General features: G+C 42.4%; 1 protein-coding gene across 1 annotated transcript; it reads right to left on the bottom strand.

The window, feature by feature from the left end:
• Window positions 1-6,823: 6,823 nt before the first annotated feature.
• Window positions 6,824-55,669, bottom strand: LOC144797944 (extracellular calcium-sensing receptor-like). Its single transcript, XM_078668748.1, has 6 exons — window positions 55,577-55,669; window positions 49,610-49,888; window positions 48,576-48,655; window positions 15,485-15,725; window positions 9,985-10,108; window positions 6,824-7,752 (listed from the first exon to the last, which is right to left on the bottom strand). Exons 1-6 carry the CDS (start codon window positions 55,667-55,669, stop codon window positions 6,824-6,826), a joined length of 1,746 nt encoding a protein of 581 aa, XP_078524874.1.
• Window positions 55,670-67,224: the final 11,555 nt, after the last annotated feature.

Raw genomic sequence — 67,224 nt, 5'->3', positions numbered from 1 at the left:
TTATGTTTTAGAGGGAATATGTCTTGGAAACCCCATTTCACCAAGGCTGACCTCAAACTCAAGAAAGTAATGGGGGGAGTCCTTAAAGAATATAAGGCCTTATATACTACATCTATTTGGCCTGCCTCCAACCATATGAGGCCAGGGTCCTGGGCTCAGCTCTATGTGTGGGTTCTCAAACATCAATACACTCAAGAGCACCGAAAGCAATTTTTTCCGTAACTTTGAATCTCTCCCCCCTAGTACCCATTTGGTACGACTTTTTTGGACATGGGTCTGAGAAGCTTTGTAAGCCTTGACCGTAAATCAAGTCTTCGTCCCTTGCTATACTGGAAGCGACTATGGTCTACCCTAGAACTGGGTCACTATACCCTAGCCCTTCGGAATGTTATGCATGCCGGGCATCTTGCGAAAATCCATTGGATCATGAACATTAATGAGTTGCTCCATTGCATTTGGGATTCTGATCGCAGGATCATATGTTTTCCATCTAAAACCTTCCTGAAGAAGCTTTATTGGTCAGTGACAGAGGCAAATAACCAAAGAACAGCTCATCTCCCCAAATTGGCCATTGAATTCCACAGTTTTAAGTCTCTCAGGTGCTACGACTGATACATGGATCAAATGACTATCTCTTCTGACAGTTTAGAGCAGACATCCTCCATTTTACTAAGAACAGGACTGGATTTGGATTTGAACTGCTTCTGTCATCATCATCAATAATCTTTATTCAGATTAAAATTAATCTATAAAAGAGTATATGAACAATGTATAAAAAACATATATTTATAATGAATCTTAAATCAACCCTAGTTATACTCCAATTTAAAGCATAAAAGCAAATTCCTATTTTATCAGTTGCAAAATTTACATAATCATTACCAAATTCTATCCAAGTAGACAGTCCAGTGTTCAACATGCAGATCAGTCATACCTTCGATCGCATAAAAACCAGTATAAAGTGTCAATACTTGCAACCAAATTTAACAAATCTCCCTCATTAATATTATTCCTCCTCATAAATGACATGTTTGTGGTGAGAAATACTCTTTCTCCTTCTAATGCCATTGAGATATATAAGGATACAGCATGACATACTCGTAAGTTTTCTAATTTACATAAATAATTAAAAGTATATAAATAATTTGACAAGAGGGTGTGTGGCCAAGATGGGGGCCAAGTGAGACATACATCAGAGTCTCTGCAGCGCCACTGACATAAAGCATCGCAATTCCGCCCGGGGCCAGGCGTTTTTCTGCCAAAATCAGCCCATGGGAGGTTCTGTGCAGAATATCAATTTTTAAATATCGACATACATTGATATCGAGTAGGAAATATCCTGATGCACAAATATTGACAGCAACAATATCATGGTAAAGAATATCAACTTGGATGTGAGAAATATTGTTTTTGAAAATATCGAAGAAATGAATATCGTTTTCAAAAATATAGTTTAAAATGTTGATGTTTCATTTAGTGTTATGTATTTCAGTATGTATTTTAAAAGTATGTGAACTATATTTTTGTATAAGTATTGCTTTTGTTTTTTAATATATGTGTTAACATTTTTAGTAGTTTTTAATTTTACTTTTACTATAATTAAATTATGTGTTTTTTAGTTCTGTAGCTGGTTGTGGGTTTGTAGGGGAATAGGGTGGGAAGTAATTTAATTGTAATACAATAATATATTATTTTTATCTATTAGTATTTATTTAATTTACATTTCATAGTGTTAATTGTGTGAATTAATGGATTATTATTTATTAATTGATTGCTAATTATTATTAATTAATTAGATTTCATTTTCTTTTTTGGAACCTTTTTTGTGTTAAAGTTTATTTAAAGTTTAAGTTTAAGTTTATTAATTAATTAATTGGTAATGAGTTGGTGGTATTCTGTCATGGCAATCTTGTAGGTGGTCAGGTCTTCAGTGGTTTTGCTGCTTCTCTATAATTTTTTGAGACGTCTGCATGAGCGTCTGGCTTCTTGGAGGTCAGTTGTGATCCAGGTGGCCTTCAGGGGGCATTGTCTGTCGGTAGTGCAGAGGGGTGCAAGCTTGTCTGCGCGGTTGGTGATCAGCGGTGTAGTTTTTTGGCTTCAGAGTTGGCATCGGTCGAGGTGGGGGGGTCGTGGATGAGGGTGGAATTCAGGTGCTCCTCTGTGACCTTGCACCAGTTCCTTTGTGGAGTGCATGGAGTGGGTTTCTGAGCTGTGACAGTGTTAAAAGAAAAGTGTATGCAGTGGTGGTCCATCCAGAGGGGCTGCATGGTGAGGCTGAAGTGGATGTTGTTCCCTCCTGCGACGATGGGGTCAAGGGTGTTTCCTGCCTTCTGGGTAAGGGTGGTGATGAGCAGTTTCAGCCCTATGTTGGTGAGGTTGTCCAGGAGAGCGGTGGAGTTGGGGTCGCTGAGATTATCAAGGTAGAAGTTCAGGTCTCCGATGAGTATGTAGTCCATGGAAGCGATGGCGTGGGGTGCGATGAGGTCAGCGATGGTAGTGGTGAACCCGGGGGGTTGGAAGGTTAGGGTGCCAAGAAGCGTTGTTCTAGGGGGTCTGGATCTGGGAGTGACGATGCTCGGTAGTGGAGGAGGAGTTGGTCATGCTGGAGGTGTTGAGTCGGAGGCTGTGCGATGGCAAGTCCTCCTCCTAGGCGTTTGGAACGGTCCTACCTCTGGATCTTTGAACAGTCAGGAATGGCGGTGGCGATCTCGGGCGGAGGTGGCATATCTCCAGGTTTTCGTGAAGAAGGCGACATCTGGTGAGAGGGTATCAAGGAGGTCTCGGATCTCTATGGCATGTCTGTGCAGTGAGCCCAAGTAGAGTGGAATACACTTCAGGGCTTCGGTGGTGATGGCGTCTGGGGAGGGTGCGGTGGTCGTGAGGGTGAGGAGGATGGTGTAGGATTGTCGGCAGTGTCAGCAGAAGACCTGGCCGTGGGTGGTGTTTGGCGTAGACAGATGGCAGTTGTAGTTCTTTCCGGTGTTGCGTGCTTAAAGGGCAGCTGAGTCGTAGCGTAGAAGGTAGGAGAATCAGGGTCCCGGCGCTGGGTGCCATCGGGTCGCGGACAGGCGCAGACAGACTTGCCTTTGGTGCGCCTTTTTTAAATAGAGAAGGGGAAATAGAAGCTCTGCTGGGAGGTGGGATCGGGAACAAGCAGGGTGGATGGGCTAGGGGGCAGCAGCGGTAGGAAAGAACCGGGCACGGAGGACACAAACAGGAACAACAGGAAAGCACAAAAACAGGCAAAAAGGCACAAAGAGGAAAAAGGCACAATAACAAACACTAACACTAACAAGGACAGAACAAAATGGGCACAAACACATAGACAGACAGAGGGCCTCAAATTCCTATGAGCAGAGGTGAAGTGGGGACAGCGCAGCGCACAACAGCAGAGCGGCTGGGAGAGAGAGCAGGTATCTGATCACAAGGTCAGAGGTCCTGCTATAGGCTCTGTGCTGGCTCTGTGGGTTTTCAGCAATCACTGCAGGTAACAGAGCATATACCTCTGTATCCCACGTCACATCACCAGGTTAGTGAAGTGGCAACACCTGCATGCTGGAAAATTAAGCAAATGCACTGAACTGCACATGATTCTTTGTTGAATTCAGGTGCACAAGCACGGGACAGTGACATCTCTCTCTTCTGTCCCTCTGCTAAATTTATAGAGTGATATTGTGACGTAGGCTGGGTCCTCTTACAACATGGCCATTGTGTTTGGTGCTGTCCCACCCCTTTGTCACTGCCTTTCCTGTCTAGCTTGCAGTTAACTATACATGCACTTGTCCATCACCCCTTTGACTCCTGCAGAAAGGCAGACATGTCAAGACTGTCTACAAGCTCAATCCTAGGTCCCTCATTTGTTATTCAATGCACCTTCTCTTGCTATTTCCCTTCTTAAACATGATGTATCTGAACTCAAGTGTCACTGAGGATCTCAACTGAAAACTCGTATAGAAAGGCAATACTGTCAGAATGTGAATAGATGTGGGTGCTTCAATATCACTCATGCCTGCCATACCTATTTCTTTCTACACAGAGTAGTGCTCCTTGCAGTAATCTTCCTACTCCATGGTGGTACTGCCCTAGAACCCGAACATGGGCCGTACATGTTCTATGCCTTGGGCATACTTACCCTATCATATGTAAAGCTGAGTCCCTCATGAACAGTTTTTCTTGACTGTAGGCACATAACCGCAGCGTAAAGAGGTGACTTCAAACTCTTGATCAAATTAGCAATGCACTACCTCCTGTGTTAACATTCCCTACTTCTGGCTTGTTGGTTTCTTTGAAGGAAACACTCATTTATCCATTTTCTTTATTTGTGGAAAAGTGAATTTTATATCCCAAAGCAATTTTTGGATCTCACAGGTATGCTCCCAACAGTCTGGCAGTTGCACTTCCTACAAGACATTTTGGCCTACCTGACTGCAGCTGTTGATGCTACTGCAACCTATCAGGACATGTCAAGATGTTTGACTCCACTATCCACTTCAGTCCAGATAACACGTGGGACTCTTCTCTGATGGATTCTTCTCAGAGGCTCTGCCCTGGGCCACTTCCCCTGGAAAGAATTCCCTGAGATTTTTGCACTACAGTGCCCATATCTTCCACTGGCCGCATTGATTAATGGCAGAGACATACTTCGGCACTCTTCACTTCAGGATAGAAGGACCGCATTCAAGGAAGCTGGGTACTTTAAGGAAAAGGTAGCAGGTATGTGGAAGGACACTACTGGGAGGTTTCTCACCAAGTTTTCTTCTCCCTTTTCGCTAATCTATGGGCTTTACAATCTCTTGGCCTTCCGTACCTTTCATTCAGATGGCTGCCCATTCAAATGTTGCAATTGGCTGCACCGGAAGGCATTATTGCTTAGTATTAATCAGCTTCTAGGTTCAGTGTTCAAAGGGAGCCATGTATATCCTTGGTTCCTGGATCATTCCTGGACACCAGGAGAGTGCCTGACATGAGAGGAGTGGCAACTATTCTGTTGCAGCAGAACTGAGTTGTAGAATTTCAAGACGTAACAAAGGTCAAAGATGAGCACTGCAGAAAAACGTAATCGCTGCATGGTCTATGCAGCTTAACCGTCACTATATATCACTAGACTTGAAGTGTTGTATTTGCCTGTGTGTTTTAAATTTGCACAATAAAACCATGTGTACTAAAGCTACATGTATGTTTACTACATGCACCATTATTGCATAAACTCATAATTTTGCTTTGCCAATTCTCAAAGCAAATATCATGTATCCAATAGACAATTCCATAGTGGACTTAGTCAATATTTGATTACGTTCCTAATGGCGGAACTATTCAGACTTGCTCCTCAGTATTCAAGATTTGTAATTGAAGAACAATGGATACTGTTGCCACCTTTTCCATTGGACTTAAACATCCCTTGTTTTTTATCTATTCATATAACTGTACATTGTTGGACTTAACCAAGAGATGACTCGTGGTGCCATATAAATCTCACAATAAATAAATGCATGGTTCGATATCCTGTGTCCTTCGGAAGCTGAATGGTTCCAGAATCTGTATCCAAATCATTACACTGATTTCCCCATTGCCCAAACATCTGGCATGTTCCTTAACTCTAGTGTATGGCTGGGGTCAGTAATCAGAGCCTCAAAATCTGGATAATTCACCCTTCCTTTGCATGCAGCCATGTATAAAGTATATTGTTTATGCAACGATCTATCTGATACAACAGCCTTCTTAATATTGTAGATACTGCAAAGTTTTGTAGAGTTGAATTTCTAATTGCACAAGTTTCTTCAACCTGTTCAACCACATAGGCATCACTCTTTACAGTCACATAGCCAAGGGTCTTTCTATCATATCTGAGCCCTAATAATACTCTTTTTATTTTTTTCATGGCACCCCCACAACTCACCTCTTAGCATATGTCCAAGTAAATTCATGTACAAGCCATGCTATGAACCTGCACACAATCCTTCTACTTCTCCAATTTCACTATTTAGTGGTGACAAAAGTCTTTATCATGGCATGCCTATCTCTTTATAATTTTTAAAACACATTATCCTCCATTTCCATTCCACTCTTTCAAAATTTAAGGGCCCATTCTATGACAACAATCACCTGGAAAATGTGCACAGCCCCATCCCTTGAAACATTCAGTATTACCCTCAAAGCCCTCCTTGCCAGACTCGAGACTCAACAAGGGGGACGTTTTGCTGCACTGGCCAACCAAGCTCTTCCTACTCCTACCCAAGCCCTTCTTCTTAATCTTACCTACCTCCTCTATTGAAAGATGTAACTGTGTATAATATGTAGTATTCTCATTGTGTAATGTATTGTAATGAAATGTATTCTTTTGTAACTACAATTGCTTCTTGCACACCAGTCATTGTTCATTTATATTCTCCTCTGGATTTTTCCATCAAAAACCATTGACATTTCTATGAAAGATGCATTTGTGGCTTCTACAACATTTCTGGAATAATGTATTCATAAACAAAAATAAAAACACGCAGACCCAAAATGAGATAGAGAATCATCGGGGGATGCATGCATTTAGTGTTGGCTGTATTCTATTGAAATACCATCCTGGTCCTCGTTCGAACACATCTGTTAAGTCTGAAGCTGATCCACTCACACCAAGAGGCCATTACAATGGCTATAGTAGGGGGGTTGAAAAACAGGTAGCATAATATTACTGCAATAGTTACCTGCTGTGGTGATGGGAGGATCTCAACTCATACTGTAGGATTTGCAGGATAAAATAACACTTTGGAATAAATAGTCTAGCATGCATCAATGACAGATCTCTTCGCAATCATGAAGCCATTTTTCATTATTTTTAAACATTCTTTATCTTTTTATTTCTAGAAGTTCCTTTCCCTAGTAGGTGTCCTCTAGTGTTCAGATCTGGTCTCAGTAATATAATGTAACATTTTGGGAAAAATATGCAGGAGAGGAGCCCAACACTGGATGATATTATTGCAAAGACCTCCACGGCCACCACATATTTCCCTTGTGTACTGATATAGCCTGGGATAAAAGACAGCCACACACTGAGGAAGACAAGCATACTGAATGTGATCCATTTGGCCTCGTTGAAGCAGTCAGGCAAAGTTCTTGCTAGGAAAGCCACCAAGAAGCTTACACAAGCCAACAGTCCTAGGTATCCCAACATGCACCACAAGGCAGTCTCTGAACATTCATTACACTGGAAGATGATTGTCTCAGTCTTCAGCTTCATGTTCTTTTCTGAAAATGGAGGGCAAAGCAAGAGCCAGATGATGCAGATAAAAATCTGAAGAAGTGTACAACCAGAGACAGTGACCACTGGAACGTGAGGACCGAGCCATCGCCTCATATTACAGCCGGGCTTTGTGGCTTTGAACGCTATGATCACCATAATGGTTTTAGCCAAAACACAAGATATGCACAGGGAAAATATTATGCCAAAGGCAGGCTGGCGGAGTAAGCATGTGATTGTCTGAGGTTCCCCAATGAAGAGAAAAGAACAGAGAAAGCTCAGTAGCAGTGCACCCAAGACAAGATAAGTGAGCTCACGGTTGTTGGCCTTGACAACAGGAGTATTTGCATACTTAATGAAAATGGCCAGAATGGCAAGTGTTTTGAGTGAACACGCTATGGCTACATAGGACAACATCATCCCAAGAAGCTCCTGATACAATAGAAATTCAATATTCTTTGGAATGCATTTGTTTCTCTCCTGATTGGACCACTGGTCTTCTGGACATGCCCAACACATACTTGATCCTGAAAAAAAGTTGAAATAATGTCAACTAGATACAAAAACATGTTCAACAAGACACCTTTTTGCATGTGTGTTTGATGTTGCTAGAAATTCTATTTTGCTGACCTCTGCTTCAGAATGTGTTGTATATCACCCAGGGACTAACGACAGAGAAGAATAATTTCATCAGTCACAAGCTCAGCCTTTGCATGCAAGCACCAAGTTTATGCATCCATCAAATTTGCCTTGTGTTTATGGCAGACAAGAGTACCCTTCTCTCCACTTGCTAATCCCTTCACTGCAGGAGTTTTTGCCTACCCATATGCTGGACACTTTTCCCAATGTTTGCAATTACCATAGGCAAACATGTTTGCTGCACTTGCCAAGACATATGGGATCCATTTCTATTACCTGCATCTTTCTCATCTTACGGGCGAAAAGAGGTGAAGAATCTGAATTCAAATTCAGCAATGAATCAACTGTCTTATGAAATAATTTAGAAAAAGGTGTCCTAGGGAATCCTGCCATTCATGGTCCTTTAATTTCCAAGGAGACTGTTGATGCTATTTCAAGACTTTAGGTGATAACTATATTGTATTTGTTCTGCACAGTTGAAACCGTGCTGTGATCTTTTCTATGACCTTTCTTCATATCTTATTGATGAGTGGTGTAGAAAAGAGACTACTTTGAAATTGTAGAATGGAAACTTCTGAGTCAGGCATTTCATACCTGGGGCAATATTTCTATAATGTAGTGATCCAGTCATACATTTGAGGTCAACATTCATCAAGACTGTAGCCATTCAATATACCCCATTAAGGTGAATAGCTTGATATCATTGATAATGCAAATATTGTATTGACAAGAAAACTTTTACATATCCTGAAAAGAGGACTAATATCAATTGGTCCACAGAGAAGTTCAATACATTTTGGCCTCTGATTATTCCATAGATTATTTCTATATTCTGAGGGAATATTTTAGTGAGAGAAAGTACACCTTGAAAGCAGATTTGTGAAATCACTCATGTTCACATTTGGTACCATTTGGATATTATGGGTCACAATTTAAGTCAAATTTCCACATGACTACCTCAATAACTGCTGTGGTGAAGTAGACAATCTTTTGTGGATTAGCCTCAAAGTATTGTGTCATGTTCAGTTTCTGTGTCACGTTATCATTTAGCTGTTTCATTTATACACTTTCTTTTCTGGAAAAAACTTCGATTTTTTTCTGTATTGCAAACTGACTAGTGAAACATTCAACAAATAGCACATTTTTATACAGAATATACTGGACCATGAAAAAACTAAGAGGCTAAATTAGATTTTGGGGAGAGGGTACTCTGTTACAACTGTGATGGAGTATAATCTTCTCCGAACCAAAGAGCCGCTTGTCTGATTAACAAGCGAGCAGACCTTCAGTATGTCAGCGATTGAGCATCCTACAGCTCTGTCACTGACATACTCCTCTGATGACCTTACTGTATGAGACATGGGAGTTTTGGTCCTTTGGCCACCATCCCGTTTTAGAGTGGTAAGGAACAGTGAAAACTGCAAAACTACCACACAGTGGGAGGCAACTCCCATGTTGTGGGCTCAGTAGTTTTTAATTGTTCAAAAATAAAATTCCACTTTGAGATTTTGTTTTTGAAAAATCACAAACAAGTTAGAAGATTGATCAACTGTACCATTATTTTAATTATACCGTTCATTCAGTCTTTTCACGCATTGACTTGAGCCTCAGTGATGACATTTCCTGTCAATAACCAGAGAGGTCAGCAGGGCAGGCAGACGTCTCTATATCTGAAAGAGAGATACCCAATCAGGGCAACAGAATGTTTTAAATAGAAATTAAATCAGACCCCAAGGGTAAATTTACAGTTTTTGCTGCCCCTTGCCACCAGGTTTTCATTGCAGTAACGGGGAGTGAAAACTGGCCATTCAACCTCCCTCTCTATATTCGACAGGTGGTCTAAAGGCAAAGGCTCCAAAGGCTTGCACTCTATCAGGACAATAGAGGAGCTGTCAACAATGAAGTCAGAGTAAGCTCTGTCTCTAACATAGTTAAAGTCTGCTCACATGCAAATCAGGCGGGTGGACCTAGAGTTTGGCTGTGCGGGTACTCTGTTGTAGTTGCGACGGAGTACCCATTTTGCCAAAATTCGAAATCAGCCCCTATCTTTCCAAAATCACTCTTGGACATTATGCAAAAAAAAAATTCTGAAAATAATTTCCAGTAAGATCTTTCTCTACCTGTTTCATTTGAAATTTCTCCTTCAGAACATTGGATGCAGTCAAAGCAGCAACCTGGCCGTCCATCCTGAGCCGCTTTCCTGTAGCCAGGAGCACAGCTCTCACTGCACACGGATCGGGGGACCTTTGTATGGGAATTAGGAAAGCCATAGCATTTGAAAAAGAATAGGAAAACAAATTGCCATGAATTACATACCATAAAGTATGGAATCACATTGAAAACAATAACAGATGTCATTTTTTTATATTACAAAGAATCATCAAAACATAATGCTTATGAACATTGTCTGATATTGATAATGGGGGAATAAATAGTTATCAATTTACATGCCACAAGCAACCTTTTAATGACTGATAATTGCTTGTTTACCACGATCGAAGTTGTGCATGATGTACTCATTATTGGATGTTTTTTTAATCTTATTTGCTCATTCATATTTAGTACAGTCATATTGTTTGTATTAGAAACAATAGTGATACATTGCTTTATTAATATTAGGCTACAAGGGATACATTTATTTTGGAATATTGACAATTTATTTTAAATTTCAGAATATAAAAATCAAAAGAATGGGCATACTGACCTTGTGTGTATGTAAGCCTGTAGTCATCAGAGTCATGTTTAGGAAGACAGTCTGAAAAGACTGGAAAATTGTCAGGACCTTAGGTCTTGGCCAGAATGAGTTAACAGGATCTGTTTATTCATGTTTAGAAGTCAAATACATTTCATGTTGGTTAGGTTTGCTTGGTACATTGTAAGGGGAAAAGTGGCACAGTTCCCCTATTGCATTATTCTAGTCAAATGAATGATCGTGAACGGGGCTATTTACTCCTGACCCTGTAATAAAGGATATCATGCAGATGAAAGCTGCATCACCCACAACGCACTGTTCTGGAAAACTGGAGGTCCCATGGCAGGCCTCTGGATCTTTCCAATCTTGCAGATCAGTCGCCAAGCAGCATACTCGAAAAGTAATAGCTTTAAAGTTGCAGATAGTAGGGATTTTCACTCTTCAGCCTTCCAGATGCTGTGGCTATGCAGCTGGAAATTGCAGCACAATGAGAATGATGTTGAGAAGTATGGGATTTTTAGAGGCTTACTGGGTCAGAGGGAGAGCCCAAACAGACCCAGGACTTGAGGTGGGAATCTCCTTCCCTTTTGTCGACAGCACTTGTTTACTGAATTGACAGAATAATACTTGGCAATATGAGAGGCTGAGTTTTAGAAGTATTTTAGCATTCCTTTGGGGGGAATGAAAAGGGTTATGAACTTATGAATAAAAAGCTACACCACATACCAAAAATAAGAGGAATCTCTTAGAAAATCTAAAGATACACAATGGAAGATTAACAGAAAGGTATATTAATGTGATCACCACGAGGGGGGAATTAGGAATGACAATCCAATGCAGATGATTGTCTTTAGCAAACAAAGTTACTGATTGCTCCCTGATTCAATATTCCATATGATCCATGAGAACAAAACTATACAAAAATGTTAAAATGTCCATCGTTTTGTGTAGATAAACTGGTAGTTTTGATGGGGCTGGGTTCCATGTTCTAGGCTTACTCTGGAACCCCCGGTCAATGGCTCATCGGTGCCTGCCTAAAATGTGGAGGAGAGACAAAAACATCGGCGAATTCTACAATACCATTCCTGTTGCCAATGTTGTTAAAGGAAGGCAGACTACTGATCTAAATTTTATTACGTTTATTATAACGCCAAGAAAAGTTGGACATACAAATACCTCAAAATGAGTATGTAAATGTACATGGGCACTAATACAAAACCGAATCTATTAAAGATATTTAGATGGTGCAACATGCACAGAATAACCAATTCCTGAATTAAGACACAAATGATTAAAGAAACTACATCAAAAGACTTCTTCATCAATGGATTGTAATTAAAAGTGTTGGAAATGGCTCTTTTTGCAGAATTATCCACAAACCTTTTGCTTCTTCCTCCTATTGTATTTCCTGACCTGTGTTTGTTGGCTCTTGGGGTCTGGGATCTCTGTGTAAATTGTTATTGTGATTGGTTCTCCCTGATTGGCATATTTGTTTTACCAGCAAGTCCCTAGTAAAGTGCACTGGGTGTGCCTGGGCTGGTAAGTCAAATGTTTCTAGTTGGCCTGCAGCCCTGTTCATACCACCCACATGAGTAGCCTCGAAAAGATATCTCAGGCCTGCCACCGCAGTGCCTGCGCACAGTTTGTTAACTGCCATGTCGACTTGGCAAGTGCACCCACTTGCATTAGCGTAATGAAAAGTGAGGGGGCCTCCCTGCACGGTACTTAGAGGGGCCCCCTCCGGGCTCAATCAGCTAGAGGCCCCCCGCACCGCGGGGGCTGCGTGGGCCTGTGTTACGCCCCTGCCCACTTGCACGGCCCTACCCTTCCCTATCCTTACAAGGCCCAATGTACCCCCTGAGCAGGATGCAGTGTATATGAAAGGTAGAACATTTACTAGTGTGTGTACCATGTCCTGATTGTAAAATACTGGCATTTTTGTTTTTCACCATTTAAAGGCTATCTTGCCCCGTAGGACAGAATGGGGATGCTGTGTAACATTTTACAAGCATATCTTCCCATAGGGATAAGAATGAAAAATTGAGTTTATTAACCCTTAATTTAGGATTAAATAACACATCTTTTAGTAAAGATGGTTTTTAAATCATGGTGTTTGAAAATACCATTTTTAGAAAGTGTCTATTTTCTTGTTCAACCATCCTGTGTGCACCTGTCTGTTTGTGGATTGACTGTCTGGCTTTGGAGTGACAGGGGCTGGGGAGGTACAGTGGCTCTAGGAGTCTGGATAAGTTTGCACTAGGCTAAATAGGCCTGATCTCCAAATAGAGTGGTGGTAGGAGCAGCACCTCTACCTGAATAGGGCTGTGCCTGCCTTCCACAATGCTGGCTCTGCACACCTGTGGTGTGTATGGAGCCAAGGCTCATATTGACAAAGGATGTTGTTGTGCACTTGCAGAGTGCCCCCCATAACTGGTTTGAACTGGGCTCAGAGCCCCTTGCAGAAAGAGAACAAGTACATTTTGGGGAATAAGTATTAGACCCAAAACCCCACCCACACTTTGGATCATTCCTGGAATTCAAGAGGAATCTTTGCCAAGGAGAAGATCTGATCAGACTGAGAAGAAGTACTGCCCTTGCTGTGTGTCTGGGGTTGGCCTGTAGTTGCTATTTCTGCCAAGGAAAGGAGAAGAACTTTGCTCTGTGCTGTCTCCCCTGCTTGAAGGAGATCTCCAAGGGCCTGAAATGAGCTGCCCTCCTGTTCAGAAGTCTCAGAGACACAAAGACTTCACCCCCAGCTCCCCTGAACACTGCAGTTGTGAGTTCTGACCTGTCTTGAGGTGCCTGTGCCAGTTTTGGGCCTCTGGAGGTTGTTGCGGCTGTTTCGGAGCTGGAGGAGAGAAGAAACTCAAAGAACTACAGAAATCAACGCATCACTCTTCTTGCAGCTGTTTTTCTGATGCATCTTCATGGTGCAAGAAGAATTTCCAGCCATTGCTGCAATGCTGCGCAAATCGTCTCCACACCTGTCAGTGCTGCAAGAATCAACACATCGAGGGATTGCGGCTGAAGATGACCACCGCAGCGCCGCGCAACGCCACCGATCTCCGACGCATCTTGAAGATCCACGCATCGTACCTGTGTGGCACACTTTCCCAACGCATTACATGCAGGCTGGAACCGGCACGAAGAATCAACGCATTACTCCCCATTCAGACCGGAATCTATGCAACCCTTCCTCTACAAGCAGAGGGACTGTCACTTTGCCTCCTCAGGGTCCCAGGAATGTCGCATTTCTTTGTTTTTCAGCACTATAGCTGTTTGGCTTGGTGAACTTTGACGCAACTACAGGTACTTTGGTGAAAAGTCACGGATCCATAATTTTCTATCGTTCAAGTTCTTGAAACCTTTTGAAAGTCATATTTTTAACTGTGTATGATTGTCAATTTGGTTCTGTGTAGTTTATATAAATATACTTTATTTTTCTAATATGGTGTGGTGTCCTTTTGTGGTGTTGTCACTATATTACTGTAAGTGTTGGTACAAATACTTTACACATTGCCTTTGGGATAAGCCTGTCTGCTCGTGCCAAGCTACCAAGGGGGTGAGCAGGGGTTATCTAAAGTGTGTATCCTCCTTACCCTGACTAGAAGCAAAGGTCCCCATTTGGACAGAGGTACTTACCTCTGCCAACTAGAGACCCCCATTTCTAACAAAAATAAGTAATCTGTGCCTACTCTACTTCTACTGTGACATCCCTTACTTAGCTTTTCTCAGGCAAATTCCCTGAAAGTTGTCAATTGTGACATCTTCCTAAGAAGCACACTCACGATAAATGGGTCAAGTAGTGTAATGCTACAGAGCACGTTCTAAGATGCTCCATTCTCTCCAGGTAAGGCAGCAGATCCGGACTCTTTCCCTAACCCCAATACAAAAGTCGGATATCACTCCCCCAAGTACATCCCAAGAAGGCCTCATCCAGTTAGACACCTCCCTGTAGGTAATTTTCCATGAAGCAATTGAGCTTTCAGACTCTTGCTCAGTGTCCTTGATTGCCAGGCCTTCCAGACACGAATGACATCCTCCTACATTATCAGCTCCACTCGTTAAGAGGCATCAACTCCTCCCCAGGTCCGTCTAACTCCTGAAACAAAGATGTTATTCTAACTAATGAGGACAAATTTTTGAAGCTGCAACAGAAACATGAAAGTAAACATTCCACATGCACATAAGTTTTAACTAACAACCATCAACTTCAAGAGCGAACAGGGAGAAACGAAAGTTAGACCTACCAACTTCGGCTAATGTAAGAACAGTGCACATGTTAAATACAGACATATATATAAACCATCAATACACACACACGATGTGAGCATCAATAGGAAACCTTCATTAGTCTTGAATACATTTTACACACATATGATTTCCTTTAAATTCAAACATTTACTACGTTAATTCTGTTTAGGGCGAGCTAGATGAAGGTAGAATTACAATGTTCCTTTTTTATTAACAGAGTTTTATATAGCCCGAGCTTGACATGAATCAGATATCAGAGCACTTTACATAGCACCAGTTGCGCTACATGAGGACACATTCATTTTTGTTAGGCATGTGTGAGATTAAGTGATTTGCCCAGAATCACAGGATGTTCAACCTCATTGCCGAGACTTGAACCCAGATTCCCAGATTTGAGGTCGACCGCCCTAGCTGTTAGGCCAACTCCTCTCACCTTAGACAAGATCTTAGACAACTCCTGTCCCCTTAGACAAGATCTGTGGGATCACATCATATCAGCGACACATGCATGCTTGATTGTGTGTGTTCCTATTGGATTATATTCTCTTTAGAGCACAATGGCTTCCTTGAACCATGCATGTCTTGTTGAAGACTAGTTAAAGAGGAGGGCCTTATCATATGTGGAAACAGGAGTTACTGTCATGTCAGAATTCAAAACAAGGCCTGTACTGTACCTCTGCTGTTGTCATGCCCCACTGAATGGCACTGTCATTGATGTACATGTCATGCCCCTTGGACACTGCAGGTATTACACTTCCAATCTTTACAAATGTTATGGCACCATCAGAATCTCCCTGCCAGTTGATGATGTCATATCGCTCTGGGGGGTTCCCCTGGTGGTCGAAAAATATCTCCTCCCCTTCTTTATTCTTGAATCGTACGTGCTTGATGTAATGCAGGATCTGACAAGGTGAAAATAAAGAATACGTTTCCCAGCTATAGGCAATTAACGTGGCACTGTGATGCTATCCCAGCGCTGCATGCATGAAACCAAAATAGTTGCACGTGCCATAGAACATAACTATGTTCAAATAAATGAAACACAGGAATCGACATGCAATGACATTTTGACCACAATGACAACACCTAAAGCAACATCACACAGCATCCAGTCCAGACAAATACAAAGCAATTTGATGAAGTTAATCCAACAAGCTATTAGATGAGATGAAAGAGAGACCCAAGAGTTAGAAAAAACAACAAAAAGTTGCAAATTATGTAGCATATGTCTTGCAGCACTGACTGGGTATCAACCCTTGTAGAAGCCTAAAATGTTGCATGAAATTGTTAATAAAGTATACAGAAAGTGATGGATGGAACACTTGATTTATTCTCAGCCGCTGCTAACTAATCAGTGCTGCGTCCTAATCCATTGTACAGTTTGGACCCAGCCGTATGCATATCCATCTTGACCCTGCTCCAATGGGAAGGTACTCAGTTAACTAGAACATAAGCAACCCAGGACAGGTTTCATCCTAGTTAGGGATCATCAGACAGGTATAGCTTAATTCCAGTGACACAGTGTGCACAGCAACCACGTCTGGCAATGCCCGTCCCACTTAGGTAAACACACTAAAGAATACAAAAAAGTGATAGATGGAATGCTTGAAATAATCTCAGCCACTGGTAATTACTCTGGGTTGCATCCCAAATCATTGTTGTTTTGCACACCATGCCACCTCAGTTTGGAAAAAGCCATAAGCAAATAAGTATTTTCCCTTCTCCAATGGGTTGCAGCACAGCCAAGGACTGCCAGGCCAGGTCCTCACTGAACTTGAATGCAAGCAACTTAGAACCAGTTTTTCCGAAATTAGGGCTCATCAGCCAGGCAATGCTGGGTTCCAGTGACACAGTATGCACGAGACCCATTTCTGGGCATAACCATCTGTTGGACCTGGCTCTCTCTGCAGGGTCACCCCCAAATATTTTGTCTTTGTGCTCCTGTTTTCTGAACCCATTTATGTTGACCTCAGGACTTTGTACACTTTACCACTGCTAACCAGTGCTAACGTGCTTATGCATTCTCCTTTAATCATAGTAAAATTGGCTTACACCCATTTCCGATAATTAATTCACTTATGATTCCCTAGCAAAATGGAACTACATTTACCCAGTATGTGTAATTTAAATGCTACTTGTGGGCCTACAACACTTATTTTGCCACTCATTAAGTAGCCTTTCGCTAAAATGTCTCAGGTCTGCCATTGCAGCCTGTGTGTACCGTTGTAAACTGCCATTCTGACCTGGCAAAAAAAAACTTTTGCCCGTGACCATCAAATAATAAACAAGATTTAGAAATTAGGATTGTGTGAGAGCACTACAACCTGGATATTCTATAACAAAACATGGATACTTTGCGTTCATACCAATTTATGCATGCACAGGGATTAGTGGACCACACAAATATAAAGCGCCAAAATACTGTAGAATAAACAGATATTTATTTTGCATAAGTCAAAAAACACTTTTCAATGAACAAAGGTTGCGCACGGAAAGGAGAAGGGGAGGGTAGTGGTAGTGGGAGGTGAAAGTATAAATCAAAGAATGAAGGAGATAAATTCAATATTTTGCACGTACTGGTAATAAAGACCAGTCATTGCACACCTGTCCATCATACATTTACAAGTAATCTGTAAATTTCAATTGTGCACAAAATGCAGTTTCCAGTAATATGACAAAGAAAATATAGGTACAGGTCTTGATTAATAGAAGTGCGTCGACGTTTTGACTCGACTGTGCTGTCAGGGATTCGGACCTTAGCTGTGAGTCTTCTTCAGGACTGAATGTTGCAACCTTGCCTGGAGCCAAGCCTGGCAGCACAGGTGTAATGTTTTCCAAGCAGAACCGTTTGCGGGTCCAAAGTTGCAGAAATGTGTTACCAGGTGAGTGTCTTCACCATATACTTCCTAATCAGAGAATGGTCCCCTTCCTTAGTTCAAGGGCCACTCGGGAGCCGCCAGCCATCTCAGTCGGCAACCCCATTGAGCGCCACACCTGGACTCTGCCTGCATTGGGTCCTGACTCTCCAAGGGGTGCTCACCAATCCTGGGCCCTGTGAAGTGGGGCTAAAGGTGATGTACCATCTTAAATGTGGTGTCCATCAAAACCAACACAGTTTGACACACCTCGACACAGGAACTCTTAGCCCTCACAGCTCCTCATCTGAACAAATATAGTGCAATGCAACTCGATACAGGACCTTGCTTTGCTTTGCAGAACTTGCTGCTCCTCATTGGAACCAACGTAGCACAATGCAACTTGACACAGTACCTCTCATCTCAGCCATTACAGCTCCTCATCAGAACCTGTGCAGTGAGATGCTACTCAATGCAGAAACCCACATTTTATCCCTCTCAACCCTTCACCGGAACCAATGCAGCGCAACTCCGCATGACACGTAACCATACACTGTTAGAATTGTGGGTGTCTAGTTGGCAGTGGTAGGTACCTTTGTCCAATTAGGGACCCTTGCTTCTACTCAGGGTAATGGGCTACACTTCTAAAATAACCCCTTCTCAACCCCTTGGTAGCTTGTCACAAGCAGATAGGCTTATCTCAGAGGCAGCGTGTAAAGCATTTGTGAACACATACAGTAATACAGTGAACACTACAAATGGACACCACAACCAGTTTAGAAAAAAAAGTATTCCTTACGAGACTTAACACAAGACCAAATGACAAAAATCCACAATACTGTAATCAAAAATAGACATTAAATGGTACACAAAAGCTTAGTTCAATGAAGATGGTAAATGCAACACTCTACTCTCAAAGTACCTGGGATGCGTCATGCAATACAAACAAAAGGGTTGCAGGGAAGTTGATGCGCCATTCCTTACACTTAGGGGAGTGAATGCATTGGTGCCTTACTGCTGTGCAGGGGAGTTGAGGCTCACTTCATTACTGTGTGGGGAGTTGATGCGTTGTTTCTTACTGCGGCCTGGTGACGATGCTGAAAGATGGCGCCTCGATGCGACGATTCGGTGCAATGTGACAAAATGGTGTCTTTGATGCGATGCAACAATGTTGGATGTGATGCGTTCACACCTGACGGCTGTGCAGCAATACCGATAACTTCTGAGCAGCCACAGGCCCTGTCACATACTTCTTCGGTGATGCGATGGTGCCTCTGTGGTGGCAACACGCTACTCTGGTGATGCAACACATTTCATCGGTGATGCGACGGTGAACAGCTGTGGTGGCTGTTCGCTTCTTTGGCAATGAGAAGCCAACTGCTGCTGCGGCGACACGCTTCTCCTCTTTGCGTCACTCTTCCAGCTCCCAGTGACATGCAGTCTTATCAGAGGGCCCCAAACAACAGAATGCACCTCTCTGCAGGTAGAATTGCCAGCAAGGGAATTCAGGGAAGCTGGTGGTGAAGCCTTTTATCCCTGAGACTTCGGGCAGGAGGCAAGCACACTTCAAGCCCTCGGAGATTATGGAAAGTTCACAAAAGTCCTTTTCCCCTTTCCTTGGCAATAAAATACCTAATGTAGGCCATCCCCAGAAATAGCAAACAGCACAGGGGCAGTCTCCTCCTTCAGCGTCCTTGGTTCTTCTCCTTGGCAAAGGTCTGTCTTGATTCCCAGAAGTGGTTTAAAGTTCTGGGGTCTGGGCTCCAATATTTATACCAGTAAATCCTTTGTCCTCTGAAGGCAGAGGGTGCCTGTGCCCAGCCAAACCCAGTTCTGTGCAGCTTTCTGGCAGGAGGTGGAGACATCATTTTTGAAAGCAGACCTGGGAAAGGTAGCTGAAAGGAAATCTCCTCCCCCTACTCTCTATTCGGATGTATGATGTTACAACTAAAGTGAGTACAACGCGTGCTGTTACATCGCGGTCGTTACAATGAACGCGATGTTAAGGATGTTTTCCCCTTGGACAATAGTCCTAATTAATCCCTGAACAGACCTCAAGTCTGATGACCTTCTATGTTGTCATACTCATTTGTACATATGCTGAAGTGGTTCTGGCAACGGATCACTGACATAATATCGACCTCACAAAAATCGAGATACAAAAATATCGAGTCAAAAATATCGAGAGACAAAATATCGACTCCCTATCTTCAAACAGGTAAGTACCAAAATATCGACTCCAAAATATCGACTTACAAAAATATAGACAGTCAAAATATAGATTTTTTTAAATGTTTTAAAATTAAGTTAAAACTAATATAGTAATAAATATATTTAATATAAACTTAGAAATAATTATTAAATACATGTAGTATTAATAAATAATTAATATAATTAAAAAAAGTATATCACCAAAAAGAATACATATATATATATATATATATATAAAAACATATTATTAAATAAACATATATAACATTTTTAGCATAGCATAGAAAATGGTTAAAATTTATTGTTACAACTATAGTGAGTTCAACATTAGCAAAAGTGTTGGATAGCGTAGAGGTAAAATTTACTATTCCCACTCCAGTGGGTGCAACAGTAGGGAAAGCGCTGGATAGCATATGGGTTAAAATTACTATTCCAACTCCAGTGGGTGCAACAGTAGGGAAAGCGCTGGATAGCGTAGGGGTTAAAATTACTATTCCCACTCCAGTGGGTGCAACAGTAGGGAAAGCGCTGGATAGCGTAGGGGTTAAAATTACTATTCCCACTCCAGGGATGTATGACGTTACAACGCATACTTTTACGATGCCTACCATTACAACGAAACTTTTACAACGCAAAAACTTTTACAACGCATACATTTACAACGCAAGATTTTACAACGCATATACCTTTACAACGCATACCATTACAATGTAAGTATTGGTAAGTATATAATAATTTTTTTAATATAAATTAATGAAAATTATTATAATATAATTTAATTTTATTTAATTGTATTTAATTAATTTAATTTAAATGTAATTTTACTTTATTTTACTTTGTTTTTACAAAGTACCCCTGTACCCCAAAAACCCAAAACTGACCCTGAACCCTAAAAATACCCCTTTACCCAAAAACTGAAAACTGACCCTGAACCCTAAAAATACCCCTTTACCCAAAAACTGAAAACTGACCCTGAACCCTAAAAATACCCCTTTACCCAAAAACTGAAAACTGACCCTGAACCCTAAAAATACCCCTTTACTCAAAAACTGAAAACTGACCCTGAACCCTAAAAATACCCCTTTACCCAAAAACTGAAAACTGACCCTGAACCCTAAAATTACCCCTTTACTCAAAAACTGAAAACTGACCCTGAACCCTAAAAATACCCCTTTACCCCAAAAACTGAAAACTGACCCTGAACCCTAAAAATACCCCTTTACCCAAAAACTGAAAACTGACCCTGAACCCTAAAAATACCCCTTTACCCAAAAACTGAAAACTGACCCTGAACCCTAAAAATACCCCTTTACCCCAAAAACTGAAAGCTGACCCTGAACCCTAAAAATACCCCTTTACCCAAAAACCCAGAACTGACCCTGAACCCTAAAAATACCCCTTTACCCAAAAACCCAAAACTTAAATTTAATTTCCAAAAGCAATTACTTTTATTTACAAAGTAAATTTTATTTAATGGTCAATTATTAATCAATTAACAAATTTAATTAATTAACATATTTAATTAGTTATTATTAAATTACTCCCCACCCTATCCCCCTATAAACTCACAACCCACTACAGAAATTAATTTACTAATTATTATTTATTTATTCTTTAAATATTTATAATTACCAATTATATTTTAATTATTTACCAAATAATAATTAATTAACAATCATTATTAATTTACATATTTAATTAATTTAATTTAAATTACTTCCCACCCTATTCCCCTATAAACCCACAGCCCGCTACAGAAAATATTTTACGAAAATTTAATTATTGATCAATTAATCAATTATTATGAATTACCAATTATATTTTAAGTAATTAACAATTAATAATTAATTAACAATTACTATTATATTACAGATTTAATTAATTATATTTAAATTACTTCCCACCCTATTCCCCTATAAACCCACAACCCGCTACAGAAAATATTTTACGAAAATGTAATTATTGATCAATTAATCAATTATTATTAATTACCAATTATATTTTAATTAATTAACAAATAATAATTAATTAACAATTACTATTATATTATAGATTTAATTAATTATATTTAAATTACTTCCCACCCTATTCCCCTATAAACCCACAAGCCTCTACAGAAAATATTTTACGAAAATGTAATTATTGATCAATTAATCAATTATTATTAATTACCAATTATATTTTAATTAATTAACAATTAATAATTCATTAACAATTACTATTATATTACAGATTTAATTAATTATATTTAAATTACTTCCCACCCTATTCCCCTATAAACCCACAACCCGCTACAGATTTATATTACACAATTATTACAAATTATAAAACACTTACCTTATTTTCGATATTTTTGTTGTCTATATTCTATCTAGTCGATATTATGTCTAGTCTATATTTTTGATTCGATATTTTGGCTATTAATATCGATAGTAATCGATATTTTTGTAGTCTATATTATGTCTGGTCGATATTTTGTCTAGTCTATATTTTTACCTCAATATTATGTCCAGTCGATATTTTTGAGGTCGATATTATGTCTGTTCACCTCTGGCAACATGTTGCCATGTTACAAGTAAATAAATGATCAAAAGTAACATTTTGTCGATGACATTCACTCTTGCAATGTACATTCAGTAAACAGGTAGTGTGATGATAAGAACATCTGGCACTAGATGTGTTGAAAGCCAAACTGTTCTGATAAGCCTTTACATGAAGTAACCTCACAGATCCACACATTACTCCCAAGCACAGCTCAGATCACAGTCTACAAAAAGGTGGCAAATTAGAGAGGAAACCAAGCAGCATGCTTGCACTCACTGGTGTTGGCCCAACTATTGAAGGAGGCCCAGTGAAAAGCTAGCATGTGCTTCCCTTGCCTGAAAACTAACCTTAGCTCTCTGACTGCTCTCATACCACAATGGAACTAAAAATCAGGCTTTTCTCTGAAAATGGTATTCACGTGGAGATTTTGTAATTTGGAAGCCCTTTCAATATGGTTATGAGATTCTCATCTAACTAAATCATTGTGGTCTGGTGGAAGTGTGTTTGGTTAGTGAAGTTCAGTCAGTCCAATGTTTCAGTAAAGGTGCATAACCCTCGTTAGAAATGTGCCTGGGGTGTGGTATATATTGGGTAAAATATTACCACTTCATTTTGGGTGTTGGCCATTGAAGTGGGAAATTACTTTGGACATTGGTGATAGTTTTTCCTCAAGGTGAGGTCTCTTCCTCAGATAAATTCTCCTAGGTTTTCTCTTGTAAACATATTTGGGGGAAACCCCAAGGGTAGAGGTTGTTATGCAAAACCCATAATGCTGATCCAGAAAGCAACACATGTTTCCTCAGTGCTCTGGAACAAAAAGAAATTCTTAACGTTCAGACTAGAGGATGTGCTGAGTCTCATTTGAAAATCTAGGAGGTAAGATGTACCCTGCTAACTAATGTTGCAAGGGTTTGGGGTAACCAGTTAAACTAGCATCAAAACAAATAACCCGTAGACAAAACAAAATAGGCATACCAATCCAAGTGGTTAAACAATCCCACTTCTCTTTCTTAAAAAAATCAAAAAATCAGAAGAGAGCATCTACAAAAACCAATTCATTTGTATTTCACAAATCAAAATATTTTAAATGTCTAAATGCCATATTGACCCTAGGGACAACTAAAATTAGCAAAATTAACCTCAGAAAATATCCCTTCTAAAAAGCACTAATACAATACAAATAACACAATTTATATTAAAGAGAAGGAACAAGCTCGGGCGCAATATGATCTGGTACAGCAGTGAAACCACCCTCATTATGCTTAGATTTATCAGCCCACTCTGCTTTTTCTTAGTATGAAATAATGTCCTGCAGAGCTGCAGTCTGTCGACATTTTGGTTCCACTCATATTACTTCAGAGGAAAGTCATCAAGACCAGGTGAAGGTTATGTATTTTAGAGTATAAGGGTGTTGATTGAATAAACAGCAATTTCTTCAGACCATCCTAGGTTAATTTGAGAGGGTTCCACTTCAATTGAAACACCCATTTGCGTAAATAGCACCATGGATTTGGACTAAATGATTGGGAATCCTTTTGTTCTAACAAAGTTGCATTGATTAAGAAACTCTATAGGAACATTTTTCTGGTGTGCTTTGGGGCTTGTGATAGTAGATTGCAATTAGACTACTTTTGTAGGTCTAAAAGTGGAATACTCAAGGTGGGTGAGTATTTGGCAGCAGGTGTGCCCCCAATACGAAATTGAATGAAATTGAAGTATTGCGACATTTACTGTTAATGTACTTATGTTGATGTGCATTTCAAGTTAGCATATCCGCCGATTTCTCGGATACAGATTTCTCACATTGACAGCCATGTCAAAGGAATGAAAAGGCATCGGGCGGCAGTTCTGTTTCTCGTAACCTTAGAGTCAATTTGTGAACTAATAATACAGCACGCAAACAGTATTAAAGTGAAAACACAACACAAGGATAATCCCACACCAATTTAGAAAAAGAAAGTAAATTTTAATAAATTAAATGACACCAAAATGACAAATATCTAATCTGTAGAAATGGAGATATGATATTTTAAAGATTTGGAAAACAGAGTGCATAAAAGTAGAAAGCCTGACCTGTGGTTACCTTCATGCGCTGGACCGGGAAAAAACACAAGTTCAGGCGGACTGCGGTGGAGCACGAGTCAGAAAGAGGGACCAGGTTAGTCCAACTCAAAACCGTACCATATGTTGCCTCCTGTGTTTTTGCTATGTTTTTGCTGGTCTAGATGCTTTGGGCACTTTGCCACTGCTATTCAGTGCAAAGTACAAGTGCTCCCTATTCTAAATTATTGTAATGGATAAGTGATTCCATGATTGGCTTATTTCATGTACTTGTTAGACTCTAGTACAGTGCACCATGTGAGCCCAGGGCCTGTAAATTAAATGCTGCTGATGGTGCAGCGCTGGTTGTGCCACCCACGGAAGCAGCTTGTAAAATGTGGCTCAGGCCTGCCATTGCAGAGCCTGTGTGCAGCCTGGGGCTGCCATGTCGACTATGCAAGTGCACCCACTTGCCAGTCCATAAACGTTCCCTTTTCTACATGTTAGTCACCCCTAGGGAAGGCCCAAGGTACCCCCATGGACAGGGTGCATTGTATGTAGAAGGTAGGACATGCCCTGATGTTAGTGGGCACTTTGATTATAACATGTTATAATCCTAACCGACTCAGGAAACTAGGTAGAAATTCGAGTTTAGTATGCCTGAACTCAGAATGTTAAAATACATCTTTTAGTGAAGGTGGTTTTTACATTCTGTGTTTGAAAATACCACTTTTAGAAAGTAGGTATTTTCATGGCTAAAACATCCAGTATGCCTCTGCTAGTTTTTTTGTATTCCATTTCTGGTTTGTGAGTGACAGGGAGCTGGAGAGGGCTTTGGCTTCAGCAGTCTGACGGGTCAGGGCTGGGCTGAATAGGACCTGCATTGAATAGAGAGTAGGGGGCGGAGATATCCTTTCACTGACCTGAGCCATCAAGAATAGAGGGGAAACATCCTTAACATCGCAGTCAGTACACCACGATGCGGTTACATCGCAGTCGTTACAACAAAGGCGATGTAACCACACTATGCCAATACAACGCAAGTCTTTACATTGCCTAGCGCTAGATGGCGTACTAACATTACAAATAGTGTAGTTTGCCATCTCAACACCTTCCCTACTGTTAAGTGGACTGGAGTTGGAATAGTAAATTACACTTTTCTAATGTTAGCACGCCATCTAGCGCAAGTCGATGTAAAGACTTGCGTTGTAAGGGCATAGCGTGGTGACATTGCAGTCGTTCTAACGACCGCGATGTACCGGCACACGTTGTACTCACTTTCGTTGTAACATCATACATCTTGTTCAAGGTAGACAAACTGGGAGCTTGGAATGAGCTGATAGGACATGATATATTATGAGGTGAGGAGACCTACTGGACATAAAAGAGGGGGAGGGGGCCCTATACAGGGACCCAATATTGCTTATGGATTGTAGGCTTCCTTGAAAAGGTTTTGTCAGCTTTGCTTTTCTAAAGTTGGGCAAGAGTTGGTCCAAAGAATTCACAGAGTAGTATCCTGAACTCTCATGATCCCCTTTAAAGTCCTTTTTCACACACTTTCAGTTTTTGTTTGCATTCTTTATTGGCATGGCTAATCTGCCCAGCTTTGAAGGTCATTTGAAAGGGAGTACAGCCTTTTCATGGTCTCCTGCAGTCTTGAAATTGGTTTTGGACCATCTTCAGATACCTTGGAGGTTCTCAACTAATACATTCTCCTTCATGTCCCTAAATACTTTTTGAAAAACTTTTATAATGTTCTTTTTCATTAAAGATGTCTTCATAACAATTTCATAATACATAAAGAGATGAATGGAATGCATGAATGAATCTCAGTCACTGGTAATTACTCAAACAACATCCCAGTTAAGCATGGCCGGAAAATCCGTTCCGCTCGCGGATTTTGCGGATTTTCGGTAAATTCACGATCCGCGAACTCCCGCGAATTTGCCAAAAAGCCGCAAATCCGCGAGCGGCGGATCCGGGGGGCAAAAGTTCAAGCCTTCAAGCTTGAAGTTGTTGTAACTATTTTAGGATGTCGCCGGCAAACCGCCAGCGCCATCCTAAAATAGTTACTAAGTTAGCTTCAACAGGAAGCACAAATAGATAAAATAAAGCTGGTGCTCGAGCACCTGCTTTATTTTATCTATTAGTGCTTCCTGTTGAAGCTAACTTAGTAACTATTTCAGGATGGTGCTGGCAGCTTGCCGGCGCCATCCTAAAATAGTTACAGGATGATGGACAGCTCACTCAAGGGATATGAAGGGCAGGGTTCATTCTGGCACGATGGTCCTGTCACAAAAATTAAACCTCAACAGGAAGCACTTACAGATATCAATAAAGCATGTGCCCTAGTTGAAGCTCAAATTCAGTGACGCATTCATCAGCCCAAAAACAATCGTGAGCATTGTCGAGGCTAGGCAGGTGTGCTTTCTTCCCAAATCTACCGTTGAAAATCAGCTGTGATGCTGGATAGAGGCCTTTGCATCCTTGACTTTCACGAGCGCAATCCCCTGGCTGTTCCTGTGACCAGGAGCTTCTTTCTCTTCATCTGCTGCTCTCATCGGTCTCTGACCTTTTTACACACCAGAGGCATGTGTGCTTGCATGTAAGGCCCGTCTGTTTGGCCCCGCCCACACACTTGCGGTGTGAACCGTCTTCCCGCCATTTACCCACTATGATGGACAGTTGAAGCTCAAATTCAGTGATGCATAAATCAGCCCAAAAACAATCGTGAGCATTGTCGAGGCTGGGCAGGTGTGCTTTCTTCCCAAATCTACCGTCGAAAATCAGCTGTGATGCTGGATAGAGGCCTTTGCATCCTTGACTTTCACGAGTGCAATCCCCTGGCTGTTCCTGTGACCAGGAGCTTCTTTCTCTTCATCTGCTGCTCTGATCGGTCTCTGACCTTTTATACACACCAGAGGCATGTGTGCTCGCATGTAAGGCCCGTCTGTTTGGCCCCGCCCACACACTTGCGGTGTGAACCGTCTTCCCACCATTTACCCACTATGATGGACAGTTGAAGCTCAAATTCAGTGATGCATAAATCAGCCCAAAAACAATCGTGAGCATTGTCGAGGCTGGGCAGGTGTGCTTTCTTCCCAAATCTACCGTCGAAAATCAGCTGTGATGCTGGATAGATGCCTTTGCATCCTTGACTTTCACGAGCGCAATCCGCAAAAAAAAAAATCCTTAGATCCGCGGATTTTGCGGATCAACAATACGCAAATCCGCAAAATCCGCGGATCGTGGATCCGTGAAATCCGCCCATGCCTAATCCCAGTACATTATTATGTACACCATGCTACCCAGTTTGGACCCACCTATATGCAAATCATTCATGTGCCTGCTCCAATGAGAACAGTCCAGACGGAACTGGCAGGTCAGGTCCTGCCTAAACTGAAACACCAGCAACCCACGATCGGTTTTGCCCTAGTTAGTGCTCATCAGCCAGGTTTAGCTTGTCTAAGGGGCATTTGTTTATCTGTGATCACTATAGTGTGCTATATATTTGGATGAATGATATAATGGACCTATCTGTTTTGTTCCACTAGGTCATTATATGATGTTCATGGTCACAGCAAACATGAAGAGAATTAGGATATGTTTACCCCTTGAGGCATGTACTAATCCCTGCTGTGGCTCCCATATTGTCTGCTTAGTACCATAGAGCCCTATGTATTACATTTATTGTACAGTCTGGTCCTCGAACTATTTAAAGAACCTGTTTAGTATTCCAATCATATTTGATCAAGATCACAGATCTCAGTCATATGGAATAGCGGGCATGTTATTCAATCCAATTTGATTCCATGTCCAAAAGGACGTTTACAAACGTTTTGATGTAAAACAAATTATATAGACTGGCTTTTGTGTGCTGAATCAGCAACTCTATATTGTTAATACCTCAAAAAACTACTGGACTAAACGTATTGCTCTAAAAATAATTAATAAAAACAAACTTGGGGATTTCAGCCACAACTGTGATACATTGAATCCCTCTGAAAACTCCCTAAAAAATGTGTATCAGAACAGGAAAAGTAATTGAAAAAATAGTGCATGTTTTCCTCAAATGTTGTTATATCGAAAGTCAGCAATTGCTATGTGCAAGGCATGTAAACCATATGTACAATGGTGCTATTTCTCCTCTGTGAAGAGATTCCACATTTGTACTCTTGTAGTGCATGCCGATGTATCACCTCACAGAGAAACAGATTTGCATCATTCAAAACTTTTGCATGACTTCATCAATTTTAAGCAAAGTTTGGAGAAATTAAGTACAGAAGAAGAAATATGGAATAAGCTTTCCTACTGAAGATTTGGTGCACATTTATCAAATAAATTCAATGTTATTTGGAGGGATCGAGTTCCAGAAATTCGGATTTTTAGAGTTAACATCGAAGGAGGTGGTAATTTATTAGCGCATTGCCAGGAATAGCTATCATGCCGGTCCCTGTCAATGCTTTTGCAGTTTGGTGCAGGGTCTCAATGAGCATGATCGGGCCATCCTCCAAACTGTTTTCTGTTTATTTCCAAAAGAAAATCCTGAAGCAGAATTTTCTTTCCATATCCGACCCCATACTACATCATGGATGATTTGAACTTTTGGCTTTGACCAGTTGCCAGCGGTTGGCACTTTGTACTTTTGGCTCTTAAACTTAATTTATTCTTTAAAAAATCATATCTCTGGTTTTCCTTATTTGATTTTTGTTGTTTTGGTCTTATGTTCTCCATTAAAATATTCTCTACTGTTATAAATTGGAGATGGATTTTTATTGTTTTGTGTTTTAGCAGTTTTTTTACAGATACATACTTTGCACATTTCTCCTAAATTAAACCTGTCTGCTCTGTGCTACAGCTACCATAGTTTGAGCTCAGGCTTAAATTATTGCGACCATACTGGACCTTATACAAAATTAGATAATGATTACTTGGTGGAGACTCACACCATCCCCAACTAATGGTACACATTCTCACACCTTTATTCCAGACAATGGTCACTCCAAGTATACACATCCCTTTGAGGCCCCGGAAGAAAAGCAGAAAAACAAAAAGGCAATCACCATTAGGTTTCTCTTGGCAGCAGAGTCCAGAACAAAATAATTTTTAAAAAAACACCACAGCCTTACCCAATGGCCTGGGTGCAATAATCAGATTCTTAGCCAACATTGTCCAGGTACCAGGGTGGGTCTATGGGAAGCTTCCTCCTTCTCCCAAATGTTAAGAAGGACTCTATTGTCATTTTACATGGATTTTCATCCCAGTTTAGCCTATGCACCAGGGATGTTTCTGATTATTCCACCTTAAACCATCCCCAAGAGGCAGAAAGAGTTGAGATCAACGCCTATTTTAGTCCCCGCACTCGCCTTCCCAATGGCCCAAGTCTACTCTGTCTCCCCTTCTTGTTTCAATATGCATTTGCGGATTGGACACTGAGATAGCTGTCAACTGGTCTGGCTGTCCTTCTACCACCAAAGCATGTATGAGAATGAAGACCAGAAGAGCTTTAAGTGCACCAGTGCCCTGTTGATGAGAATCAGATTAAAACATCCAAGAAGGATGATGGGAATGGAGACTTCAATTAGGAGCTAAATGCACAAAGGGGGTAGGGATAGATGGTGATTATGTTTACTTTGAATGCAGTAGTGGGGGACGCTTCTCGGCCCTGCACTGCGCTGCTCATCTGTCCAAGCCCGTACCTGTTGGGGGTTTTCCAGCGGGACACTCACCTTTTGCCTGTAGCCCCCGGTGCCTGCATTTTCCAGCTGGCCTCCCCCTGCCGCCGCAGCTCCTCTAGACCAGAGCGCGGCCGCAGTCAGGGAGGGGACCACAAGTTCCGGGAGTCTTTGAGTCCGGAAGCCGCCTACCAGGGTTCAGCGCCAGGAGGCGCATAAATTAACGGACATCCTCGGTGGAGCGGGGGGACGCTTCTCGGACCTGCACTGCGCTGCTCATCTGTCCAAGCCCGTAGCTGTTGGGGGTTTTCCAGCGGGACACTCTCCTTTTGCCTGTAGCCCCCCGTGCCTGCATTTTCCAGATGGTCTCCCCCTGCCGCGGCAGCTCCTCTAGACCAGAGCGCGGCCGCACTCAGGGAGGGGACCACAAGTTCTGGGAATCTTTGCGGCCGGAAGCCGCCTACCAGGGTTCAGCGCCAGGAGGCGCATAAATTAACGGACATCCTCCGCGTCGCACCCTCTGTGGCCCTCTGAGGCCGCAGGAGGCCGGGCAGGGCCACCTCACTTGATTTTCAATGGAGGTAAAGAAAAGTAAATTACCACAGTGACTGCCTATACGTACTCTTTGGCTCTCCCTAAGGGACTACACTTTGGTCATTAGGTTACGCGCTTGACCAGCATAGGTGTTCTTTGTTGTTATATCTCCTCTGCTATATACACAAAAGCAAGCCACACTATGACTTGTAAAGGGGTCCCTAAAAATATCATTTCTCAGGGGGGTTCGCTGAAGGGGACATTGGACCACTACTTAATCAGGGCAATATCGCCAATTGATCGTGAAATAGAGAGAGCAGAACGACATCTCTCTATAGAAACTACATTCAGTATACAATCTCCTCTGGCCCCAGCTGACCAAACTCAAAACTCTACTTTACTGGGGGAATTAAATAAGATCTGTAACACCATGTATACCCCTGTAGAACGGGGAAACGAGCAAATCAGAGCCTCTGCATACGTAATGGGAAATACAAGTCCCCAGCCGAGCATACTATCACAATTAAATAAAAATCTTCTGGACACCCCCCTTTTACTATCGGTCAAAGTCAATACTCAATCGACAGCGAATCTTCAGGCCCCTTCTGCTAAAAGAAAGCGCAAAGGTGCTAAACATAGAGGTAGACTAGCAAAACAACAAAAATTGCATTCAAGTCCCCCTTCGGTCAATATCACCACCCCTAAAACATCTAAAGTATGTTCAATACTGGATTCTCCTGTATCCACTCCACCATTTAACCTACTGGCCCAGATTGAACTTCTTGTTAAATCTTTAATATCCCCGCTGGCAGAAAAAATTAAGATAATAGGGGAAAAGGTCACGAGTATAGTGGAAACTACCAAGGCAAATGCGCTACTTATAAAAAGTATGTACATATGAAAAAAGGGTCAGTGTCTATTTCTTTCAAAAACAACAAATGTCCAATATATACATTACGTATGTCAGATATTGACCAGTCCAGTATTCAATGCACATTTTATTTAGCACAGAAGTGAACGGAAACTTAGCATCAATCAATAAGTTCCGTGAATTATTAATTCCATTAAACTTGCGGCGAAAAACATAAATGAATTCTTTTAAACAAGATCATATATAACTTTTATCAATCAAAGTTATGACATGGTATTTACATAAATATCGGCGCACTCTCAGTGAAAAAAGAGAAAGGTAGTTAAGTGGGATAGGTGTGATGGGATAAGTGGGGAGACTGGGTAACGGTGTTGTGACCATAACACAATCACAATAGAACTCAATAGGACCTTTACAGTCTAATTTAGATCAACATGTCCATATATCCCTTTTCACATAGGATAGGTTTTACTCCATTTGATTTTCTCCTATGTTTAGAGAAGTAATGTACAATGGTCTACGTGTCGACCCCGCATGGTGCAAGGGTTAGTTGAAACCTCATTCTGGGGTCTTCGTCAGGACATTGATAAGATGAGAGCGCCTACAAGTAATAAAATTAAAATGAATGTATCGGTACCTTATAACAAGTCAACAATATCCAAGGACTGGCAAATAGTCAAATACATAATTTACATTTGGCCATCCAGTGACCATATTGGTAGGACCTTCGTAGGTTCCTATTGTGAGAGATTCAACCTGCAATTAATTAAGAGGACTGCAATTACAAAAAGGTACAGAGATGTCCTATCTGATGATTAATAGGTGGGGGGACACTTACTGGGGTAAGACAATCATCCAGTCAAATTGTGTGATTAAGTGCACAGGCGAGCTAGAGTTTCCGGTCTTTTGCAGTCGCTTCATTGGCTGCCTATCCGCAAGCGGATAGTTTTTAATGCCTTGACCCTGGCCCATAAGGCTCTTCATGCCTCTGGAGCCAAATATCTCCAGAAGAGTCTTGCCTTTTACCATCCGGCCAGATCTCTGAGGTCTGAATCACTGTTCCTTGCTGTGGTCCCACGAGTAAAAAGGGCCCTTATTGGAGGTCGCTCTTTCAGGCTTTTGGCGCCTCAGCTTTGGAACACTCTGCCCCTAGCATTACGCAGTACCTCCAATCTGCTGAATTTTAGGAAGGGCCTTAAAACTTGGCTGTTCGCCCTTTAGGTTCTTCCTTCTTCCCCCTGGGCCTGTTTTATTTTACTGTGTTGTGTTCTCATTGTTTTGTTTTCTTAATAAAAGCGCCGGGACACTCCAATGGAGTAGCCGTGCGCTATAAAAGTTTACATTAACATAACATAACATAACATAACATTAAGTCCTGTTCGTTTCCAAATGTTTGGTTGCAGCTAAAGGGGTGTGCAGACCGTCACAGTGCCCCGGTGGTTCTGTGAAAATGGGAAAACGATAATTACACTTGTTGGTAATCAGCGTCTACATCTAAATTACATATCAGGGTTCAATCAGTAACTACGCATGGCCCGCAGAATTATCTATCGCGCGATCAGGACCTTCAATCCAACGCTGCTCTGTGGGCTAGGTATTACCCGCACGTTGCATTGCGGTTCGTGCGATGCCTTCGTACAAATGACTTGTTATTAACTGTTTTAATGGTCCCGACACGGATGTTTGTCAAGAAGGATCACTTGTAATACCGTGGATAGCCTGTGCATAGATGATATCACATTTAGGGAAACGTATCATAAAGACGTGGAAGCGGCACTTATTCCAAACAATGTGGATCACAAGTGAATTTATGGTAACGCGCCATATGCATACTTAAACAGTTTAAGTAACGGCCAGAGTGAAAGGCGCCACACACTTATGACTCCTTACCTATTCTTCACCTATCTTTGCTCCAAAGCACGTGAGCCGGTCGGCTCCGTGTCTCCGTATGAGCCGCCTCGAGGTGCAGCCGCTCTATGCTGCCCGGGGGCTCGACCCAGCTTAACAAATAGGAAGGCCCGCTCTCAGTCGAGTTTGAGGGACCGGAAAAAAGTTACTCTACTCCTTGCCTGGATCGCTTGTTCGTGACCCAGTGGCAGGGGGTCATCTACAATTATGACTCATCGGGGTCCCGGAGTCACAGTTATAAGTATGATAAATCCGTATGCTAAGGTCGCTTGGCCCAATATAAAGTCTATGGCCTGTTGCAGCTTGCTGGTTGTAATGACTGTGCAATTGTCGTGGCACACGCGTCATGCTGCCTTATTTCATACGAATTGTAGGAACCCTGCCTATGCGAGTACCATACAGTTTAATATGCAATTTTTACCTGTGAAAAAAACACATATACATTCTATTTGTGTATCATAGACGGGTTGGCTGGATACACACATTTCGTATAGAGATATTAACTAATTTTACCATAAGACATAGATTTGCATTATTAAGTACTGACAATAGAAGGCATGTTTTTCAGAAGATATATTGCAACCATCTACATATTAAATAGAGACAAGAGTCTCCAATATTTGACATAAATGGTCCCTATCTTACATACACATATTGGTACATATAGCTAAACTAAACAGGGAAATGTATTGCCATCTGTACTCTGCAAGATTTATAATACACAGTGTAATGGCACTCTCTATAGTATTCCAACTATATTTCATTCAGTGTCAATGGAACCCATCTGGGCAAATGTGGAGTCCAATTCATTCAGTCCATTTTGAACTGAGTCTAAGGACTGCATCCACTTACATTCCCTTATGTTCATGATAGAATTCATGTCTCCCCCCGTGGGCCCAGGGTAATTTTCTCAATGACTACCCACTTCATGGACTAAGGTGTATGATTGTTTGCTAGGAAGTGTTGTACAAAGGGTGCCCCTGCCGTATGACACCTAATCCTACTGCAGTGTTGCAAAATGCGATTCTTAATTTTTTGCTTGGTTTGGCCAATGTAGATTAATCCACATGGACAGAAAATGGCATAGATTACCCCATTGCTGTTGCAGTTTGTGAATGATTTTAGGGTAATCGTTAGATTGTTGTGGGTTAGTGTTTTGGTTTCTAAACACAGTGTACACGCTTTGCAATTGCTGCATTTTTAGTGTCCCAGTGTTGCTGGTAAATTCCACATTGTTTGGTTAGTGGGGACAGGAGGGCTCTCCAGCATAGATCACACTACATAGTCTCTGATACTTTTAGCTTTTTTGAAAGCGTGCATCGGTGGTTTTGGTGTTTTGATTACATCTGCCACGATGTTCCAATATTTGTTGACTATCTTCCGTATATCATTGCTCTTCGTGCAGTGAGTTGTGACACAGATCATCCTGTCTTCTGATGATTTCTGCTCTTTTGGTGAGAGCCGAGTTTCTCTATCGCTAAACCATGCCATCTTGCGTGCCCTCTTCACCAACCTCTTGGGGTAGCCTCTTTCCAGTAAATGTGAGATGAGATCATCTGATTCCATAAAATAGTCCTCCTTCCAGGTACAGTTCCTCCGGATACGGAGGAACTGACCGAAGGGTAAATTATCACGTAGGGCCCTGGTATGATGACTCGAGTATCTCAGAAGCGTGTTCCGCTCGACGGTTTTCTGTACAGTGTAGTGTACAGGACTACCTCATGTTCTTTAATGCTGATATCCAGGAAGTCTAAGGATTCATTGCTACAATTGGTGGTAAATTTGATGTCCTGCGACTGGGTGTTGAGCCATTCAGTGAATGACGTGAGTTCTTGTTGGTCCCCTGTCCAAATGATAAGAATATCTTAAATGTAGCGGCGGTATTCCGTGATCTTGTTGAGGTAGGGATTGTGGGGAGAAAGTATGCAGTGTTGTTCGTAATCACTCATGTATAAAATTGCCAAGTCTGGAGCGAAGGCAGCCCCCATAGCCACACCCTTGCTCTGGATGTAGAAGTTGTTCTGGAGATATACTCCCAACTGAGAGATGGGGTGAGCTACCGGCCGGTAGCAACCAACCCAACAAGAGAGATTAAACTCGAGATTCTTGCCATCACGGAGAAATGGAAGGAGGCTGGTTTCCTCACAGATAAAGAATGTCTATATTTGAATGTGAGCTAACCAAGGATACCAACCATCTACGTCCTACCCAAGGTGCATAGGAACCCGACGAAACCACCCGGATGCCCTTTTATATCGGGCTGTGGCTCCCTTCTCGAACCACTCTGCAAATACGTCGATGTATTCTTGAAACCTTTGGCAGAAATGACACCTACCTATCTACGAGACACCATGCAGGTGATCAATCTAGTAGATCAAAGCAAAAACAACTATTAGTCACGATGGACATAGTCTTGTTGTATACGAGCATTCCCCAAGGACCAGCATTAACAACGATAAGACGAGTCCTTGCAACAAGACCACAACCGGCAGCGGTTCCAACAGAATTTATAATTGATCTATTGGAGATCGCAATGACAAAAAACTATTTATATTCCAGAACAACTTCTTCATCCAGAGCAAGGGTGTGGCTATGGGGGCTGCCTTTGCTCCAGACTTGGCAATTTTATACATGAGTGATTACGAACAACACTGCATTCTCTCTCCCCACAATCCCTACCTCAACAAGATCACGGAATACCGCCGCTACATTTATGATATTCTGATCATTTGGACAGGGGACCAACAAGAACTCACGTCATTCACTGAATGGCTCAACACCCAGTCGCAGGACATCAAATTTACCACCAATTGTAGCAATGAATCCATAGACTTCCTGGACATCAGCATTAAAGAACATGAGGGAGTCCTGTACACTACACTGTACAGAAAACCGGCTGAGCGGAACACGCTTCTGAGATACTCGAGTCATCATACCAGGGCCCTACGTGATAATTTACCCTTCGGTCAGTTCCTCCGTATCCGGAGGAACTGTACCTGGAAGGAGGACTATTTTATGGAATCAGATGATCTCATCTCACGTTTACTGGAAAGAGGCTACCCCAAGAGGTTGGTGAAGAGGGCACGCAAGAGGGCCTGGTTTAGCGATAGAGAAACTCTGCTCTCACCAAAAGAGCGGAAATCATCAGAAGACAGGATGATCTGTGTCACAACTCACTGCACGAAGAGCAATGATATACGGAAGATAGTCAACAAACATTGGAACATCGTGGCAGATGTAATCGAAACACCGAAACCACCGATGCACGCTTTCAAAAAAGCTAAAAGTATCATTGACTATGTAGTGCGATCTATGCTGGAGAGCCCTCCTGTCCCCACTATCCAAACAATGTGGAATTTACCAGCAACACTGGGACACTACAAATGCAGCAATTGCAAAGCGTGTACACTGTGTTTAGAAACCAAAACACTAACCCACAACAATCAAACGATTACCCTAAAATCATTCTCAAACTGCAACAGCAATGGGGTCATCTATGCCATTTTCTGTCCATGTGGATTAATCTACATTGGCCAAACCAAGCAAAAAATTAAGAATCGCATTTTGCAACACTGCAGTAGGATTAGGTGTCATACGACAGGGGCACCCTTGGTAGAACACTTCCTAGCAAACAATCATACACCTGAGTCCATGAAGTGGGTAGTCATTGAGAAAATTACCCTGGGCCCACGGGGGGAGACATGAATTTTATCATGAACATAAGGGAATGTAAGTGGATGCAGTCCTTAGACTCAGTTCAAAATGGACTGAATGAATTGGACGCCATATTTGCCCAGATGGCTTCCATTGACCCTGAATGAAATATAGTTGGAATACTATAGGGAGAGCCATTACACCGTGTATTATAAATCTTGCAGAGTACAGATGGCACTACATTTCCCTGTTTAGTTTAGCTATATGTACCAATATGTGTATGTAAGATAGGGACCATTTATGTCAAATATTGGAGACTCTTGTCTCTATTTAATATGTAGATGGTTGCCATATATCTTCTGAAAAACATGCCTTCTATTGTCAGTACTTAATAATGCAAATCTATGTCTTATGGTAAAATTAGTTAATATCTCTATACGAAATGTGTGTATCCAGCCAGCCCGTCTATGATACACAAATTGAATGTATATGTGTTTTTTTCACAGGTAAAAATTGCATATTAAACTGTATGGTACTCGCATAGGCAGGGTTCCTACAATTCGTATGAAATAAGGCAGCATGACGCGTGTGCCACGACAATTGCACAGTCATTACAACCAGCAAGCTGCAACAGGCCATAGACTTTATATTGGGCCAAGCGACCTTAGCATACGGATTTATCATACTTATAACTGTGACTCCGGGACCCCGATGAGTCATAATTGTAAATGACCACCTGCCACTGGGTCACGAACAAGCGATCCAGGCAAGGAGTAGAGTAACTTTTTTCTGGTCCCTCAAACTCGACTGAGATCGGGCCTTCCTATTGGTTAAGCTGGGTCGAGCCCCTGGGCAGCATAGAGCGGCTGCACCTCGAGGCGGCTCATATGAAGGCACGGAGCCGACCGGCTCACATACTTTGGAGCGTAGATAGGTGAAGAATAGGTAAGGAGTCATAAGTGTGTGGCGCCTTTCACTCTGGCCGTTACTTAAACTGTTTAAGTATGCATATGGCGCGTTACTATTAATTCACTTGTGATCCACAGTGTTTGGAATAAGTGCCGCTTCCACGTCTTTATGATACGTGTCCCTAAACGTGATATCATCTATGCACAGGCTATCCACTGTATTACAAGTGGCCCTTCTTGACACACATCCGTGTCGGGACCATTAAAACAGTTAATAACAAGTCATTTGTACGAAGGCATCGCACGAACCGCAATGCAACGTGCGGTTAATACCGAGCCCACAGAGCGGCGTTGGATTGAAGGTCCTGATCGCGCGATAGATAATTCTGCGGGCGATGCTCAATTTCTGAGTGTTAATTTACTGATTGAACCCTGATATGTAATTTAGATGTAGACGCTGATTACCAACCAGTGAAATTATCGTTTTCCCACCACTGGGGGCACTGTGACGGTCTGCACACCCCTTTAGCTGCAACCAAACATTTGGAAACGAACCGGACTTAATCACACAATTTGACTGGATGATTGTCTTACCACAGTAAGTGTCCCTCCCACCTATTAATCATCAGATAGGACATCTCTGTAACTTTTTGTAATTGCAGTCCTCTTATTTAATTGCAGATAGAATCGCTCACAATAGGAACCTATGAAGGTCCTACCAATATGGTCACTGGATGGCCAAATGTAAGGTATGTATTTGACTATTTGCCAGTCCTTGGATATTGTTGACTCGTTATAAGGTACAGATACATTCATTTTAATTTTATTGCTGGTAGGCGCTCTCGTCTTATCAATGTCCTGATGAAGACCCCAGAATGAGGTTTCAACTAACCCTTACACCATGCGGGGTCGAAACGTAGACCATTGTACATTACTTCTCTAAACATAGGAGAAAATCAAATGGAGTAAATCCTATCCTATGTGAAAAGAGATATATGGAACTGTTGATCTAAATTAGACTGTAAAGGTCCTATTGAGTTCTATTGTGATTGTGTTATGGTCACAACACCTTTACCCAGTCCCCACACTTATCCCATCACACCTATCCCACTTAACTACCTTTCTCTTTTTTCACTGAGAGTGCGCCGATATTTATGTAAATACCATGTCATAACTTTGATTGATAAAAGGTATATATGATCTTGTTTAAACGAATTCATTTATGTTTTACGCCGCAAGTTTAATGGAATTAATAATTCACGGAACTTATTGATTGATGCTAAGTTTCCGTTCACTTCTGTGCTAAATAAAATGTGCATTGAATACTGGACTGGTCAATATCTGACATACGTAATGTATATATTGGACATTTGTTGTTTTTGAAAGAAATAGACACTGACCCTTTTTTCATATGTACCTAATTATTGACCCAGGTCAGATAGTTTTAGGGTATACCCCGTTAAAACTTATCACTTATAAAAAGTATGGCAAGATATAAGAAAATACAGACCATAGACGTTATTGACGTGCCCAATATTACTGCACAAAGTAATGCTGCCCAAATTCGCTCAGTTGCCTCAAAAACTTCATTATCACCTAATACCCCGAAAGTAACATTAAAACTCACTATAGTACAGAGATCTGCTCTTAGAGTAGGGCTGACCAAAGATGTCGTGATAACCGAGGGGATAGTTTCTAATCATGGTAACATGCAAAGAAAGATCAACCACATAGACCTACCACCGGAGGCCGCACCATTTGTTTGCATCCTCTCAGGTGTGCCTGAGCTCAAAAATGGTAAAATTGAAGGACAACAGGAATTGAAAAACAAGGTATCTTTCTGGTTAACCAAAACAGACCCCTTCCACCTAACATCGATGGTAAAATCTTAAATGTTAGAAGGGTGGGGTGGTTAGGATCCCTTCCGAAGGATATAGCCGGAGATCTGGTAATAGTAAACTTTAGGAATAACCATGTCGTCCCATATCTGCAAAGTTGGCACCCACAAATAGGAGACGGCCCTATAGTAACCTGGGAACTGCATGACTTCCATCCAAGAACCCCATACCTGCCACCTGTAAGATCGATTGTAGAAAACAACTACTTGGCGGGGAGTGGAGGCCTGATACCTAGCAGCTATAATATACCCACTTACAACCGATCTGACTTATTCTGTGGCCTAGATCTGGTGCATTGACTTGTTATCATATCGTGAAAACCGATCTCTGAATGGTTTATTGATAAGGACAACTCGTTTCATATAGGAAATTATATGTAAAACTTTTATGTAAATGAAATTTTATGTTGAATGCTTTTATGGTTACCATCTTTTTAACCGAAAAAGGTATTTCGAATTGACTAATGTAATTAACCAGCCACTTTAAGCCTGGGGATGGTTCTACTAATTAAGCATTTTTTGCACTTTGCTCTTTGCACTTTCTAAACCCCATGTATTTGGATCTTGTCACCGCAAATCGTCCATGACGATCAATCAATTATACATGTAATGCTGCTACGAGTTTATTTTTACATTAGATAACTGAATTGGACCCATTTTTTAGTTCTGAAAAGCTGCTAGGATTAGATTGTTTACATTAAGAGAACTGAGAGGTACTTTTATTTTTCTTGAGTAATGTATGATGTCTTAACGAAATTATTTTTATTGGTGTTGCTTTTTTTATTTTTATTAATCATATCTAATGTATTTTAACCATGTACTGTGCTTTTATGGTTGCTTTGTGTCAACCGAATAAAGCTTATTGATTTGACATATGGTCCCACAACATATACAAGTATACTACAAGAATGCAGTAGTGGCCAATCTGCAGTGATGTTCAATGGGAAAGAAAGGCAGTTGTCAAAGATGTAACTGTATTTGTAAGTGATATAAAGAGAAGGCTGATTACCCCTCATATACAGTTGGTGCACATACACTGTAAGTGCATGGTGTGTGAGAGAAATGTGTGAGTCAGTGTCGCAGAGTGAAGAGGATCAATCCAAGTCTCTGTGATGTCTTTTAAGTAAAAAGGGTGTTGTGTGAGTTGAAATGTTCAGTGACAGTGGATGCTTTGATAAACATTGGGTATTGGCATTCCAAAGACAGAGTGTTGTCTAAAAGACTGGTAGTGTCCTTGTATACTAGCTCACTGAGTTGTTGAGTAATTAGTATGAATTAAAAATGTGTGCACAAAGTCCCTGATTACAAGCTGGGCAGAGTTTGGTGTGAAGATCCCCAGCAGCTGGAATTACTGACACTGGCCTGTATTGCTGAACATTACATAACATGGGTATTTGTAAAGCACACGTTCACCAAGAGGTCCCTTGGCGCTGAATAACAGATGTTCATTGTTACCCAACAGTACTCATTTTATCAACCTCAGTTGGATGAAAGGCTGAGTGAACCCACCAGGATTTTAACCTGTGACCATGAGGTCAATCACAGTCCCCTGCAATGGATACATTAGTCCATTGAGCCACCAGACCCAGGTATGTATGTAAGACTTCACAAAAGTTAGTAGCAAAGGGCAGCAGAGGGGTAAAGGTGGAGGGAGGGGTTAGGGAGCGTAGGGGAGGGAAAGGGAGAATTAGTTTTGGTAGGAGAGTCCTTCAGGTCTCACCTTCTCCAAAGAACTCTTGACATGGACTGGGTGATTAGACGTTACTGCTATTGCAGGGAAAGGCTCATTCTGCTTTATCAGCTGGAATTTCCAGCAAGTAAATTTAGACCCAGTGTTTCCACCTTCAAGAAAAGTGGTCGTTAGAATACAAGGAAATTCATTATGAGGCAGAGCAGCACCTCATGCAAAGATACCACTCCACCTAATTCATAATCCTGCCCATGGAATGTAAATGCAAATGGATGACAAATAGTCAGGAAGTCTGGTTGGCTTTGCAAGCTTAAGGGTGCTGCTGCTCAAAGACCCCCAGCCTCATGGGTCTGAGGCCTCATGTGTCTGAGGCCTCATGTGTCTGAGACACTGTTTGCGAATCCCATATGGGTTGCAAATGACCTGCCTCAGTAATATGCATGAGGAAGTTCGCAATTTGCGACCCATTAGAAATGGCCAGCACTCACAAGGATGGTCAGTCAGTCATAAGCTTTTATTCGATATGCAAGATATCTTATAAGCACATATACAAAACGTCATTACAAAATACAAAAAGACATAGCTTTAAGAAGTCAGTATAAGAACTCATTTAAAAAGGATAAAAGGACATAAAGTGCCCATAAATAACTTAGCTAAAAAAAGAATTAAATCGCTACTGACAATCTCTTACATCGAATAAGCCAAAACTGCAATTCCGCACACAATGGGGGGGGAAGTGTCTGTAATTAAAATGCGCAAGGCGACTAGGTGGCTACGAATACCCAAGATTTGGAAGAGGGGTTTCAACCAATACCTCCGGGGCCTGGCATAATCCGGACATTCAAATAGAACATGCACAATAGACTCAACCCTGTTCGGGCAACAAGCACAATTTGGGGAGGCACGGGCCACTGATGTCCAATTTGATACCACAGCTCCTAGCGGGAGGGATCCAACTCTAAATTTAAAATACAGGGCTCGGTCAAATGGGAGTGTGATCAGGTCCAAATAGGGTTCAAAGGCCACAATGTCTTTAGTTTGTAAAAATGAGACCGTGGACTTGCAGTGCTTCGAGTTTGTGATTAAGCGCTCCGCCGTCCATTTCCAAAAGAGCGCTTTAACAACTTCTTTAGGAGGGGCTGTGCGTGAAGTCCAACAATCCCCAAGACCAATCTTCTCCAGGAGCTTCTTGGTTTCACTCAGCCATCTGATCTTGGCCCAACCCCCCAAACTCATTATTTCCCCCAAACCATCGGCGTAAGATTTTAAGTCCTCACCCCTCCAAATTCGCGTCCACAGTAGGAGAGGGCGAAGCTGAGCCTGATCTTGGATGCTCTTACAGCCCGTGTCCAACAGCACTGGAACAGATGGCGTGCTCAGTGGAATGGAAATAATAGATTTTAGAAGTTTGGTCTCCGCTATCGCTAGGGCATCCAATCGGCAGTGGCCCCACAGCTCAGCCCCATACAAGGCTGATGTCACTACTTTAGCCTTGTAGATGTCAATTACTGGGGAAAGCGATCTCCTAGGTGAGGCCAAAAACTCCCTCACAAGTGCTCCTCCTACTCTTCTGTGATTTAGGACCATTTTCTCAATGTGATTTGCCCAGGACATCCTATCCGTAATCCGAATACCGAGGTAATCGAATTCGGCTACTTTCTCTAAGGCCACCGAATTGAGTGTAGGTGGACGGCCAAGTTTCCTGGGAGGATTTAGGACTAGGTATTTTGTTTTGTCCACGTTTATAATTAACCCTTTAGCAGCGCAAAACTCCTGGAAACGCGTTAGCAATTTCTGCAGGCCTTGGGGGGTCTTGGAGATCAGAAGCGTGTCGTCCGCAAAAAGCAATGTGGGGATACGGACTCCTCCGAGACAGGGGGCGTCGGCTGGTTCTTTTTGCAGATGTTTTACCACCCCATTCACATAAAGTGAAAATAGGGTGGGCGCCAAGACGCATCCCTGTCTAACACCCCTTGACACTGGGATCCTCTCAGTGAGTTCTCCGTCTTTGCCCCAGCGGACCTGCGCAAAGGTATGGTCATGGAGGCTAATGAGAAGGGACAAGATGTAAGGAGGTATTCCCAACTCATTGAGTACCCTCCAGAGCTCTTCCCGGGGGACTAGGTCAAAGGCAGTCTTCAAGTCTATAAAGGCCAAATAAAGACTGCCTTTGCCCAGATCCACGACCTTCCACCCCAGGAGTGCCAACCTAAACACCTGCTCAATAGTCCCCATACCAGCCCGAAAACCTGCCTGAAAGTCCGATAGGATTTTGTTTTCCTCCACCCAATGTAAGATCCTTCCAAGGACAGCTTTACCAGCTATCTTTTGGGTGGAGTCTATCAGGCTTATGGGGCGGTAGTTTCCCGGGGTTTCCCTACACCCTTTTTTGTAAATCGGGACCACCACCGCCCCTTTCCAGGATTCAGGCACTGCCCCTCCCATCATGATGTCATTTAAGAGGGCGGCAATGATCCTACCCCATTTTACTGGGTAAGCCTTCATAAGATCCCCTGGGAGACCATCTGGACCCGGTGCTTTGCGGGGGGCCACCCATCCTATGACCCCCTCAATCTCTAAGGGAGTGAAGAAATCATATGCATGGGGGTCAACCGCTAATCTAAATTCCCTCCCAACATTTAGTTCCCCATCTGGGGGGAGGTAAAGGGACCCGAAGTGGTTTACCCAATGTTGCGGGGGGATATTGCAGGGTCTCACAGATGCATCTGGTTTATTCCGTGTGCCTATGAGATTCCAAAAGGCCCTAGAATCCCTACCCTTACTAGCCTGAAGTAGGTCCTCCCAAAATTTGTCTTCCCACTCCTGCCTAGCAATCTTAAGGGATTTATTATAGGCCTTCCTTGTTTCCTGTATCTCACTTCGGGATTTGCGTTTAACTGCCTCAACTAGTTTGGCCTTATGAAAACTACATGTTTTAGTATACCAACCCTCAGCAGGTTTTCTAAATGTTTTTTTGCCCAAGTTGATAGGATGGGATGAAAACACACTAGATAAGGCTTCAACCAGGGAGGGAAAAAGTCCACTCGCTCTACCCACCCCCTCTAAAGAGGTTCTAAGATCTGTTACCGCTTGATTTAAGAGGGTTAAGATTTCCCCTACCTTTCCCTCAGAGAGAATCAATTTTGCCCATTTTATTCGTCTACCACAATGGGAGACTTCGGACACATCCGGGAGTACGGCGACCGAGTAAATGTTATCCTTCATTAGGGGGCGCCACCACTGATCCATACTCAGGGAGAGTGAGTTGTGATCACTCTCCGTCGTATGTGCCACCTGCATGTCCTTTACAAAAGACCATAGACACACATCTATTAGGATGTAATCCAACCTAGAGGTGTGTCCTGGCCTATTATACGTGTGAGCACCCCCCCTATCTGAGGTTGTCCTCCCATTTGCTGCCCTTAGATTAAATTCCAGGCTCAGGGAGTATATCTGGAGCGCCACTTCAGTCCACCTTCTGATCGGTGGGATGTCCAAAACCGGAATCCCCAACCTAACATCATCCTCATCCTGTTCGGTGGCAACGTCCGAGCCCAAGGGCTCGAACGTACAGTTCATGTCACCCGCCACCATTATACGCGTCTTATGAGGGGTGTTTTTTAACAAGGACTCGAGGAGAGATATTACAGAAGACTTCCTCCCACCCTTGGTTCCCCGGGCATAAATGTTATAAATATTTAAAACAGTTCTTCCCCTTGGATCTATTAGGGTAATGTTTTGAATGTCCGGGCAACCTGTGGGGAACTCCACTACTCTACAATCTAAAGAGGCTGCAACCCATATGAGAAGGCCGCCCGAGGGTCGCCCTCACAAGGATGGTGCCCTGCAGGGTTCAGCAGACCACCATGTCTGTGACTACTTTTTAAAAAAGTTGCATTTTTTTAAATGCAGCCTGTTGTCCTTAGCAATAAAAAAGGGATACATTTAAAAAAGAAAAATGTAACATTTCTGTGTCATTTTGTAAGAGTAGGCAGTGGTACGTGGGACCAAAGCCTGCTGTTAAAAATATTTTTTCTGCCCAACACAAAGGGGAAGGGGTCCCCCTTCTTTTTTGAGAGTGGCTTATCACCTACTTGAAGTAGGTGGTAACTGCGATTGTTTTGCGATTGCATTTGGGGTCACAAAACAATCTTACATACCAGTGCGACTCTCTATTAGGAAGGGACGCCCTTGGCATGCCCTTTCCTAATAGCGACATAAATGACTTCCAACCTGCACCTGGACTCTGCAACCTGTGAATATGCCCTGCCAAGTGGTGCCACCCCAGTCCTGGACCCTTTGACGTCGGCCTAAGGTGTTTGCTCTTGTGGAACGAACACATTCTCTCCAGTGGGAACAGAACAGGCGCATTGCCTTTGAAACCGACACATTCGCTTTGGAAACATTGCATCTCAGAACCAACGCCTTCACTGCTGCGTGGACAAAATTAACGCATCACCTCTACTGCATGAAGAAAACCAGCGCATTTCCTTCATAACCGCTACATCTCAGAGCTTGTTTACACTTTTCTTTTTAAAAATGCACATCTCAAGTTCCACTTATTGCAATTTTGTCATTTGGATCTCATTTTATTTTTTAAATTAAGTTATATTTTCCTAACCTGGTGTAGTGTATTTTTGTGTGGTTTTTTCACAGTTTTACTGTTTGAAGTGTTGAAGCTGTGGCTCCTCCACTAAGGAGGCAAAGCATTGCCCAACTTTTCTGTGAGAAGTTCAAAAAGAAAAAATAGAATTGTTATAATGAAATGGTATTATCATTTTATTTTTCCATACTGGCTTAGGTGCAGGGCGGGCTGGGCTGGCCAGAACAGGGTGAGAATTGGTGGGCATTCTCTAAGTGTGCATAACGGTTTGGCCTGCCATCTTGGACCACCCAAACAGTCATGTGCACTTAGCATGTTCTCCACCAGGCTGTATTGCACAGCCTGGGTAGAGAACATGCACAGGCCCCCAGGCCCTGTCTGAGTGGTGCACCGCAGCACTCAGACCAATCACAACACTGCTGTCATACTGCCAACAGCAGCGTTGTGATTGGCTAGGGGAGCCTTTGTCTTTCCTGTTTCCAGGAGTCAACTGAAGAGGAACGAGAGGCAGTGGCCATCCTGCAGGTTTTACGTTTTGTTTGGGGGTTTTTCATTCCATCCTGACCCCCACCTCCACCCCGACACCCCCGTTAAGCAGCAGCTGCAGCCACTGAAATGTTGCACAAATACTTTACAAACTGCCTCTAAGTTGAACCTGACTGCTCTGTTGCAAGCTACCAGAGGGTGAGCAAAGGTTAATTTAGGGTTTGCCTGACACTTACCCAGCCTAGTGTTGTGTTTGCTGTTTGACTAATGTTCACACCCCAGTCAACCAACAACCCAATTTCTAATAATACATTATTACTCCATTATTCTGAGTTAAGGAGAACACAATGGGGAATAAAGTATTATTGAAGATTTGACACTTGAATGCCCCACGTTTTGCCCCTCTTAGATATCCTTTTACCACACAACTTACACAGAGGATGCAAATGGTGAAATGTTCCTGGAGAAAATAACTCAATCGTGCATTCATTGTATCACACTTGCTATCCCCATCAAGGTGCAAATGCAAGTTTTTGCACAAACTGAGATTACCACACAACTCGTAACAGGCATTGAGTTGGTATGCCCCACAATATATTATTTAGCTGCTCTGATTGGAGCAGGTTCCTGGCAGTTATTGGAGTATTATGCTGTGCTACGTTAAGTAAAATGCTTCAAAATGTATGACACCTATGGGATAACCTTGATATTTCAGACACAGCATGGCTCTACTACAGACCTCTACTCACAAAGAGGCTACAAATATCTGTGAAACAACAACATTAACCCTACTGTTAAGTTTGTAGTAAACCCAACCTTAATGGCGTAAGTTACGCTGTCGCAATTATGAAATTGCACGCAATTTTGTCTCTGGTAAAGCCTGGGGATTTATAGCTTGTAGCTAATGACAGTATAGTTTTGAAAACAATTTTGCTAGTGAGATAACAGTCCATCATGCTACTTCAAGATAATTATAGCAAATACTGTGCTGCTGCTACCTATGTGCTGCAATCCATTTCCCTGGCTGCAATTGGTAGGATATATCAACGAACGAGTGGAACCAACTCTAGCCTTCGTCATCAATGTATCACTGGTTATGGCATAAGGCCACTAATAATGCATTGGGTCTCCTCACCTCCCATGGTCTAACATTCCTGATGTCAGTGCAGGTGTCATTGATGAAAGGGCCATGCCCGGGTGCACATGACTGCATGGCTTTCAGGGCATGTGCTACTGCATAAACTGCATTATAAACAGCATAGCTGATTCGAAGGTCAAGTATGTGAAAATAGGGGTCACTGGATACCTTCAAGTCCTCATGACCAGTGCACAAGCTTTGAGGGTCCTGGTCTTGGCGTGTGCTATTGATTTCATAACTGGGCCACTGGCACTCAAAGGTGTACTCCCAAAAACGTTTAAGAAATGGATCATTTGGAAAAACAGAAGGTTGAAGTCTGAGAAGAAACTCTCTGAATCCTTGCATTTCACCTTGTTGGAAGGCAAACCCAACAGTACCTCTCAAGATTGTTGAAATGTCTACAGAGGAAACAATGGAAGAAGTTGACCAACCCTCTGAGGCCACCCACACTTTCCTGCTTGCATTTAGTGTGTATAACTTCTCAATCACTGGCCATAAATATGGATCAGATGAAAATACCAGGATGACCTTTGCAGTAGACTTCATGACTTTGTCAGCAATACGACCTATTTTGGTGTCCTGAGCAATGAGAGGGATGGTTTCATGGAATGCAATGCAGATCGCAGACATGGATAGTTCTTCTTTCAAAACCTGAGCACCAAGCTGGCCATAGTCATTCTCAGTAGACAGGAGGCCCACCCAAGTCCACCCAAAGTAAACCGCAAGCCTTGCAAGTCCTCGAGCCTGGAATTCATCACTAGGAACTGTTCTGAAGAAGGAGGGGAACTGGAGCCTGTCACTGAGGAGGGTGCTGGATGCAAAGTAACTGATCTGTAAATAAGAAAACATATTGTGATGATTCTACATGAGGGGCAGTAAGCAGAGTGATGTTTTGTATCAAACAACTGTAGCGCAAGGAGATGGCAAGTGAGTTGGATACAAAAAAGGTCTATTTTTCCAGCACTTTCAAATACTACACTAAAGCTGAATCAAGTTATTTTAATGCATTTATAGAAACATGTTGGACTGTCTGACATCACCAATAAGAATAAATAGCTACCTCATTACTTTTCATTGATCAGTTAATCAAAGAAAAATAACTAGATTAAAAATAATCCTTAAGGGTGAAAAATGATATTGACAAATATAATTCCTGTTGAAATTATGTAAACTATTTCTACATATTCTTAGAAATTGAGGATGACTTAGTAGATATCATAGAATAATTTATATAGTTCATGTAGAATAGCTTGTCATCAGGATAGCAGTTCTTTGTCACTAATGGTTTATGCACAGGCTGATGTCCCCTGGTTGTAATATTAAACTTGAGGCTCCTTTTATGTTGATATCTGTCCCTTGTGTTGGGATTGGAATTACTCAGGAAATCCTTCAGGTATGTTCACAGATGTGGGACTTTTGCATATTTATTCAAAAATAATGTCTCAAGTGGGGTTTCGAATCGAGTACATTATGAACCTACATGATATTTCAGTTCCATATCCTCACAGAACAGGCTAACTGCAAATTGTTAGATTTCGTCTGGAATATGTTCTTCACATTAGATGAGGAAAGGGTGCAAAAATACTATCTGTTGCAGTCAAGATAATTTTTCTTTCCAACATTGAATCCTGAAAGCAAAGGATTCTTGCTACAAATTTGTGGTCTTTTAAATGTTTGACTAACATGACAAAGGCAAATGTGCAGAAATATGCTAGTCATTAATTTGTAGTAAGCATAGAAATGAAAGCAATCCTTCAATGGTCTAATCATTCAATTAATATATACCTGGGGATACCTGTAGAGTCCAAGCCACCTAGCAATAGCTATGGACTCTGTTGAGCCAGAATCTGCAATGACAGCTGCGAGCGGGGACTTGTTCTCGCAGCCATAATTTGGGAATCCCGCACTTCCTCCAGCCAAGAGCCACATGATTGCCTTAAGGGACCGTGCCATGGACAGGCACGAGTCATAGATCCGGAAACCCAAGGTGATGTTTGGAAGGAAACCTTGGTCCTGATTAATTTCAGCCACTGCAAAATCTATGCCTTGGGCCCAAGGGTAAGACTGTAAGTGAAAGCTGCAAGCAAAGGCCACATGTTAGCAAGTCTAGATCTAGTAGTGAGGATAAGCATTAAACAAACTGTTACTTTCTTATCCAAGAGAATATGTTAGTATGCAGTTGATGATAGTATGATCCCATATTAACTACTACAATTTGCATGTCTTATCCTGCAAGATGTGGCTCCACAGGTCTACACCAGTGTGGGCATACATTGAGGTGTCATAGATGCTGTGACTAGTCCCCGGACGTTTTACCTGGTGGGTTATCAAATTAGGCTTTCTTTTTCATGAAGATAGACTTAAGTGTCATGTTTTGCCTATATAGTAGCCTTAAGGGGAAGAAAACCCCTGTCGCAGGGCACCAAAGTTGGCCCCCGATTACTGGTGACCGGGATGGGGAAGAAGCATTGACCTTACACAGTGAATACCAACACAATTGGATAAGGTGTATACAGGATGTGGTACACACCTTATATTCCCCAGGAACGTGTAAAATGCTTGAGTTGTCTGGAGATGTCCACAGCAAATTCCTCTTGTCCCAGTATTTACCAACCATTAACCCTGGGAGCGGCTGCTGCAGGTAAGAGCGGCCGGGTAGGGGGGATTTCGAGAGACGACCATGAGGGAACATTTTATTTATTTAATTTCCCCTTGTGTTCATCTCTTGAAATCCCCCCCACCCGTCCACATCGCCCCACCGTTCTTATCGGCAGCGGCCGCAGCTGCATCAGACCCCTCCCCTCGGTAAATTCACTGACGTTTAGATGGAAGAAATTAGGAGGTGCTAGGAGGTGCAGTGACAGGAGTTATGTCACATATCAGAATGCAAGGGCCCACATGTAATCAGGGCTTTATTGTTTTCAAGAGGATAACATTTCAAGATCACTGACTCTCTTCCTTCTTCAAACCATTGCAATCAATGTTTGACAGATGCTAGCTTTATTTCAATGCACCTGACATTTGCCAATACAATTAATAGCCCAAACCAATGAGTCCCTGTCAATCGATAAAGTTCAGGCTAATGAACAGGTAATTAAAACAACTTAATCTCTAAATCATCAGATACAAGCATGTCAAGTATGCAGTTTATTATGTTACACTCTTTAAAATGTATGGAACAGAAAAACACATTATTGAAAGTGGAAAACAGAAAAAGAGGAGTGTTATTTGAATGCTATAAATAATTAACAAACATTGCAATATAGTGTTTACATTAAAATATTTTATTAGGGACCACCAAGAGATCACATACTTTAATCTGTACACTGTGCAATGCATAAGTAAGATTATAAAGTGCATAAATACCTTCCACTCTTAAGGGATAGAGACCTAAAATGCTGCACTGGTTGTGAACTCATTCCATTGGATGAAGCATCCGATGGCTTCTTGCTTTATGAGTAATAAGTGACAAAACAGCAATAAAAGTTATAAAATAAAGAACGAAAAAGCTTTCATTTTTCACCCTGAGGGAATCAGTTCAAATTTTGTGGTAAGAAAAAAGCCTAAAATTCCTGCATTACACATTCAGCGTGGGAATATCACCAAACCTCTAGGACGGTTGTAAACCACACAGTCCCAAGGAAACTAAAGCCACTGGCTCAACATAAAGGCAAGCCATTGGTGTGTGTGGTGTGGGCGGTTCACCTAGAACATTGATCAGCAACAGACGAGCCAGTAAGGTGTAAGTGCTTATAATCTATCCATTCACTATAGGACTATTTGGCATGTCACATAAACTGATCTGTGCAGTAGCAGAAGGGCTTCCATTTTGATTGTTCTAAGCTGCTAAATATTACTCCATGTGCTTCAGTGTAGGATCAATTTTTCTGCCAGCTCCTGACACACTGTTCTTAGTGATGCTTATCAAACAATCTGGGGTTATTCACATAAGCTAGTCGCAAATTGAAATCCAACTAGATGTATCCTTGCATATGTGTCAATTTACATATTCAGAAATCATAGCACTTCAGAACTACACCGTCCTTACTTCTGGGAAACATTAATGAATTTCTATATGTCATTATGCAGAGGTATTTCTATATGTGCATTTGAATGAAATGTACAATTCCCCCCCCCACCAGTTTCGAGGTATTTTATTCCTCTTTCCACTCTATACTGGGATTTAGGCTGATATGACTGAAATCGCCCACTGGACGAAGACCAACTGTCTAAAACCGAACACCAAAATTGTGATCTTCAAGAACAGCACATCACTGTGGGGCTACACCTGGTGGCCACCAGAGTTAGGACTGACACATCCATCCCCACCACCCACTTCAAATGCCTCCGGTTCACATGACCGACCAAGTCAATGCAGTCGCCACTTCATACTTTCCTACCCTGAAGATACTGAAGAAGCTTTTCAAAGGGCTCCCAACCAACACCTGGAAAACCATCACACGTTCAAAGGTCACAAGGGAATTGGACATTGAGAACACCTTCAATGCTGGAGTAAACAAAAAACCCACCAGAAGGCTGCAAACCATTCTGAACTCGGCAACCAGAATCACTCTCATGTTCCCACCAGGCACTCACATCACACCACACAATAAGGATCTCCACTCAGAAACAAGCACAAATCAAACTCCGCACCCACACTTTGAAGGCACTACACAACACTTGCCAAGCATACAGCAAAAATCGCATCTGCTTTCACAAACATTTCAGACACCTTCAATCTTCTGTACTCCTACTTGCACAAATCCCACGCATATGGGAAAACAGATCTGACATTCGAGCCTCTTCCTACATCACTCCTGCCGCTAAATATAAGAGCCCCCTCTTGATTTATGCAAAAAGCTGAAGACCCTGCTGTCCGAGTAGTCCCACCACGCCCTACATGTCCACAGACTCATGCCTGCTTAGCGGCAGGACCCCTCCCTGTTCATAGTGCGCTCTACAAATCTGCATACCATTCTGCTTGTTCTGATTAAATCTTCTATCCTCTTCATGGTGGGGATAGGTGGAAGATATTTGTTAGCACACAGGATCTCATGAGTATGTGGATGTTACCAAGCCTACAAGGAAATCACTGTCCTGGGACGAGTTTTGGACTACTGGATTTTCTGATGTCTAATAGTAGTAGGCCCAGGCAAAATGCAAATGATGTCAGTGTATGTCGCTTAATATCGGGCGTTTTGCATTATAATTGTGATATGAAATTCCCATAAATACACCATAGCGTGTAATTATGCTGCATTCCTAGCAAAATTATAGGGCTGATACATTGAGAATGACCAGGCTGTTGCTTGAGGCACTTGTGTCTTTGATGCCCTTTTTTAAGTGGGAAATGTGCGCTTGCATCCTTTTGCTATAAAATACATAAATGCCTGATTTGCATTTTGCATTATTATGTGCAATTTTGCGTAACTTTCTAGATTATATTCTACTACATTGGAGAATATTTGGTTGATGTTATCTTCAACAGAAAATCATGTAAAGCTGGCTTGATAAAAAGGCAATCCGAATTAGGATTAACACATCTGTTGTAGGTAGAGAGGGCTATCATCTCATTCAGAGCTGCCAGCACATCTGTGCAAGGTAGATAAAGGGGAAACAAGGTTTTACCACGTGGTTCCTTTACCTTGCATTTTTACCCCATACATGCCTTTATAAGCACTTGCCTTTACCATGCATTTACTGTAAGGCCTCGCCCCACTAATATTTTTTTTTAAATATATATAGAGTTATGTATAAACACTGTGTGGTAATGACAAGCATAAATGTATTCACATTTAAAAAAAAATGCTGGGTAAAACATGTGCTGTAAAGGCATGCAAAGTATTTCCCTACTTTGTTCCGTCATAAAATCTCATTTAGAACTGCTAGCACATCTGTACAAGGTAGATAAGGAGACCTCATTCAGAACTGCTGGCAAATCTGTTCAGAGTAGGAAAGGAGACCTCATTCAGAACTTCTAGCACATCTGTACAAGGTAGGAAAGGAGACCTCATTCAGAACTGATGGCACATCTGTACAAGGTAGATAAGGAGACCTCATTCAGAACTGCTAGCACATCTGTACAAGGTAGGAAAGGAGACCTCATTCAGAACTGATGGCACATCTGTACAAGGTAGATAAGGAGACCTCATTCAGAACTGCTAGCACATCTGTACAAGGTAGGAAAGGAGACCTTATTCAGAACTGCTAGCACATCTGTACAAAGTAGGAAAGGAGACCTCATTCAGAACTGCTAGCACATCTGTACAAGGTAGGAAAGGAGACCTCATTCAGAACTGATGGCACATCTGTACATGATAGACAAGGAGACCTCATTCAGAACTGCTGTCACATCTGTACAAAGTAGGAAAGCAGACCTCATTCAGAACTGCTAGCACATCTGTACAAGGTAGGAAAGGAGACCTCATTCAGAACTGATGGCACATCTGTACATGATAGACAAGGAGACCTCATTCAGAACTGCTGTCACATCTGTACAAAGTAGGAAAGCAGACCTCATTCAGAACTGCTAGCACATCTGTACAAGGTAGGAAAGGAGACCTTATTCAGAACTGCTAGCACATCTGTACAAAGTAGGAAAGGAGACCTCATTCAGAACTGCTAGCACATCTGTACAAGGTAGGAAAGGAGACCTCATTCAGAACTGATGGCACATCTGTACATGATAGACAAGGAGACCTCATTCAGAACTGCTGTCACATCTGTACAAAGTAGGAAAGCAGACCTCATTCAGAACTGCTAGCACATCTGTACAAGGTAGGAAAGGAGACCTCATTCAGAACTGATGGCACATCTGTACATGATAGACAAGGAGACCTCATTCAGAACTGCTGTCACATCTGTACAAAGTAGGAAAGCAGACCTCATTCAGAACTGCTAGCACATCTGTACAAGGTAGGAAAGGAGACCTTATTCAGAACTGCTAGCACATCTGTACAAAGTAGGAAAGGAGACCTCATTCAGAACTGCTAGCACATCTGTACAAGGTAGGAAAGGAGACCTCATTCAGAACTGATGGCACATCTGTACATGATAGACAAGGAGACCTCATTCAGAACTGCTGTCACATCTGTACAAAGTAGGAAAGCAGACCTCATTCAGAACTGCTAGCACATCTGTACAAGGTAGGAAAGGAGACCTCATTCAGAACTGATGGCACATCTGTACATGATAGACAAGGAGACCTCATTCAGAACTGCTGTCACATCTGTACAAAGTAGGAAAGCAGACCTCATTCAGAACTGCTAGCACATCTGTACAAGGTAGGAAAGGAGACCTCATTCAGAACTGCTGTCACATCTGTACAAAGTAGGAAAGGAGACCTCATTCAGAACTGCTGGCACATCTGTACAAGGTAGATAAGGAGACCTCATTCAGAACTGCTAGCACATCTGTACAATTTTGATATAGCACCCTCATTCTGGTCAAGTTAATGTGGGAGAATATATACAGAACAGCAAGACCAGCTGCACAAGACAATGTAGGGAGACATCATTCCGACTCTGCATAAGGTAGAGAGTACTGATTCCGACCTGCTGGCACATCTGCATAAGATAGAGAGACCTTATTCCGACCTGCTGGCACATCTGCATAAGGTAGAGAGTACTGATTCCGACCTGCTGGCACATCTGCATAAGATAGAGAGACCTTATTCCGACCTGCTGGCACATCTGCATAAGGTAGAGAGTACTGATTCCGACCTGCTGGCACATGTGCATAAGGTAGGGAGACCTTATTCCGACCTGCTGGCACATCTGCATAAGGCATGAAGACCTCATTCCGACCTGCTGGCACATCTGCACAAGACAGGTAGAGAGACCGCATTCCTACCTGCTGGCACATCTGCACAAGGTAAGTAGGGAGACCTCATTCAGAACAGCAAGCATCATCGCAGGGATGGGTTATGGGTCGGACTGAATCAATAGCCTCTTCTCTGATAGTTAATACCCACTGAAAGTCATTGTGGTGGGGTAATCAGTTCTGTTGTGAGAAGTTAGGGCTCATTTGCTTAGTGACACTAAATGCTGTCTCACTGTGCATGTCTGCTATACACCAACTTTCTTCACTAGCTCACTTGGTTAGTGTAGACGTCACTAGCACGATTTTGAAAGAAAGTAATAAATACGTGCACACATTGCAGGATGTTCCTTTTCACTTTTCATTCAGAAAAGGTATTCGCTTCTGCACATTATAGGAGTACATTTGTAGCCCTTTTAGTGGGTAGGAATAGCACAGAGATAAGTTTGTCAGTAACTTTTAGTGTGTGGATTTGTGGGTTTTCAAAAATTACAGGCCATTCCTTCCCTCTAACGTCCATTCCAACCACCTCCCATCCTAACTCCACTGGTAGATTTTTGTCACACAGAAATGAGTTTATGCATTCAAGAGCATAAAACGAACCCTTTCTAAATTCAGAAACATTAAGTTCTTCGTTCTTGTAAGTGTGCCTTGCATACTTTAGAAGCATTCGGTCTTAGATGTTGCTTTGCCCTTCTGCTTCTACAGAATTTGAACAGATTAATGTGTCTTTTTATCCACGATTTACTCATGAAATGATTGCGAAATGAATGCTTCCGGGATTGTGGTTTCAGTTTTAGCTTTCTCCTTTCAGCAATGCAGGTATTTATCAACCAGGTTTCGACCCACAAGGCATGTCTGATCTTGGTCATGTTCAGGCATCTCTCTCCACATCAGCATCCTGGTACACTGCATAGGTTATGGCTACATCTGTGCTTTGCAGGCATTGGTACCTCAGGTTCTTCTTAATACTCCTTTCAGTGACTCCAGAGTCGCTATCCACCCCATCACGTCCACCGCAGGACAACCTGAGCACACGCCCTGCCCTCCCACAACATGCAGCGTTTCAATGGGGGGCACCTTACTCCTGCCTCTCTATATTCATGCTTGAAAGAATATGTATACTTAACCTTAGCATCATATGCACCTGTGACGTGATCGCAGTATGTCTGGAATGCATGCACGTCACTCAGTACACATGAACTAGACCTCATCCATGCATCCTTCAAACACACATGAAATGCCTGCCTTGAAGAGGCTCCAGACAACAGAAACATACTACCACTATGGTGGCTGCTTGCCAGTGCAATGCCAGAGACACTGACAATAATAAAGCGAGGCATGCTCTTACTCTTGGCAGAGGAGGGGCTCTGGGGGATCAGTGAAGGGGGTGTCAGGACTCTTCCAGTTCCAGTGCACTGGGACGATCCCCCCGATGAGGATGTCTCCATCCAGCTGGTGGCCAGGCTCCAGCTGGCCCTGCAATCTGCATCCGGGGCTGCTGGCCCAGCAGCAACGAAAGGACAGGACCAGCAGCACCAGCAGCATCAGCCCACAGCAGCTCATGCCCATCACAGAGCACAATCACAGCTGGCAGGCAGCCTTAGCGTCCAGCAGAGAGACCCAGCATGTCCTGAATGGTCAACATTGGCCAGCAAGGAGGTAGAGCGAAGTTCCCATAAGCCAACTACAGACACAGAAGGTGAGACACCTTAATGGAGGTGTCGGAATCTGTCTCACTTCCAGGCTGCTCGCTGCCTACATATACTCTCTGAATTCATTCAATGTGTCCCCTGGCGATGCTAATTATTTCCCAGCAGTAACCACCCAAGTGCTGAAGTGAAATGTTTTCCTCTGGGACTTTCCAGAGCTGTCGCTCTGATGTTTTGAGTCAATGATCACTACGTGCAGGCCATGTGACACTCTGATGTAGTGCTACGGTCACTCTAGATATTAAAGATAATGTAGTTTCATTTGATGCTTTAACTGTGCTTGAAATTGTACTTTTGTGGCAGTAAAGGGTGCCTCTGAATTAACAGAGGTTGAAAAAATAACTCTAACAAAACACAAACAAGCAGACCGTATTAGTTACTGGTTGTGGGCTGTTGTGTTATGCTATGAAGTTTTATATCGTGAAATGATATTTTTAATGATCCCTTGGTGCTGGATGTATGCCGTTACAACGCATACTTTTACAACGCCTACCTTTACATCGCAAGTTTTACAACGCATACCATTACAACGCATAATGCTTTTGGGCGCTGGATAGTGAATAGTTTAATTTACTATTCCAACTCCAGTCCCCGTGGACACTAGGGAAGGTTTTTGGATAGTATATTAACCTATTCCCTATCCTAGACCGCCCCCAAGCGCTATGCGTTGTAATAGTTTGCGTTGTAAAAGTTGCGTCGTGATGGTAGTGAGTTGTAAAAGTTTCGTTGTAAAGGATGTTTCCCGGTGGGGCTATTTAAGTGATGGTTCTGCCCATGTGGGAAATGGCAGCGGTGGGGGTTTCATTCTCAGGACCCTCAGTGTCAACTTATTTGTGTGCACCCCTATATGGGTTGTGCTGCCTGGTTTTTAAAGGGTTTGCCCTTGTGTTTCTTGCTGCAGTCGCTTTAGATCTTTATTGTGATTGTGCCCTTTGACCTCTAGTTCAGTTTATTCTCAGCCCCATTCTGCTAATGTCTGGATGCATAACGTTCTCTATCGGAACCTGCTCATGCGAACAATACCCGCCAGTGCGCCCTGACTGAGGCTGCTTGGTAGCCACACTCCTTCCATTGCTCGCCACTAAAGTTCTCCACTTTCGGGAGAGCATCTGCAGGTGGCCAAGGATGTGACAAGCCTGCCGTTCTGTGAGTCCCACGCATGGCCCTGAGCAGCAGCAAGACGGCTTATGCTTTGTGACACAGGACCCACTTTACCCTATTTTAAACTAAATTCTGCCACATTAGCAAAGTGTCGAAAACACAGCAGTCGCAGGTTTCCAGGCTTAGACATGGTGAGCTGTTTGTGAATTTCATTTCCTCGTGCGAAAATATACACGTATATCTTCATCACATGTGAAATCAGCAGCTGCTTTTAAATGCAGTCATTGCCTATTTATATATTCTCAAGGAGGAAACCACTTTTCCTATGGGAAAACGCTTTATCCTAAAGCTTTACATCATAGTGAAGAATGTAATACTCACCCTAACAAGAGACAATCTCCAAACCTTTGGGTGGTGGGAGACATCAGAAACATCTTTGTGAACACTCACAAATGTGTACGTTTCTGGTGGTCCTAAACGACTTGAGCACTGTCCCCCTCTCAAGCACGAGATTTACTCCTACAGATTCCTCCATGGGAGTAAATCCTATGATGAATGCAAAACTAGCGTTTCTGGTTTTCAATTAGTAAACAAATCCTACTTCTGCGTGTAAGCCAAACGTCCACCCAAATACTTTTGTGAATTAGGCCTAGAGTAAAGGATGTCTACTTTACAAACAATTATTTGGCACCCTGGTTAATTGAAGCAATTAAAGACTACAACCCCAAAATACACTGATTTTTTTGAACGATTGTCCTACCCAGCTGCCGCTGGAGGCGCTGATTGGAGGGTGACCAGATCTGATACTGGAGACGCCTATCAATAACTTCTCAGTCCATTGCCTGAAGTTGGCTGACAAGGCTGCCAGTAAGCGTCCAACAGGATTTAGCGCACAGCACTCTGGGAGTTTGAGGCTAGAAAATCTGACCAAGGCCTACATGATTCTGCTCTCTGTTCATCCCTGATAAGCAAGGTGACTCCCCGCTAGACAGCCTGTATATTTTAACACAGACGCTACATGTTGGACATTGACTTGGCTTGGAAGCTGCAGAGTGTTACACACTCCTGTTTTCAATGATGAAACTTGCTTCCTAAATGCTATTCCTGAAGGCTGGGATCACTGCTGAGTATATTATTCCATGACTTTTGCAGTGCCCTTTTATCATGTTTGGATTTAGCAGCAGTCTATGATGTTTTGAGTAGTCCAGACAACTTTTATGGAAGACTATAATATTGCCTACTGTATCATCCCAGTTCTTCCTATAGCTGGCAATGAAGCATAATAACCCTTTGCTCTCAGGGGAGGCTCTATCTAGAGAGTATCCCCACTCTGACCAAGACTGGCCAGTCCACCAGTCCCCATGTCTTCATTGAGCTTGATGAGACAGCTGAGAAAAGTCTTTAGGAACTTTAATACAAGTGTAACCAACTTACTGACTGGGGCCAGGATGTCAGATTCCTCAGACACAAAGTGACAGAATTGGAAAATTGATCCAGGAGAGGAAATATCCATAACTATGGTATTCCAGAACAGGCTGAAGGAGAAGCTAGGATTGACTGACACAATTCCACTGCTCCTCAATCTACATTTCAAGAAACCCCTTGAGTTTCAAAGGGCCTATCGGCTACGGTCCAGGGACGTGAAGACTCAGGGATGGCCCCCGCTGTAATTGTGTGCCTCATGCTCCAACAACAAACTAGAGCTATTCTTCAGGCTGCCAAGAAAAGGAATGGCCGGCTTTTGCTTGAGGGCAGAACCATTTTTTTCTCAGCAGTTTACTTATTGAAAACAAATGTTAATTAAACACATTCTGACACTGTTTCCTCAATTATGTCTATGGTACATTAAATATGACTGCTTCAATCCAGGATGTTTGAGTCTCAGGATGATTGGAGGTCTAGAGAAATTGTGGAGCCAGAAGACCTTGAGGAGTACTTGAACCTCACAGAGGACTCTGCCTTGAATACCACTTATTCATATTGATCATCTGCTTCTGGAGACTCATGAATAATCCTGTTATGTGTGTATTTTGTATTTGTATAGTGTGAACCTAAAGAAAAAGCAACTGCAATGTACAGGGTCGAATAAAAAAAAAGCCAACAAGTGATGAGTGGTAGCTGGTTTGAAAAGTGTTTATGCATTTTGATGTAGTGTTCTTTCAGGAGCACCGTCTTCAACTCTTTCTTAAATGTGAGCAGTGTCTGGGCCAGCCCTGATCGATAAGGGGATTTTGTTCCAGTTCCTGACTGCACAGATGGATAGGCCTGCTGCCTTGTTTTCTCTTTTTCACACTACTTTGTATGCATTCTGATTCTTTCCTGGCTTGCAGGTGTGCAGAGAACACCAGAAGAGGAGAGCTTGCTTCAAATATAAGCAGGATGCTGTTTGTGATGGCTTTGTAAAGGATGCAGCTGGCATTGCTGATGGTGCAGACTGCTGAGGGGGGCCAATGGAGTTTCATCAGGAGGAGAGTGATGTGGATCTATGGCCCCAAATTCTTGTGCTGTCCGACCATCTTGAGTTTTTTGCATCTGAGTACAAATGTCATTAACATTCATTGTAAAAAAACATGCTGTTCACAGGATATACCTGCTGTAAAGATTTCTCAAGCAAATGAAAATACTGTTTTCTTAATTATTCCATACAACAGGAGCACTAACACATGGACTGAGTCTGTAGATTTGTCTTTTGTTGATAGTTTGTTGAAATTATATAGTAAGGATTGTGTTACTATAATCGGCGGTAACATTAATGCATCTCATTTGAACCGTCTTACTAGCAAGGCATCTAGAAAAAGAGGAGGACGTGACCACAAATTAAATGTCACCAAAGCTGTACTTCAACTTGTTGACATTACTTTATCTTATGGTCTGCAATGGCCATTCTCCTTCAGATGTCCATGCAGCCCTGACTTTTAAAATCGGTACATACTGGAGAAACATTGATTACATACTCCTCGATTATGGGCTATGGGATTAGCTGGTTCCAAGATATGAAAGCAACCATGATCTAGTTTTCTATATGTCTGGTCCACTGATAAATGGTCCATAGCCCGGAAATAACGCAAGAGCCAAGGTTCTAATAATAGAAAAAAAATGGGGCAATGTTATGAAAGGTCAAGTGGCATTACAATCAATCTATGAACCCACAATTAGTGCATTGGATTGTTTTAGAAATAATTTGAATTGCCACTTAAGTCTATTGGCAATACATTACATATTGCTTAATGATCTGAGGGGGTTCTTTGTGTAGGACAGCATAGTGAGGGTAAAACCTCAAGAAATACCAGAATGGTGTCATTCTGATTGCTGGACTGAAAATAAAGACAACCTCCCCTTTGGACAGTTCCTTAGAATCCGTAGAAACTGTACCACCAAGGCGGATTACAAACGGGAAGCCGTTGTCCTCCAGCAAAAACTACGAGACAGGGGCTACCCCACCAGACTGATTAAAAACTCTAACAAAAGGGCGGCCAATAATCCAAGGGAAGCCTTGTTGGAGACTAGAGTGAAAGAGCCAGAAGACGTAATCACATGTGTAACCACATTCACCAAGAACTCATCCTTCATAAAGAAAACAATCAATAGACATTGGGATATTATTAACTCGGGGGATCTAGACATCCCACGCCCAAGATTTGCGTTTAAACGCACCCCGAATTTGAAGGATGCACTGGTCCACACTAGACCCAAGAGAATGAACAAAAGAAATCAAAGTACACTGTGGGATCTCCCACCAGTTCAGGGTCACTTCCCTTGCGGGGGGTGTGCAGTATGCCCACAGACCAGCACTACTAAAGAGATCCAATTGACCGACTCATTTATCTGGCGGTTACACAGACACACCGATTGCAATAGCTCTAAGTGCATCTACCTCCTCACATGCCCCTGTAATCAACACTATATAGGGATGACAATGAGACAAGTAAAAGTGCGCATCCAAGAACATAAAAGCAATATAAGATGCCTTAAGACACACACTAAATTATACCAACTTTACAATCAAGAGGGCCATACAGCCGATAGCATCCGCTGGTTGGTTCTTGAATGTCACCCTGGCATTACCAGTCAGGGCCTGTTCAGGATTGAACAGAGGTGGGTGCATCATTTGAAACTAGATATAGTGGGTCTTAACGATGCTGTACACTGGGCTTCCCTTCGATACTAGACCACTTGAGCAAACATTGCTATTTTGCCTTGAACCCTCCGCCCTGTTTCTTCATTAATAATCCCCCGTAAATAATGCAGTATGAATATCTGACACTGCTTTATGGTCCGCTTCCCTAGCCTTTACACTTATCACCGCTAAAGGCACATCTGGTCACCACACGTTGTGCTTACAAAGATTAATTCTCACTGCATTTACAACTTACCCTTTAGCACCGTGAATCTTTCACATTAGCCCGCGTGGCTGTTCCAGCGATATACTCTCTTCCCTATGGCTATAAAATTATAGCAATATTGCTTGCTGGTGGGATGCTTGCAGGGATGCTTGCAGGCGAACATACATGGCTACGCTCGTTCCTCGTGTCCACGTACTTACAGCCTTTGCTGTCGGAATGGGACACAAGCTTCCTGACGTTATCCAATGCGTTTCTCTGCCAGTTGTTACCAGCACAGTAGTGTCTGCCCCACCCTCTCTAATCCACTTGAGCGTCCAGTTTTTGCCTCAGCTGGTGGTTTATGGTGCTACCAGTGGACACCAGCAGTGTTTTGGGCTATACTATCCCGGGTGACAGTGGTCTTTACCAAGAATTGTTACCGATCCATTTGTGGATATACCAATTGTCCTTTCCCCTTCCCCTTTCTTGCTTCAGGTCCCTGACTCTTCAGTGCAGGTCCCACGGAGCAGACTGCGAGGCATCTTAGGGAAACACCTAGGGTAAGCGCCCTTGTCCTTCTTCATGCAAGCAGGCTATTCATAAGCCTTTTTAATTTTTAATATGTCCTTGAGTGTGTGGTTTTAATTACATGTAGAAGTATGCACCAAGATATATAGGAGTGTTATACTGTTCATACTCCTTTTATATTCCCTTCTCTTCTTAGGCTGCATCACACCTGACAGGACCAGTTGGCCTGTCTCACTACAGACCTTGAAACTAAAGGTTGTATAACTTAAGGTTTTTTCATTCACTGTGTAGTACTTATATTAAGGTCCTGAGGAATTGCTATATTAGCAAGAAACATGTCGACCGAAAAACGGGGGTTGTAGATATCCTCGCCGCATACACTTGTGGCGTCTATCTCCCCTCCCACCAATTTTAATCAAGGGAGTTAGCCACATAAATAAAGTGTCTTTGTGGACTAACCCACCTTTTTTAACTATTCACCACTTATCCACGACTACACATTCACCCACCCTCTCACAGGCATGCACCATATGGCTGGAACAAAAGATCTCCGCTAAAGAGCCCCTTCGCGGGTGCCCGTCAGACATTGCAGCGCCAGTCTGACGAGGAGCAGGACCCATATGATGAAGCATGACACCTAGCTTGCTGGGTGTGTGAGGGTTCTAGTTCCCAAGAGGGAATCCCCCCCTCCCCCTTCCCTCTTGGTTATCTCCCTTCTACACTACACACTCGCCCCTTCTCCACCTTGTCCTTCCAGGGAACTTTGTGTATCTTCTTTGTTGCTACTGAAAATAAAGATCTCATAAGTGCATTCAAGATGGGTGAGAGGGACAATTGGGAGAACCTAATATAAGCAGCTAAATGCAATATGAGGTTATTTTAAAACACAGCCATGCACACAGGAAAAAACAGGCACGTGAGACCTCAATTACATATTTCAGCAAGTGAAAGTGTTTTGCTGATTCTGAAAAATAAACTCTTGCAACTATTGCTGAACTATTTTTTGGCCAACAAAATCTACTTTGAATCGTACAATTACTTCCTATTTGAATTAGCAACTGTCAATGCACAGAATCCAGGCAAGGGACCAGGGGCCTTATTATTCAAGTGCACCGGGGGCGTAACAGGCGTTTGTGCCTGCTTTGCACACCCCCGGGGCACTTTGGTATTAAAGAGGGGATCACAGACGCTTGTGCTGCCCCTTCTGTAACACCGATAGCACTGGAGCACATAAAGTGCCAGAGATATCTTCAGAGGGCACTCCCTCATTTGCATGGGGGTGTGCCCCATGAAATGAGGGAATACCTTTGACTCTGCGTCCGTGCCATATTACTGACTTGGGCTTAGAGAAAAGGAGGATTCAGGAGGTGGCCTGGCACACTGTCAGTACACCCCCTCACTGGAGCCCTCTGGAGGGAGGAACGCGTGTCCAATGGACCCCCAGACATCCCCTTGGAGGCTGGTGCAGTCCCTGACTGCACCCACCTGCAAGGGGATCTCTAATCCCCCTTCAAAGAGCAGGTGGGTTGCCGCCTGCACTGTGAAAACAAGGAACGGCTTCAAAGCAGCTGCTCCATTTTTCACAAGAATGCGCTGCCAATAGGGCAGCACGAGGTCGCAGCTTCTCTGGGGGCAGTGCATTCACCCTCATGCTGTGCATTTTCCTTGACGGCGCCTGGAACACCTTTTAAAATGAGTGCCCGGCGCAATCAAGGAAAATGCGCCGTATATCTAATACAACCCCAGGTTTAGACAAGATGCCAGTAGATCCCTTCCACTTTGGACTTGATGTATAGGTACAGTATATAATCACTTTATCCAATGCCCTGATAGCAGCTGCCCAAATGCTAACCACATACAAGGTAGCAGAAATCATTCCGATATTTAAGAAGGGATCTTGTAACACACTTAGTAAATACCAGCCAACTAGTCAGGGCAGGACAAATTGCAAAGAGTATACTTCTGCTCTGCAATAATTCAGTTTGCTAGATGTGCAGCAACGTACCCTTTGTCATCAGCTCTAGTCTCAAGATCCACAAGGCAAAACCACTTATTACTGCTCTATGTGGCTCAAAGCTATTGTGCTACTGTGGAGTGAAAGATCTTGGGAGGGCTGGTAATGAATATATAAGAATGGCGATGAGGCTGTCCCAGAGTACACCACTTTATTTGTCTCAATAATAATACATTAGTTTGCTAAGTTGAGGCTGACCTTGTACTGGATTCAAATGTGGAACACAGAAGAGTTAGAACACCATAGAGAAGTGCTACACGATGTCATCTGTTGGCTGCAGATAGTAAAAAGTCCTCTGATTGATATCAACATCTCATTATCAGATCTTCAGTTAGGCGGCTACTGGTATAACACTCTGTCTATTCCCTCAAAAGCACACCACATGGTGAAGAACAGATTATGGGCTTGTGCCCTTGAGAAACAGAAATTTACAACGGACAAATTGACACATCGCATACTTATCACAAAAGTGATTCAAATTTCGAAGATATTATGAATCACACCAATCCTACTTTAATACAAAATCCAAGGGAGGCAGAGCCCTCTCGGTCCTGCTCCTGCAACTCTGGAATAAACTACCCGATGACCTTCGTAAGGAATGCACTCTCCTCCCTTTCAGGAAACACCTCAAAACGCACCTGTTTCAGGGGGTATACAACGTTTACAACGCAACTTTTCAACGCACTACTTTTACAAAGAAACTTTTACAACGCAACATCCATTACAACGCATACATTTACAACGCAGTCATTACAACGCATGACACTACAACGCACACCACTACAACGCATACCATTACAACGCAGTCATTACAACGCATACCATTACAACGCAAAACTTACCATCCAACACTTACCCTACTGTTGCACCCCCTGGAGTTAGAATAGTAATTTTAACCCCTACACTATCCAAAACTTTCCCTACTGTTGCACCCCTAGAGTTAGAATAGTAATGTTAACCCCTACACTATCCAACACTTACCTTATATGCAATGTAAAGTAATGCGTTGTAATGGTATGTGTTGTAAATGTAGTATGCGTTGTAGTGGAATGCGTTGTAAAGGTATTTTTTAAGAATTCGTTGTAATGGTATGCGTTGTAATGGTGTGCGTTGTAATGGATGTTGTGGTGTAAAAAATGCGTTGTAAAGGTATGCATTGTAAAAGTGTGCGTTGTAACGTCATACATCCGTTTCAGGGAGGCGTTAGATTCCAGCTAATGATCTGTTACACATGCTCCTGGGGACTGCAGTGGCTTTTGGTATTAGACCCCTCTGTCAACGCGCTAAGAGACCTGATGGTGATTATGCGCTATAGAAGCAGCAGTTAACATTAACATTAACAACCTTGTACCTACAGCTCAGACGGGGGACTCTCCGATTCAGTTCCTTCACATGTAGTTGGTTGGCTGCGGAATTTCAAAGTAGTGTGTGTCCCCTTTGTCATGAATTTAATTAAACTGAAGAGCACATGCTTTTCTGTTGTCCAGCTTACAAGAGACTTAGATCCAGGTGGCTTAAAAATCTCTGTCTAGTTTTGGGAGAAACACAATATCTGTATGCTTTATGAATACATGTATTGTGGACTTGCTCCTGTGTCATACATACTGTCTCAGAATGTCTTTATTATAAACAATGGGGTTTGATCCTGTCTAGCCAATCAACAATCAAAGCAACAAACAGGCCACCACTGGCTATGAATTAATCTGTTGTATACACCACAATACATTGATTGTGTATGTAAATCAATATTTCTTATTTCATTTTCCTCATTACCATAAACTTTTTTCCACACCCTCACCTCATTTTACATTTTTAAAGAATGAAAGGCCAACGTAAAGTTACACAGCAACACATACAAAGGAAATGTACTTCCATATATCGAAGACAATTATATACAACATACAT

The sequence above is a fragment of the Lissotriton helveticus genome, chromosome 12 (assembly GCF_964261635.1).
Source record: "Lissotriton helveticus chromosome 12, aLisHel1.1, whole genome shotgun sequence".
In the NCBI taxonomy this organism is placed as follows: Eukaryota; Metazoa; Chordata; class Amphibia; order Caudata; family Salamandridae; genus Lissotriton; species Lissotriton helveticus.
This window is presented reverse-complemented; position numbering and strand designations above follow the sequence as displayed.

Bases quoted from the DNA above. Each gene is read 5' to 3' on its own strand.
- LOC144797944 (XM_078668748.1), bottom strand. From the start codon at position 55,669: ATGCGGTCTCTCTACCTGTCTTGTGCAGATGTGCCAGCAGGTCGGAAT. The intron at 10,109-15,484 runs GTACAGTACAGG...TCCCATACAAAG, and splicing joins GGGGCATGACAACAGCAGAG to GTCCCCCGATCCGTGTGCAG. The intron at 7,753-9,984 runs GTAGAGAAAGAT...ACTTTTTTTCAG, and splicing joins AGAAATTTCAAATGAAACAG to GATCAAGTATGTGTTGGGCA.